At 39.1% G+C, this 71,918-nt stretch overlaps 5 protein-coding genes across 10 annotated transcripts in view; 2 read left to right on the forward strand and 3 right to left on the reverse strand.

Moving 5' to 3' along the window:
- Positions 1 to 12,265: 12,265 nt before the first annotated feature.
- si:dkey-32e23.4 (dynamin-1-like protein) lies at positions 12,266 to 26,116 on the reverse strand. 4 transcript variants are annotated; one of them, XM_058390003.1, is made up of 19 exons: positions 25,928 to 26,116; positions 25,057 to 25,153; positions 23,641 to 23,744; positions 23,342 to 23,483; positions 22,164 to 22,199; positions 21,721 to 21,767; positions 21,560 to 21,628; positions 20,639 to 20,725; positions 20,371 to 20,533; positions 19,816 to 19,936; positions 18,531 to 18,869; positions 17,861 to 17,981; positions 17,343 to 17,498; positions 15,575 to 15,664; positions 15,188 to 15,286; positions 14,954 to 15,067; positions 14,686 to 14,795; positions 13,982 to 14,141; positions 12,266 to 12,505 (listed from the first exon to the last, which is right to left on the reverse strand). In XM_058390003.1, the coding sequence occupies exons 3-19, from the start codon at positions 23,740 to 23,742 to the stop codon at positions 12,449 to 12,451; spliced, it is 2,013 nt and encodes a 670-aa protein (XP_058245986.1). In that variant the 5' UTR covers positions 23,743 to 23,744; positions 25,057 to 25,153; positions 25,928 to 26,116; the 3' UTR covers positions 12,266 to 12,448. The 4 variants fall into 4 exon arrangements, with proteins under 4 accessions (XP_058245986.1, XP_058245988.1, XP_058245989.1 ...); XM_058390005.1 differs by having other exon boundaries at positions 25,033 to 25,153; XM_058390006.1 differs by having other exon boundaries at positions 25,024 to 25,153.
- Positions 26,117 to 28,193: 2,077 nt separating this feature from the next.
- rab7b (RAB7b, member RAS oncogene family) lies at positions 28,194 to 42,080 on the forward strand. The gene is made up of 6 exons (XM_058390697.1): positions 28,194 to 28,381; positions 29,046 to 29,114; positions 32,120 to 32,246; positions 38,552 to 38,770; positions 39,970 to 40,098; positions 41,165 to 42,080. The coding sequence occupies exons 2-6, from the start codon at positions 29,062 to 29,064 to the stop codon at positions 41,255 to 41,257; spliced, it is 621 nt and encodes a 206-aa protein (XP_058246680.1). The 5' UTR covers positions 28,194 to 28,381; positions 29,046 to 29,061; the 3' UTR covers positions 41,258 to 42,080.
- Positions 42,081 to 43,208: 1,128 nt separating this feature from the next.
- Positions 43,209 to 47,724, reverse strand: ubl4a (ubiquitin like 4A). The gene is made up of 4 exons (XM_058390698.1): positions 47,570 to 47,724; positions 46,093 to 46,198; positions 45,085 to 45,317; positions 43,209 to 44,514 (listed from the first exon to the last, which is right to left on the reverse strand). Exons 1-4 carry the CDS (start codon positions 47,615 to 47,617, stop codon positions 44,407 to 44,409), a joined length of 495 nt encoding a protein of 164 aa, XP_058246681.1. The 5' UTR covers positions 47,618 to 47,724; the 3' UTR covers positions 43,209 to 44,406.
- Positions 47,517 to 51,753, reverse strand: b2ml (beta-2-microglobulin, like). Of its 2 annotated transcripts, none has more exons than XM_058390700.1 (4): positions 51,570 to 51,753; positions 50,377 to 50,649; positions 50,237 to 50,265; positions 47,517 to 47,526 (listed from the first exon to the last, which is right to left on the reverse strand). In XM_058390700.1, exons 1-3 carry the CDS (start codon positions 51,631 to 51,633, stop codon positions 50,252 to 50,254), a joined length of 351 nt encoding a protein of 116 aa, XP_058246683.1. In that variant the 5' UTR covers positions 51,634 to 51,753; the 3' UTR covers positions 47,517 to 47,526; positions 50,237 to 50,251. The 2 variants fall into 2 exon arrangements, with proteins under 2 accessions (XP_058246683.1, XP_058246682.1); XM_058390699.1 differs by lacking the exon at positions 47,517 to 47,526 and adding an exon at positions 49,372 to 50,102.
- A 7,682-nt stretch (positions 51,754 to 59,435) lies between these two features.
- prkg1l (protein kinase cGMP-dependent 1, like) overlaps positions 59,436 to 71,918 on the forward strand; it is a 26,318-nt gene continuing 13,835 nt past the window's right edge. Inside the window, exons 1-5 of one of the 2 annotated variants that reach the window (XM_058388740.1) lie at positions 59,436 to 59,581; positions 59,832 to 60,056; positions 63,643 to 63,760; positions 64,088 to 64,269; positions 67,236 to 67,349. In XM_058388740.1, coding sequence (XP_058244723.1) covers positions 59,876 to 60,056; positions 63,643 to 63,760; positions 64,088 to 64,269; positions 67,236 to 67,349 — 595 coding nt within the window. In that variant the 5' untranslated portion in view covers positions 59,436 to 59,581; positions 59,832 to 59,875. The remainder of the gene's footprint in view (positions 59,582 to 59,831; positions 60,057 to 63,642; positions 63,761 to 64,087; positions 64,270 to 67,235; positions 67,350 to 71,918) is intronic. The other variant, XM_058388741.1, reaches the window with a different exon arrangement.

Consider the following 71,918-nt stretch of genomic DNA (forward strand, 5'->3'; position numbering starts at 1 on the left):
GATGGCGTCTCGAGTGTGTCTGCGCTGGCAGTGATAACCGTGCTTGTGAAGCCAGCGTGTGGCATGTATGAGGATTTTATTGACACACCGGGTGAGGAAATTACAAGCAGAAATTGGACAACAGATCTGAAAATGAGCTGCATACTTTAAAAGTTCAGTGGCATATTAGGCCCGTGTAGCAAAGTAAAAGTTTAAAATATAATGTACTATTAATATATAATAATAATAATTATAATAATAAAGCTTCTGCAAATGTGTTATGTATATGTCATTAATTGTTTAAATTTAAAAAAAAGGTTTACTTTTACTGTTTAATTATACACTGATCAGACATAACATTATGACCAGGTGAAGTGAATAGGACTGATGATCTCCTCATCATGGCACCTGTTAGTGGGTGGGATATATTAGGCAGCAAGTCAACATTTTGTCCTCAAAGTTGATGTTAGAAGCAGGACAAATGGACAAGTGTAAGGATTTGAGCGAGTTTGATGAAGGGCCAAATTGTGATGGCTAGACCACTGGATCAGAGCATCTCCAAAACTGCAGCTCTTGTGGGGTGTTCCCGGTCGGCAGTGGTCAGTATCTATCAAAAGTGGTCTAAGGAAGGAACAGTGGTGAACCGGCGACAGGGTCATGGGCGGCCAAGGGTCATTGATGCACGTGGGGAGCGAAGGCTGGCCCGTGTGATCCGATCCAACAGACGAGCTACTGTTGCTCAGATTGCTGAAGCAGTTAATGCTGGTTCTGACAGAAAGGGGTCAGAATACAAAGGCTGCATAGCCGCAGATCAATCAGGGTGCCCAGATGGTCATAATGTTAAACCTGGTCTGTGTATTTGCATTTATTTTTGTCACAAAGCATCAGAATTCCATTTGTCGATTTTAGATTAAGTGAAAAAAATAAGAGGTGAAAGAAGTAACTGTGTCGTGTCTTAAAATAAAAAAAACATACAGACAAATCATGCAGAAATAAATAGAGCATCTGAAGAAAATTTCAATATAAATGATTCACGTGAAACAAAATGTCATTTAAAAATAAATAAATGATAAAAAAAAATTGCCCCGGATAATAAATTAATTGTGAAAAATAAATCAGAGACTTATTTTCAAAAGCTGACACAGGGAAAAGCTGCACATTAAGATTTATAGATTTAGTTAATGGATGGATTTAGTTTTTAGTTAGATTTAGTTATGGAACTCCTCTAAAAACACTTAAATATAACGTGAAAATAAATGTAAAAATTACAAATAAACATAAATGAATTGGGTAAATATTAAATATGAAAAGTTATTAGTGTAAAATTGCATGTGGAAAAATGTTTTGGATAAAATAAATCACGTTAAATGAGTTATGTGTAAAAGATTGGGTTCAAATTACACATGAAAAAAATGCATAAAAATCACATGAAAATAAATGGGTAAATATTCAATATGAAAATGTATTTGTGTAATAATTGCATGTGAAAAATTAATGGCATAAAAATTACATTAAAATAAATGGTATAAAAGTCGCATTTGAAAAATTATTATGAACAAATCATGTTAAATAAATGAGTTGAATTTACGGATTAAAAAAAATGAAATGTGTTAAAATCCCATGAAAATAAATGGGTAATAATTACATAAAAATTGCATGTGGAAATAAATTAATTAAATTAATTAAATAAATTAAAAATATAAATTAAGTAAAAATGACATGAATATAAATTTATCTTTAAAAGAATAAAATGTTGATTTAAAAAATTAAAACTACACTACATGTGAAAACACGCACAGTAACGTGTGTGAATTTCATGTGTGAAGTGTGTGAGGCTTTCCCATAAAGAAAGCAGTCAGAGTGCAGACACGCCTAAAGGGGTTAATGCATTAGTTAGGGTTTGACTAAAGAACTGTCTATAATTTTCTATCAATTTAATATTATAAACTTATGGGTTGAAAAATGGGCTCGACGCTGCTCTACTTTCCATTTGCCAGAACAGTATATTAAATCCGTGTGCTTCGGTGCATTTCGGAAAATGTATTAGCTGAACATTTTAATGATGAGCTATAAAAAAGTTCAGTGTTAGCCCAAAGTGCCAACGGCCTGTGCTTTGAAGTGCTGACAAAGTGTTTCTATAGCATTACTCCGCTCGGCGCCGTGTCCCTGCGAGAAAGACGTCTTTAATGAGGAGTGTTCCTCTCTGCCAGAGATTCGAAGCCTTTGGGGGGATTTTGGGCTTGTCAATCTTTCTGCAAGCTCACTACCAGCGACAAGCCAGGCTCGGGTCTCCTGGTCTGAGTGTTGCTAACCTCCGTGAAGAGAGCTTTAACCAGAAGTCATATTGCAGTGAGGACTTTGTGATTAATTAACACTGATTATGGAAGTTAGTTTCTGTGTTCTTGAGATATTTAACACGTCTATGATCTACAGGCGGATCTGAATACGTTTCTATATGTGAGAAGATTCTGAAACGAAGCTACTAAACTGTCCTGAAGTAAACCTCCATTATGGAAGTATATCTGTCCAAAATGCAGCTGTGTGACTTGTTTTCAACCTGCCTATGTTCTCACACACCACTGCTGCATTTCCTCCACTGGCTCAGATTTAAAACACTGATGCTTGCTTACAAAGCCAAGACCGGACCAGCTCCCTGTTACCTCAAAGCTCTTATTACTCGTCACACTGCACCTCGCTCCCTCTGATCTACTAGCACTGCTCGACTGGTCCCACCATCTCTCAGGGTAAGAGGTCTGTTTCTGTTCTGGCACCGAGTTCGTGGAATGAACTACCCGTAGATGTCTGAACAGCTGGGTCACTGACCGTCTTAAAAAACGACGTGTGAAGACCTACCTCTTCCTGAATCACTTACACTAGCTCTTATTTTCCCTGTTTTTTATATAAAATAAAGTCCTCCCAAGACAGCTTTTAGGCCGATGGTATTCTAAGTCTGTGACCTAGTGAACCAGTGTTAATGCATTCATTGATAGAGACTTCAAAGCACTTTTGTACGCCGCTCTGGTCTGCCAAATGCCAAAAATGGAAATGTAAGTTAACAGCTCCGTGCAATGGAGAAAAACAGAAGATAAACTGTTTTTTATTCATTTTGTTATAGAACTCTCAAGGACAATACAGCATGTTGTAAAACTTTATATAAATAAATTTCACATATTTATAGCAGAAAATATCAGATTATTAGAAGAAGATGAAGAAGCCATTATTTTTGTCATATATACATTATAGCACAGTGAAATTCTTCCTTCGCATATCCCAACTATGGAAATTGGGGTCAGAGCTCAGCGTCAGCCATGATACTTGCTCAAGGGCCCAACAGTGACAGCTTGGTAGTGTTGAGGTTTTTAACCCTGACCTTTAGATCAACAACCCAGAGCCTTGACCACCATAAATAAATAAATAAATAAATAAATAAATAAATAAATAGGTTAAAGATAGATAGATAGATAGATAGATAGATAGATAGATAGATAGATAGATAGATAGATAGATAGATAGATAGGTTAAAGATAGATAGATAGATAGATAGATAGATAGATAGATAGATAGATAGATAGATAGATAGATAGATAGATAGGTTAAAGATAGATAGATAGATAGATAGATAGATAGATAGATAGATAGATAGATAGATAGATAGATAGATAGATAGGTTAAAGATAGATAGATAGATAGATAGATAGATAGATAGATAGATAGATAGATAGATAGATAGATAGATAGATAGATAGATAGATAGATAGGTTAAAGATAGATAGATAGATAGATAGATAGATAGATAGATAGATAGATAGATAGATAGATAGGTTAAAGATAGATAGATAGATAGATAGATAGATAGATAGATAGATAGATAGATAGATAGATAGATAGATAGATAGATAGATTTTGGTTGCGTACATCAGTTTCCCTTGATTAAATTGAGAGCTGAACCCTATGGCTGCACTGACTTCACCAGCTTCCTTTAGCAGATTTAAAATGCTGGTGATTTCCTCTTATCACACCCTGTGCTTTATCATGTCTCTCTGATCCTCTAGTTCTGCTTGCTTGGTCCAACCATCTGTCAGGGTACAAGGTAGGCATGAGTCAGGGTTCTTCTCTGTAATGGCGGTCAGGTGGTGGAAAGAACTGCCACTAAACAATGACGTATAAGAACTTCCTCTTCCTGAAGTACTTAAACTAGCATGTGTTGCCTTGTGTTGTGTTGTCTTGTGCTTTTCATACTCCATACTCCATCCAACATGATTTAAGGATGTATTTTCAAAACATTGAATAAAATCAAACACAAAACTTACACCTGAGCTGAGAATCGAACCACCGATCCCAGAGTTAGCAAAACTAACTTTTTTAGTTCGTTTTTTTTGGGGGGGGGGGTTGCTGACAGCTGGACAACATCACAAATCCAGAATATTTCCTGAGAATACATCTCAGTCAAAATGTTTTTTTCCCCTCTATAATCGTCCTGTTTACACCAAACTCAGCTTGAGTGTTTGTTGTTGAAAATGGTTTTGTCCCATTTGTGGTTAGATGGCGGGAGAAAATAAAAAAAGGCTTTCTTCTCTCATGGCTCCTGGAATTTTTTTTTGCCTGTCTAATTAGAAGAATGCGAGCTCTTTCTCGTTTCTGATTCAGCTTCCTCCTGCGATCGTGGTCCTCCTCACTCAGGAGCTCCCGTTCTTCAAACAGAGGGCGCGACGACTCGATATTCATTTCATTATGCGTCTCATTAAATACCGAAACGCGAGCTTGAATCTAACACGTCTTATCAGGTGCGAGGCGCTAATTTCATTTCTCCCAAACACAACAGCGATGTCTAATATCCCAGCCCTACAGAAAGTGGGAAGATGTGCAGTCTGCTCACGTTAGACAGCATTTGTTTACTCCAAATCTACTTTTCCTGTTTCTATGTAGATTTATGACGAGCCCCTGGCTCTAGTGAATGAGGCCCAGTGTAATACAAACTCCCGCTAAAAAATAATGCAACATGAAGCAACTCAGCCAAATGTTCTATTGGTTTCCAGCCGAATATATATATACTGTAAAGTAGAGTATATTATTCAGCATCGGCCGCAGGCTACGGTGTGACTCCTGAAGATAAATCGGGGGGGGGCTACGGTGGCTACAAATCCCGAAGAGAAATCACGCAATAATATTCCCAGTGTAAAGAACCAGCACCGGCTTCCTTATCGTAATTCCTGAAGGCTCACTTCGGTGACAGCCACGTATTTGTTATGTGAGGAGTAATTACTTTTCTATGGCGGCTGCCTGCACTAGCTGATGGCGTGTAATTCAAAAGTGATAAATCATCACCGTCTCGCCAGACAGGCAGGAGGCATAAGGTTTCTGTGTCAGGGGAGAAGAGAAAACAGATTTCGTACAAATCTGCATGCAAGCTTGCTATCAGCTTTTGATATCATGGACAGATATATCAGCCGTCACGATTTTGGACCCTCACTGCACTGAGGGGCTCAAGTGCTTCTACTGGAGATATCAACACCATGGAATTACGCAACGAACAAGAAAATCAGACGTTCTATTTTAGATCAGTATTGAGAAGCTGTCTCTTACAAATTCCCCCAGTTTGGCTGAAACTGTGCTAAGTCTAGGCGGAAAACATATTTGTTTAGTCCAGATCTAGAGGGTTTATGGGACTCCTATTTGGACTAAACAGTTTTGCACTCAAGTCTCTATCAGTGAACTTTATGTTACAACTAGAATGAATTTCCTGGTTACACAGTTACATCTTCTGATCATATTTTAAATATATCTTGGCATGCTCTGTGTTGATATCATGATATGAACTTATCTTTTGATCACGATATCCTTTGTCGAAGACCAAGGAATTCTTTGTTTCGATTGAATAAACAATGTAGTAGATACCTGTAGAGATATAACTCTTTTGACACCTGTGATGTCCATTTTTAATGCCTTTTGCTACCTATGGACACTGCCTTTTGACGTTAGCCCACTTGTAGTGACCTCTGCAACCACCCCAGTTGACATCTTTGATGCCAATTGTTGAACTCCTTTTATTACCCATGGATATTTCATAGTCATGTTTCATATTTCATAGTCTTTGGTTTGTAGAAATACTCCCTGTCTGTGGCAATAAACTCTGAAAGCCATTGCTACCCGAACCCAGACTCTGTGTGGTTCTTTTAGCACTACCTTTTCCCGATATATCGACTTAGAGTGGCAGACAGCCCAAACCGGACTTCTTCTCAAAAAGTGAACCCGAAAGAAAATTCTGTCATATGGTGCACAGATATAGAATTTATAATCGCACTCTCTGGTGTCACCCAGATGAGGATGCGATTCCCTCTCAAGGTTTCTTCCCCATATCATGTCTGGGGCATCACCTCTAGCTTGCTCATTTGAGATACATTTAAAATGTATAACTTATATCCTGAATTTCTCTTGTGAAGCTGCTTTGCCACAGTGTCCATAGTTCAAAGCGGTATTGAAGCTACACCATGAGAAGAACTGGTTCATTTCTTTCCACACAGGTCTCTGAGATGTTTGTCTAATTCTCTGTTATCAATTCAGTTAATTTGTATAACACTTTTAACAATGGACATTGTCACAACGCAGCTTTACAGAAGTATAGAAACAGAAAAAATTATAGTCTAAAGTTACTATTTATCCCTCATATTTATCCCTAATGAGCAAGCCTGAGGTGACGTTGTCGAGGAAAAACTTCCTGAGATGATATGAGGAAGAACCCTTGAGAGGAACCAGGCTCAGAAGAGAACCTCATCCTCATTTGGGTGACTTGTATGGCCAAGACTGTTCCTCTGCAGCTTGCTCCTGGCAGATCTGTCTCCGAACACCATTCAACCTCTTCAACCTATCCAGCTCTTATCACACCCTGTGCTTCACCACGATCCTCTAGTTCTGCTCAGTTGGTCCAACCATCTGTTAGGGTACAAGGAAGGCATGTGTCAGGGTTCTTCTCTGTTCTGGTGGCCAGGTGGTGGAATAAACGTCCAATAAACAGCGACGTATAAAGACTTACCTTAAATGAACAGATGTTGTGTTTGATTTTTGCATGTTTCATACTTTATTACCTCCATGGTTTGTAGACTGACTGTACTCCTTGCCCATGACCTAGTGAACCAGTATCAAGATGTGTTTATTGGTAGAATCTTCAAAGCACTCCTCTAAGCCTCTCCGTCTGCCAAATGCCGTAAATGTGAATGTAAGCTTTGTACACTTTTCCCATTTTCTCAACCACCTTCAATAGATCTCCTCTAATTTGTGGAAACAGTTACATTATTACACCACAGGGGGCTTAAGACTTTTGGTTGTTGATCAGAGAATTGGGGTTCAAGCCCCAGCACTGCCAAGCTGCCACTGTTGGGCCCTTGACCCTCACTACTTCAGGGGTGCTGTATCATGGTTGAACCTGCGCTCTGACCCCAACCCCTAAACTTAGGGGATAAGCAAAGACACAATTTCCCTGCACTGTAATGTATATGTGACAAATCAGCAATTCTTCTTTAGCCTCGAGAATCAGGATCCGGATAAATTCCTTCCATCTTAGTGAAAACTGTGCACCGTCTATCTGACCAGTGATCTTTGGGATTCTGAAATCTGAATTCATCTTACTTCTACTCAACTTCAACTCCATATTGAAAGAGTTAACTCTTTTTTTTTTTACTTGTAAATGGAATTTTGCGCCTGTTTGGTTGTGTCCGTGTTCAGCATTGAGTGCCTTTGTCATGTCTGACTCCACAGTGGAGGTTAATATGAGGCTCATATGAAAGTAGACACTTTTTTCAAGGCTTTAAGAATTTGTAGTTTTTCAGAAGAATTTGTTTTTACCTAGCCTACAAGAAGGAAATATTCATAAAACTTTAAAACATGTTTCCAAGTAAATGTTGATGTCAAACCCATTTCTGCTCTCTGAGATGCCCCAAGTGCTTGTTTATAAGCGTATATAAAATTTTATCTTCAACCTCCCAACTAAAATTCTATGTAAGGTTATCCAACAGAGGGAAAAACACAGGTCTAAAGCCAACAGAGTCCTGACTCATTTTCCATCAGACTCGCAGACATAAAATAATTTATTTGTTTACACTGATTGAAAATGTCCCTCAAGTTCCACTGGCAGAACTGCTTGTTCATTGTTCATTCACCTACAGTAAGTTTCTTCTTTTTTTCCTAGTCTGGGTGATGGTGGTTTATTCTAGAAACGTTTAGAGTCCCAGATCCACTCTCTGGAAAGTTTTCAAAGTCTGAGAAAACCAGAGGAACTGGAAGGAGGCCACACAGGAGACTGAAGGAGAAAGTGTAAAAATCTATAAGTCGATCTTTTCGAGCCCCAAAGATCCAGCAGGTTTACATCATTTCTTCCTTTTCTGTTGTGTGAGAACGAATAGAGAACAGACCCGAGACCTTGCATACGGTTTTAATGACATACAAACAGACATCAGTATACAGGCATGTAGGACGCATCGTAATGGCAGGCAAGAGCTCACGGACATTTTGTCGTGATGATATGTTTCTTAAAATAATTTTTTTAAAAAATCACACACACGTGCACACACACACACACACACACACACACACACCTTCATCCATGCAAAAACATTTCGGCAAGTTGCATCATAGGAAAAAGAATTTCAGCTCCCAGCTGTTGCTAAAATAAATACATATCTACAAAGATGATGAACAACCAGGAAGAGCCACTGAGAGGACGCCGAGAGAGACAAAGAGAGAGGAGAGAGAGAGAGAAAGAGAGAGAGAGAGAGAGAGAAAGAGAGAGAGAGAGAGAGAGAGAAAGAGAGAGAGAGCGGCGCTCTGCAGCGGAGACGTGGAGAAGTGGCAGTTACGCCGCTTGCCGTGTTAAGCGATAAGCTCATCAGTGCTGAGTTTGCACCAGAGGTGATTAAAATTCACCAACTCGACACCTCTTTCCCATCCATCACACTCCAGCACTTCAACAAGGTCGTGCCGGGCTCTCGACATTCCGAGTGTGGATAAAATACAGAGTTTATCCTCTAAAGTTTGGGGAAGAGCGATGGTTCACTGAATGCAGACGCTCTCTGGATTTCTAGGGAATAGCTTTGACTCTTTGTCTTGCTTATATTTTCATTTCACAGATCGATAAGATTTCACGCTGACCTTCGCACGACGTGGCTTTCTGCGAGTGGCTTACAGCAGCATAGAGCTGTGCAGCATCCACGAGTGAATATAAACTCGGCTGGAGATGCATCGGCCGTACTTCTGAATGCAGACAGCGCACACGATTGCGAATGCTACTGTATAACAGCCTTTGTTTACTTACATAGACAAAACAACAAAACCTCAAGCAGGACGGAAACGTTTAGGGGGCTAAGACTCGATACACGACACCAGCAGTTGTCATGCTAATCATAGGCCCCGCCCATATATTCGTACATGGATATTTCCAATATTTTCTTTATAATTTTCTTTATAACTCCCACATGAACAGCGATACACAAAACCCCATACAAGATTAACACCAAGAGCTGGGTTTCGAGAGGGAGGGAAACCAAAACCTAAATAAAAACTGCTAATTCATACCTATGGATTGATGACGATGTAAATGCTAAACTTAAAAACCAAATACATTCATGATGCAGCAGCAGCAGCAGCACCGGAGCAGTGGATTCCACATAATATTAACACAAAACAGTGACGTAATACATAATACATCTCCACCTTTTTTTAGGGAGGAGAAAAAATATCCATATACACATAACCAGGGCCTTAGGCTGCTTTCAAAAGGTGTTTTTCCAAAATTTCTCAAACAGTAGACCATGTTTTATTTATATCTACTAATATTTACGTTTGTTTACTTTTGTTTCAGAAAACAAAGACGGCAGTCGGGCAAGAAAAACAAATTTATCTAGTTAGTGAGAGAACATTTAGATTTGTGAAATGCTGAATTGGAAATTTTCTGAACTTTCATCGCTAACGACAAATCGCACTTTATGTGACTGTGGCTGAATACAGTCAAGTCGCACAAGCAGCTCGAACTCACTTCCTCATCCCCAGAGTTACACCCATCATTATTCCTGATAATAATTCGAATTCCTTCGCGGTTTTGCGATCGCAGAAATTCCGAGGAGACTGCAATTTTCCAAATTTACAGCAGGTTTTCTGCAAATTTAGGCAAAGGTGCATTATGGGGCTTATCTGTGCCTTTGCATCCGATTTTTTTTTTTTTTTCGGTGACAAAAATATAAATTTGACTTCCAAGTGTCCATTCTTTTCCGATTTCTGAATATTTCCGATTTTATATTCAAGAATAGACAGAATATGTATTAGACTTTAGTACTAATGAATGAACTAATCAGTCTCTCCAGGATTTCATTTTCATCTCGTGATCACAGAAATGAACAGAAATTCCAAGGAGATTTGAGATTTTTCAAAATGACTTGGTCTTGGGTCATGTAAGCTCTGGACTGCGCTTTTCTGGAAAAAATAAAAGACCAATTGTCAAAGCAGCCTTAACGCTGATCAACTGATAAGATAAGATTTGTGACTCAACAGCTAAACAAAGGCACTACTACACAAAAGACAAAGGGAATGGCTTCAGTGCGAACTCCATCCTCACAAACCTGCATCCACACAATAAATAAATCAGTCGCTGACCGTTAATCAAGCATCAAATCTCTGAGTAAAGTGGACTGAAGTAGTCGGCTACAGTCAGCCTCTTACTAATCACGTCCCTTCATTCAGACGCATTTTGTTCGGCTGCCCTGTTTTTAACACGTGAAACTTGGTTGCTTTGTTCATTAGGCTCTTTTTTCGTTGTATTCTAAAGAGAATATACATTATATATCAGCACCAATTATTTTTTTCACACTTCCAGAAGTCTTACTTCTTGTTTCCATAAATACACAAGGAACCTGGAGACAACAAACACACGAAAGCAGCTGTACACAACCCGCTAAATTCCTTCACGTCCACATTAACGACACGAAATAATCCTATACACTGCACTTCCAAAATAATAATGCTTTGTATTTCTGTATGTTACAAATATATTACAATTTGTCATTCATCAGTCCCTCCAGGATTACACGAAACTCATGCAGAAAATCGAAAAATGGGAGGAGCTTGCTATCTTTAAAAATGATCGGCATCAAAACACACACGGAGCCGAAGTCTTCCTCGATTCATGTGTGTGTGAAATATGGGCACAACTCTCGCTGAAAGGTATTACATGCGTCTTCACCGCTAGGAGTTTGAAAATATTATTATTTCGATATTACGGAATTTTCCGGGTCTGTGGTGTATGGAGTCATAATCGTACCACAGCTCGGTTCAGTTCTCGGTTCTGATTGGTCAGACGGTGTTCTGATATGTTTTCATTTCCATTGCAACGCCTCATACGCTTTGTGAACACGTTTTGTTATGAAACAAAGGAAATCATCGATACGGAGATGTCTTCCGTACGGTGATGTTTATTAATAGAAGGAATCTCCAGTGTGAGACATCATAGGAAAGGTTTTAGCATGGCAGTAGATTGAGGTTTGGATTTGCTGGTGAGGGAAAGACCGTTTATAGCCGCTATAGCGTAAGTGATAACCTGTTTCGTGGACGTTCCATGACGATAAAGGTGACAAGAAATGGAGGAAAAGTACGACGGGTTGTTTGTTAGTAGATTAAAAATTGTAATGAGAGGAATAAAAACCTGTTTCAGGGGAATCCTGTTGTTTTATTCCTTACTTTCGACGCAAAAATGACGAGACTCTTAACAGTCAAATATTACTTACAGGTTTAAACTCAGATTAAAGGGAAAACTCCAGTGTTTCAATCTCATCTCTGCCTACAACATCCGTAGTGCATGTGTGATCACTGCAGATTGCAGCTTTACTTCAAACTTCTAGAACTCATTTCGTTTCAGCCACAAAAACGTCTCTGAATTCGTCGGTAATCACACAGTAAATTAGCATTAGATTAAAAAATATACTCCAGTTACTCATAAAAGTAAAGAAAAAAGAAGAAAAAAAAAGCAGGACTAATAGGTGTTTGGTCATTATATGGGTTGGTCCACTACGAACCTTGGAAAGTGAGTGCAGTTGTAGCTGCCTGGTGGTTACTGAGAGCAGGAAAACAATTGATGTTTGTAATTTTCTTCGGAGGACGTCGGAAAGAGTCCAAGTGCTTCTCTTTAAGTTCAGTGCATTTTGAGTGTGCCTCTTAATTCAGGGGGAAAATAAGCAGGCGTGTTGTTGTACTGACCTATAGTAAAGATGAACAAGTTCTCTGGCTCTGTCTTTCTTTCTTTCACACACACACACACACACACACACACACACACACACACAGTACCTGAAAGATTGAGTAGTTATACGTACGTTTGATGCATGTGCTCTAGGAATCGTTTAAATATCTACGTGACATGGTAGTGAAACATACGCGCGCGCACACACACACGAACATGTAAACACACACACTCGTCGACGTGTCGCTTTGGCTACCACAGGTGTGTCTCTCGGATCTCGGAGATGATGTTGTTAGCTTTCTGGAGCGCCTGAGAAGACAGAAGAAGGGACAAGGGAGGAAAACAGAGAGACGTTTGCTTTAACAAAGAGAAGCAGAAGAAAAAATAAATAAATCACACTATGACACTGAATGAATAACACTGATGATCTCCTCATCATGGCACCTGTTAGTGGGTGGGATATATTAGGCAGCAAGTGAACATTCTGTCCTCCAAGTTAATGTGTTAGAAGCAGGAACAAAGGGCAAGCGTAAGGATTTGAGCGAGTTTGACGCAGGGCCAAATTGTGATGGCTAGACCACTGGATCAGAGCATCTCCAAAACTGCAGCTCTTGTGGGGTGTTCAAACATGGTCCAAGGAAGGAACAGTGGTTATGGGTGGCCAAGGCTCATTGATGCACGTGGGGAGTGAAGGCTGGCCCGTGTGATCCGATCCAACAGACGAGCTACTGTTGCTCAAATTGCTGAAGAAGTTAATGCTGGTTCTGATAGGAAGGTGTCAGAATACACAGTGCATGATGGGTCAGGGCTGGGTTGGCGGCGAACACAATATTAGGCGGGTGGTCATAAAGTTATGTCTGATCAGTGTAGACTAATGTGGAATCACGCATATGACCAGGTATGAGATTGAGATTAGTCCAGTAAGATATTTTCCTGCACGCCACAGATACTGAGTGTTTTTATAGCCCTTTTAACAATGCACATTTTCACAAAACAGAAACGTATGAATTCAGTAATGAGCAAGTCAGAGGGGATGGCGAAGAGGAAAAGCTCCTTGAGACGACCAGAGGAAGAAACCTTACAAATTCAAAAGGAAACCCATCCTCATCTGGGTGACACCATTATTATAAATTAATTTCCCTTCTTTATCTCTAGCCATTATTCTCTCAGCTCTCTCATCAGTGTTTTCGCCCTCAAAGCTGCTGCTCACTGAATGTTTTGTGTTTTCTGCTGTTCTGTGTAAACTCCAGAGACCTTAGACAAATCTTAGGAGATTTCCGAAATACTCAGACCATCTGGTCCATCTGGCACCAACCTTGTCAAAGTCAGTGAGATCACTTGTTTTTCCCTGCATTCTGATGTTTGATATGAACATTAACTGAAGCTTGAATGACTTGAGTCTGCATGATTCTTTAGACCGCTCCGCTGCCACAGGATTGGCTGATTGAAAGGCTGCAGAAATGCACACGGCTTGGATCGAGCTGCTTGTGTTTGGTTCATGTTTCAGGCTGGTGAAATACTTCCAGGGTCAACATCTGGACCACAGGCTATTACCACGACCTCATCGGAATTCTAAAACTAATAGATTTAACTGTCTTGTAGCTGGCCAGTGCTCATATTTGTATTCACTGCCCATGTCTGGAAATGGACATCCTAACAGCTCATCTGCATAACTGCCAACTCACCTCCCTCAGGTTGCTCATTAACCTATCTGTACCTTATTTATCTTACGCTTATACGCACACACACACACACACACACGGGTACCACTGACTACACGCTTACCTCCAGCATGTGGGTGACCTCAGTGCGCTGCTGTGCCGTTTCCTGAGACTCAATGAGCAGCTCTTGCAACAGAGGCTGCTTGTACAGCTGACCCACAAGCTCACTCTGCAGACGCTCCTTCACAAAGTTCACCAGGAAGTGCATCACTGCTTTAGGGACACTGAGGTGAGAAAGAGAGAGAGAGAGAGAGAGAGAGAGAGATGGATGAGAAGGATGAGGGACTGGTTAAGATCCAAGACGCTGAATATAAAGGTTGACATTTTTTCAGGGCTCTAGCCTCGCGCTACTTGAAAGTTGTAGGTTTAAAGCTTAGAGCTGCCTGGCTTAAACCCGTGTAAAAAGGACAACATGCTGTAGCAGCCTTTATAACAGTCCTGCCTCTGGCACAAATTACAAGGACGCTGCCTGGTTGTCTACAGTTCTTCAGATGAAGAGGACCAGAGACGTGACCTTTAGCTTAGGAGATGCTCATACACTTCTGAGTACATTTACCCTCTATGTCGCTGTAACCGAACTTGAGCATCATATTGAGCACACAGTCATAAACTGCATTTTATATCTACGTTTTTATAAATCCATGCAGTTTCTCTTTCCAGGCAAGAAGACAAACAGTGGAAAGAATAACTGACAACATTCTAGTGGGCAATAAATTGATACCAGAAAATGCATGATGTTAATTTTGTACGCAGTTTTCGCCCACTGACCTGTCCTGGATGTTCTTGCGTACGATGAGGAAGTAGCACTTGATGAGGCGCTGGATGACCTCGCAGTCCCTCTGCTCACGTGTGCTCAGCTTTCGAGAGACCGGCACTGCCTGCAGGAAGGGAAACATATCAATCAGTCAAGTCCTAACGGCATAGAAATAAATAAATAATGCCACATTTACAGAGAAATACACCAAGCTGACATAGTTTTTTTTTTTTAAAGGTAAAGGAACCGGATCTAGGGTGATTTATTTATTTATTTATGTACCGTATCCAGGAGGTTGACAGTCTTGCTAGGGCTTCCAAATCCAGGCACCGAGCCCTTTTCTTCAGACGGCATCTTATCATTCTTCCAGCGCTTTCCTCCATCCAGTGACTCAGTCTGTGAATGGATGGATGCATGGCATGAGTTTTTATTTAATATATGACTGCTATGTTATGTTTCTGTACACATGAAAGAAAATAAAATGATGTGTGTGTGTGTGTGTGTGTCTACCAGTACCTGTTGGCTGTTGACAGAAGCAGACACTTGTGCAGCATCTGTGAAGTCTGGATGCTTAGTATTGATGTACGCAAGTTCTATTGCCACAAGATTATGGACCTAAGACAGAAACAGAAACCAACACACAGATCTGTCTTACTATCCTTGTGAGGACCTTCCACTTACATATCCTATATTACACTTAAACCTAAATCTAATAATATCAGTGCTTCTTTTAGTTTTAATGAATAAATCATTTTTAAAAAAAGGCAGTTTTCCGTGTTGGAACCAACTAGAATGTCTCCACGAGGTCAAAACTCTGATATCCCACTACCTGTGTGGACATTTGGTCCCCATCAAGCTGTAAAAAACATGTCCAAACACACAAACCCAAACACAGGTCCGTACCATTTCATTGGTTATTGGAAGACGTTTTCGGAGCAAACTGGTCACCACCTCCAGTATTGAGTCATGCAGTTTGGGAAAGCGCAACAGTTCCTGTGAAAGCACACACACACACACACGATCTGTAGAATCAACACTAGTCTTTTACAGGTTAGGGATAAATAAAGCCATTATTTAACATCTGAGCCCTACTTTTTTCCCCCTGATCTATTACGATCCATTACCGAACATGAGCCGTTATCATTACCTGCGCACCTGTATTCTCATTATGAAATATTTAAAACTGAATCGGAAAACAGGAAACAGAAGCGTGATAATGTGTAATGAGTGCAAACACAGAAAAGAAGGAGGACAAAAAGATAAGGAGGTGATGAGAGGAATTTTAATGAAAAGTCTATGGCTTTGAGAAAGTGCGAATTTGATTAGTTATGTGAGAGAGAGAGAGAGAGAGAGAGAGAGAGAGAGAGAGAGAGAGAGTGTGTGTCATGAAACTCGGAGGAGTCGGAAAAAAATGACGGCAAAAAAAGTGACAGATATAATTATACGCGCTGTGATATTGTGCTCACAGCATTTGTGTTGTTATTTTCCATCTTATTGGGTATGAGTAAAAATGTTTGGTTTAGAGATTTGACATTAATGTAGTACGTGAGAGTTTTCAGAGAAGGTGTATACAGAAGTGAAAAAACTGAAAGAAAAGGGGGGAAAAAAAATGATCCCGCCTTCTTGTGTCCTACCGACTCACAAAACTGAGGACTTTTAAACGGCATGTCTTCTACGGCTAAATGGTACACTATATTACCAAAAGTATTGGGACACCCCTCCAAATCATTGAATTCAGGTGCTGTTTTTCAGGGGTTGGGCTCGGCCCCTTAGTTCCAATGCTTCAGCTTCATACCAAGACATTTTGGACAATTTCATGCTCCCAACTTTGTGGGATGAGTTTGGGGATGACCGCTTCCTGTTCCAACATGACTGCACACCAGTGCACAAAGCAAGGTCCATAAAGACATGGATAAGTGAGTTTGGTGTGGAGGAACTTGACTGGCCTGCACAGAGTCCTGACCTCAACCCGATAGAACACCTTTGGGATGAATTAGAGCGGAGACTGCGAGACAGACCTTCTCGTCCAACATCATCACAAATGTGATTCTAGAGGAATGGTCAGAAATTCCCATAAACACATTCCTAAACCTTGTGGAAAGCCTTCCCAGAGGAGTTATAGCTACAAAGGGCGGGCCAAATCCATATTACATTCATGTGCATGTAAAGGCAGATGTCCCAGTTTTGGCCAGGCTCCGCTATAATTCATCCCAAAGGTGTTCTATCGGGTTGAGGTCAAGACTCTGTCCTGGTCAGGACTCTGCATGCTGAAGCATCAAGTGTTCCTTTCACTGGAACTAAGGGACCAAGCCCATTCCCTGAAAAACAACACCTGAATTCAATGACTTGGCAATATAGTGAAGATATTAGATACAACATAGCACCTGAATGAAAATCGAGTGAGATTAGCATTCCCGTTTTGTGGAAATAGAGCATGTTTTAAACATTCCTTGTCTGGTAAACAAGTGGCCGCAAATAGACATGATGAAGTGGCCCTGAGTCAAGTACCCTTCATGGTGGAATGAGCAAAGCCAATTACACACCTTCCACTCAATTTCAGAGTGAAATTGCACCTGAATCTTCAATACTGCAAAAAGGAAGATTAATAAGAACAAGTCCTTCAGAAGACTAGTGGTTAGACTGCAACACTGTGTGTGTGTGTGTGTGTTACCTGTGTACTGTGGGACGAGCAGTGCTGGATAATCCTCTGCAGCTCCTCATGAACGAGCTCCACGCAACGCAGACTCGGCTCCTCCAGTCTCTTGATCTGCTTCTTCACCAGCAGCTCGAAGCTCACCTCGGGAACAAACAGCGCTGGCCGCGGACCCTGCAGCACAAGTACGGTGTTACCCAGAATGCACCAGGGTGGTTCAGACAGTTTATGGCTGCATTTAATCATCTTTCTATAATTAAATCCTTTCAGTGAATTTAATCTGCATGCACTGACTGGTGTGAAAGTCTGCACTGCAGTTGTTGTGGCACACTATTTTAAGAAAACGTGGAGCTGAAAATCTCATTATAAACTGACAGGCAAGCGTTCTAAAAATTTAGTACAAGTGTAATCATGCTCTGATATGTGACATTCAGTCAAGCTGAGCTTTAGGCATGATTCGGTTTAATATCTGAATGACCTTTTTAAAGAACACACAATTCGGCTAAAATGAACCAGCGAAAGATAACCCACATTACCGTGGCATTTCGGATGGCCGTGAGAATGTCCAGCTCGGTGAGCCCTCCCAGCGGGTCGATGGACTGCAGGGTACGGCCGAACGTCTCGTGGAATATATAACAGATCCGAGCGCCGCCACATCTGGAAAAAGATGTACCAGAGACAGCCTGAGTGGTAGATTGTGGCAACAGACAGCACTTAAGAGCAGTTATACACTTCACACATCAATAGGCTGAGTGGAAGTGCACTACAGGCTGGAGTCATATTTCCTTTCCCTGAGTGGACGTAATGAGCTCGGTCCTCCAGCTAATTAGCCGCCTGTCATTTTCGCTCAGCTGCACAGAGGAAATGTGTGGCTTTCCGTATCTGTCAGACTCTCAGGCAAAGAAAAGCAGCTCAGTGGGATGCTCCACTCATGTTTTGGGGGGGAAATATATATAAGCAACAAGACTGCAGGTGGCAGATGTTTGAGTTTAATAAGGCTGTTGGAATGTAAGCGATAATTTGGCACGTAGACAGTAAACGCATCTATGAATGGACAAAAAACTGGAGTTTACAAGTATAATTCAAAACATTACACTCCCTTCCAGTTCAATGCACGTGATTCGTTCATCTTTGTCGGTTATTTCCTGCACCTACTGGTTTGTTTCCCCGATTTGCGGATGTATAAAATGTACTGAAGCCGCTCACAGCTCAGAGGTCTGGATGTGTCGAGCCGTGCCCTCGATGGTGTTGCAGTAGTCCGTGGCGAACTTGGTGACGATCTGCAGCAGGGTGGCGCTTTGGTCTTCCACGGGCTGGCCGTAGCTGCTCAGCCGCGCCTGGAACTGGGCGCTCAGCGCCGTCACACGTGCCTTCAGCTCGGGCAGGCAGTCGCGGATGTGGTGCATGAGCAGACGGCTCAGCGTGCGTGCCAGGTAGCGCGAGCCGCAGCGAGACGCTAAAGACGGATAGTGGCGCTGCAGGAACGCCTGCTCGTCACGCCACGCATCTGCTACGCTCTTCTGAGTGTTCAAGTCGTGCTGGCTCCTGGGAGAGAAAAAAACAACAAAACAATAACAGAATGTTCACTTGCTGCTTTAAAAGCCTCATTGAAAACTTTACATTAATGAACCTGAACATTAAAAATGCCTGTGTTTCAAGGTGTAGTCTATTCCAAGCAAAGATCAGTTTACTACATTTTTCCCAGAAAAAAAAAAAAAAAAAAACTTGTACATGGTCATACAAAAAAAAAAAATAACAGGAATAATGTTGAAATACTGCCCACTTGTGGAAAAGGAAAGCTACTAGCAGGCAGAGTGAAGGATTTGGGTCACTAATAGCTCACTTCTGCCTTCATAAAGCATAAAATGCCTAATTAGATTCTCATCCTAGCCACGCAAAAAGTCCACAAAACTGGGTTGGAAAAATAACACAACGGGAATTTTATAATCCCATTTCGGCTTTGTGTCTGCTCTAGGAAAGCATTTCTCCCGGGTTGTAACACGAGCAACGATTTGGTCCGAAGGAGACTGGAAAATTCCACTGCACTGGCAGATTAGCAGTTTCTCACCCGCCGGGCAGCAAGAGAAAAACTCAGCTTGGGCCAAATGCAATAATCAATGAGCTGATATTATACTATGAAGCTTGAATAAGAATGTGGAGCGAAAAGGTGGAAGATTTCACATGTTCTGAATACATTTCTGGTATACAACACCATCCAAGAATTTTGGCAATAAGAGTATATCCATATGCATATGCGTATACGTTTATGTGCATATAATTTTCTATAAGAGCAGCTTAGTTTCAGCTGCAAGGCAAATCACAGGATCGCTTTAGAGGCTTTTATAAAAAGCCTCTCCTCATACTCCTTATACCCTAAGGTGTTTCCAGGAACTGTGGCTGATGAAGCCTTGGGGGAAACAGGCAGTTAGGGTAATTTGTCATAGTGAAAATGCGTGCATATTTTATCTCTCCGCTGTTATTAGACTCTGACCTGTTGACCACCCCGATGATGCCGAGCTTGACGGGGATGATACGGCCAAGCAGAACCTCCAGTGCGTCCGTCCCAGCGTCCATCAGATCGAGCTTACTCACGACCAGCAGAGTCCTTCGACCTGGAAACACACACACACACACACACACAAGCAGTCAGATAAAAATATCTGTAAAAACAGTGTGGAATAGAGCTAATTAAATATTATTAAAAATGATAAAGCAGCTTTCTGAAATATGGAAATTCTGATATATTTTTTTTTAAAAATCATTCAGTTTTATATTGCAAGTAAGTGACTGGTTTGATGTTTTGTACATAATCAACAGAAAAGTCTAAGAGGGTTGTTATTTCTGTAAATGTTATTTTTATTTAAAATATATAATTATAAATGTTATTTATAATTCTTTAGTCATTGCAGAAATCATCAGAGAGGTTTGTGATGCAAATATCTATGACAGAACTGCCTTTAAGAATGACTTTTGTCACTAGTGGGTCCAGTCTACTAATTTAGAACTGGTTCTAGAGACAGAACACCGAATAGCAGAGCTCTCTCACCATCAGGGTCGACCTCTCGGGCCAGTTTTAACGCGTCCGAAGTGGCCAGGTCCGAGTTAGCCGGAGAGACACACAGAATCAGAGAGTTCGGGTTGGAGATGAAGGACAGGATCATCTCCTGAACCTGAGTCTCAATATCTTCTGGCTGGTCACCTACTGGCACCTGGAGGAAGGAACATAAAGAAATGTGCGAAATGCTGAAATCGAGCCACACAGCAAGATTTCAGCAACAAATGTGCAGAAAGAAGAACAGTTTGTCTGTGGTTACCTTGGTGATTCCAGGCAAGTCGACCAAGGTGAGGTTCAGAACGTTCGGGGAGAATATCTTCAGATGGATGGGGTCTGAGCTGATACCCTACACGTGCACATACAATATCCAGAACATTTTTAGAAAAATTTTAAGAAAGATGAAATGGCCTTAAAGAAAAAAAAAAGAGTGATTTATGGATTTTTTTTAATCAATTTTATTAATTCAATACTATAAAATAAAAGACATTTGAATGAACATAAATAGTATTAATAAAAAGAAAACGTACTGACAAGCACTCCAATAAAAGGTTATTTAAGGATCCACGCTCGAAGCTTTGGTTATATTCTAGAAAAGGGGGCGGGGCTACCAGGAGACGACACCGGATAAGAAAAATTTCAAGATGACCGATGACATCTCGGTGGAAGACATGTCTTACAAATGGCTTTTAAATTAGCTCACTGTGTGCGATTTATTTTTCAACATTTTAATATCTCACCATATTCTGCTAAATCTACTGTAGCGACATCACATTACATGGGATCTTATACTGGTATAGTAGTGTATGGGTATAGTGTATCATTTGGGACGCTACTTCTATCTGAGCGCAAACTTTGCCTATGTTTGGAGAAGCGATCTGGAGAGATTTCATTTTTATTCGTTGCTATTAAACAAATAATAGTATAAGAGTATTTTCAATCTAGACATTAACTGTGTTGTGTTGTTGCTCCGCCTTCAATGAAAATGAGTGAGGATGGGGGCAGCGTGATACCTGTCCCATTGGGCCTCTAATAGAGATTGTTTGGGATGCAGCTATACTGTTTTGTGCTCACATACTTGGTGTTTAAGTAACGGAATTTAGCTAAAAATTCAGATTTTTAGAGCAGGCGAGTCTTTGTTCAACCTGACTTCAAGTTTACAGATTTACTTGTACCTCAGTACCTTGTTGTTAGTTGTTCGGTCAGTCTCCTCCTCGATTTCAGTCCGAATGTCGTTGAAATCTGTAAAAACCTGTCAACAACATAAACATTCACTTCAGCTCAGCTCCTGCGTCATCGTACACACACGTTCACCTGATGGACGAGACTGAAAGGGTTAAACACCTGGTGTTTGCAGTGAAGGAAGGTTCCCCATTCCTCAGCTTTGATTCCTGTAATGAGAAATAAAAGAAAGCATTTTAATTCAGTTAGGCGGTTTAATTTAGCATTGTGAGAGCGCACTGTGGAGGAAACGTGACTCCTTCACAAGGCTCTGTGATGAGATGACAAGTAAACCGAGACCTCAATTCAAATTTCATTCATTTCTCTTCGCACAACAATGAGTCTTTTATAATTAGCGTGAAGACGATGTAGCGGAGATGTTACCTGTGTAATGCGGTTCGGAAAATGAAATAATGAAATGGATGAAATGTTGAAAGGTGGATATAAGTGGTTTAAAATAAAAATTAAAAGAAAGAAAAGTGGTTTCTGGGATCGACGACGTGCCGGGTGAAGTAAACAGACGGGAAGGGTTCATGCGGATTAAAGAATTATTTACACACAGAGACCTGGGAAGTTCTGAGAGTTTGCTTTGGTCCCGTTTTCTGTGGAAGAGTGAGAAGACAGAAAGGACAATCCAGAAAAAATGTTAACAGAAGCATAGAAATGTCTACAATTGGACAAAGTGCACTTTCACAGATTGCAGAGACAGAAGAGTCGGCCATACTGAAATGGAAAGGATTGATCTGATTAGTGCAGGAGCATGCTGTTAAGTAGTTAATCATCAGATGTGAATTTTGTTGAATTCTGTATAAGTTTAGTTGTAGTTATGTTATAGCAGCGATAAACAGTCTTTCCCTCATCGGTCTTTATCTTTTGTCTCACCTGACCTTAATAACACTCGAGAAACCGAAATGCCCTCAAACTTTCCCATGGAAAACCTACAGCGCTATCTTGATTTTTCACAGCACTTGTGAGGATGTTACTATGACATAAATAAAAGAGCTGCTGTCAAAAGTGAAATTAGTCACAGACTCTTAACAACAGACGTCTTTTCATCGTCTTGCTCTCTTTTTCGAGAGTCCTCACTTTAGGAATCACATGTTCCTTAGTGTCAACAGTTGTCTCTGATCAGTGCTCTCATTCACGCCCTCAACTGGGACAACACATTGGACTAGAACTTGGACTTTTCTGGTTTATTTCTTATATTTACGATACAGCAGATTTTTTTCCTTGTACATATAATAATATCTCTGTTTTTTTCTTTATTGTAACTATTTTTTTTATTCTATTTTACTCTATGTCTTTTGTAACAAGCAGTCAAAAAGCATTTCGACTAAAATGTCTCTATATATATCACACTATGTAAACAAAACAAAGCTGTATGAACCACTTACATTTTTTTATTTGCTTCTAAGTGTCCTATGTTTATATCCACAGCATTTTACCCTTGCAGTCATTATACTGCACACATGCACTGTATCTAGTGGTGTGTTAGTGTACTTAGTTTTCATTTCACTATGTACTCCACCAGCTCTATATGGCTGAAATGACACTAGAAGCTTCTTGACTCTTGGCTCGACTTGTACGGTTATGTATATGACAAATAAAATCTGAACTGGATCTTTGCTAGGACAGTGGTTTTCAGACTAGGTGCTTGAAACAGGGGCTTGGGTCTGCAGGAGTTATTAGTATTTTATAGCTTGGACGTTGCTGTGACACACTGAATGCAGCAGCGTGTGGTTACCGTTCTCCTGTTTGCGCCGCTCCTCTAGCGGCAGGACGTTCACCAGCTGCAACACTAGAGGGCGCCGTGTGACTATTCCTGACCCACGGGGTAAAAAATCTCGTCCAACCAGACTTTCCAGCACAGAACTCTTCCCGCTGCTCTGTGTGGTCAATCACAAACACAACATGGAAACTCTGTATAGCATCTAAACAGATTTCTATGGCACTATTTTCATGATTTGTATCACATATAGTTACACAAGAACTATATAGCTGATTGTGTCGTTCTGGGCCACTGGGCCGCCATGTTGGACCGACCTGTGAGCCAACTACGACGATCTGAGGGAGCTGAATGATCTCAGCTCCGACGGTGAGGAAGACCTCCTGCAGCCGGTTAATGATGGGGATTAAAGTTTCCATCTCTGAGAGAGAGAGGGAGAGGGAGAGAGAGAGGGGGGGAGAGAGAGAGAGAGAGAGAGAGAGAGAGAGAGAGGGAGAGAGAGGGAGAGAGAGAGAGGGAGGGAGAGAGAGAGAGAATGCAATAACTCATAATGTCATCAGTTTAATAGGTGATCTATACTGGGGTTGTACTGTATTGGGCTTCTGCCAGTGGTGTATTTTTTTTAATGATTCTCTATGTGGATGAAAAAAGAAAAACACTTCTATCAGTGACCTGAAAAATAGTCCCGGATATAATTGTTTACCTGGTCATAGCAGGTGTGGGTGTGAAAGTGAAACATTCATTTATAGTTGTCCTACAGGTTCATCATCATACTAAAAATAAATTAGACTTATCATAAAAGGCAGCCTTTAAATTAATAAATGAATTAAACGAAAATGAAAATGGTCAAAATTATGTTTTTATATCTAGGATTATAAAGATACAGTCCAGATATTTGAATGCAAATGTTGTGAGCATAACGAAAAGAGTCATTGAAAAGGATTCTAACTCAGCAAACCTTTTTTTTTATTATTATTATTATTATTCCGGCTTCTGCAACAATAATTTTGATCACGATTCATGACTTTTGATAATGTTAATGATTATTACGCAGCCCTCATATATGTGTCTGTAAGTAAATAACAAAGTACACGATAAGAAGAATATTATTACAGTCTTTACTGTAAGTTTGTTTAAAGAAAAGTTGAGAAAGAAGGGCTGTATAAAACAAAGCAAGAGAGAGAACGGTATTTGGAGATGTATTTGGAGCACTGTTAACCAAAGTTTTTGGATGGATGAATGAATCGATGAATCAATCAATCAAACACCAAATGACTCAATTACTGAATCAATGAATCAATCAAATACTGCATGATTCAATGAATGAATCAATAAATGAATGAATGAATAATTCTGTGAACTAATAAATGAATAAAAAAATGATTTGGTGAATAAACCGGAAAAGAAAACATGGACAAGAGGAATCACGAGCAAATGAATTTAACGAATGAAACATCACTTCGAGCGACTTTGGGTTACTTTACATTACTGAATCGTGTTTCGTACAACAGAACTATAAATAGACGTCTATTAGTTCGCTTTCATGAAAGGATTTATTTGTACCAGGTGTTTATGGAAATTAAGATGATTCATTTGGTATCTGTGACTGTTATTATTACTGATGTCATTTGTTTTGGAGGAGTTTTGAGAGATGTGCGGCTTTTAAGTCACATGCTACAACTAAACAAATACTTATTCACAGGAAGCACCCGTGTATCCGTGTGTATCCGTACTCTAGCAGCCTCCTCCGTCCTCGTTCCTTGATCCCTAAAAGATGATGGATGCCAACCAGTTCCCGGGTCTTGGGCTGAACGTTGTCGGATTCAGGAACTGAGGAGAGAGAGAGAGAGAGAGAGATAAATTAGAGTTATGGGACGCACCCTATGAATCAGTGAAGATGGATGAATGAATCAATCATCAACCTTTAATCGATTCATCCATCAACCAATCTCAAGCGAAATGGGATGGTAGTATTCCTCTGACTGAGAAATAAAACTGGGATGGTTAAAACATACCTACCTGAATAAATTAGAGCCTTGGTGAGGAGTGTAAAAGGTTTTAAAACCTGTTAAATGTATTATTATTATTGTTTATGTGCAATTTTTACATGGTTACTCCATATGAAGTAAATAAAATCGCTTTCTAAATCATTTCTACAGCACAGCCATACTCATGCTTGTCATTTCTATCTAAAACGTAAAATTCCGCATGTTTACAGATGTGCTGCCAGATGTGCTGAGTGATACAGCAGGTAGCCCAAGACGTTACTGCACTATATATCTAAGAAATTAAAACCCGTAACCTTTAGCTAAGAGTAAAATAACTGCCCTGTGATGTACGTTATCCAAGACGGCTTTAATGCAAAACAAACACAGTTAATTACCTAGCTAGTTAGCTCACTGAGAGCATGGGGGAAATAACTGGTAGGCCGAATTCTAAATAGCGCTACACTGGAAATGAAGTGCACTAGATACAGCTTTAAAACACCCTGACTGAGTGCGCCTAGGTAGTGAGTGATCAGCCGTTCGGTATCCAGTGAAACAAAACGTTGGCTAGCGAGCTAATTGATTAGCAAGCAGGAAAATAGCTAGTTAGCTAACTTACCCCAATGCAAAATGATGTTTTTCCTCAACGTCGCTGTAATCTTCACAGCCTTACGTGCGCCATTCTAACGAAATAATACAGTTTATCTTAAAAAATAATAATAACTAATTTACTTCATAGATTCACTTCCTCAGCGTCCTTCCCGGAGCAGCTGTCAAAAGAATATTAGGGGCGTGTGCCGGGCATCGTAAAAGCCTCTGATTGGTTAATACGCCTTTGACGTTTTGTTTTGCTGTTAGTTGATTGGAGAGTTTTGTTGTCAATCACAGCGTGGACACGGCTACTACACCCTTTTCCACCCAGCATCAGCACCTTATCGTTTAATAATATTTCTTAAATCATGTATTTATATAGAAAATTATTATTATATGTTCCAATTTTCTTAAGGTAGTAACCATCAAGACACTGAAATACAGATTTTAAAATATAAGACTAGAAAGATCAAATATTAAGAAACATTAAATAAATAGATATCAAAATATTATATTATTATTATTATTAGTAGTAGTAGTAGTAGTAGTAGTAGTAGTAGTATTACTGTTGTTGTTTGTTTTTTGTATGTTTGTTGACTTCTTCATTAATGTAAAAAAACAAACAAACCCTAAATTACAGAGAATTAAAGAGAAGCAAAAATGAAAGAGAACCAGTTTTGGCAATTATTTTGAACTATATTACATTATAACCTTAATAGAGACAGATGTCACTTTTATTTTAAAATGAAGCTTTCGGTGGAATAGGAAATGACATGAAATCTGATTGTATCTTTTATCATTATGCTCTTTTTAGCTCATTTCTTTAGAACACTTTTCAAATCAATCAGTAAGCACAAAACATCCACAAACTGATCAAATATCTCTATTATCTATTTTGCCAAATATCATAAATGTGTAAAGTGGAAAAAATAAGTAACAAGGGTGTGGTTATAAAATCATAGAACAAGAATCTGAGCAGAGAATGGCTGGATCCTGGGTGTGCCCTCACCCATTAAAGCTGGGACTCAAGACTGTGCTTGTCTTCTTCACTTCTTTCTCGGGGGGATTAATGGGTGCTGAGATTTCCACACAACTCTTGGTTCTCTAGTATGTGAATATAAAGGCTATAAACCATCCTCTTTGTTCTGTAGGGAAACAAAACACTGTATTCAAATTTAATTCAAATACTCAGATGTTAATTAGGCCTTATGGAAAGATAGAATAGACCTGATGGAAAAAATAATACAACAAATAATACTGCTTTTTTAATCATAATAGTTTCTATTATTTACATGTTGATACTACTACTACTACTACTACTACTACTACTACTACTAATAATAATAATAATAATAATAATGAGAAGAAGAAGAAGAAGAAGAAGAAGAAGAAGAAGAAGAAATTACTCTTAAAGTTAATTACTCATATAAATTTTACATAACTAGGTATAAGCAAAATATGATAAAATTAAAATAATGGTAAAACCATATAGTTTTTTTATAGATAGATAGATAGACAGACAGACAGACAGACTGATTGATTGATTGATTGATTTGAGGAGTTAATGAAAAATGTCAAGTGTAATTTTTAATAGTTGTTGTAGGATATTAAGAAACTACTACACCATGTCTCTGTATTTATTTGGAGTTCTATTTTTTTTATCACAGAAAATATTTATATTTGGCAATAATAATAATAATAATAATAATAATAATAATAATAATAATATGTACTCGTTAACTAGGTATTAGCAACATTATAATATTATAAAATTAAATTAAAGTTAAATTAAGGTTAAAAACATAGATAGATAGATAGATAGATAGATAGATAGATAGATAGATAGATAGATAGATAGATAGATAGATAGATAGATTTTTTATCACAGGAAATATTGATAATCATATTTACATATAATAATAATAATAATAATAATAATAATAATAATAATAATAATAATAATAATAATAATAATAATGTACTCGCATTCTAACAAGTATGGAAAGAGAAAACCTGCCTTTAAACACGTACTAGAATTCCGCGCACTTGCATACTAACAAGTGCGCAAAGGGTACATCCGGGGATTTTAATATTCACTCGTATCGTGCGACATAAAACAAAAACAGTTAACGAGAGCCGTTGAACATAGAGCAAATAGTCGTTTTTTTGGAAATGTATATTATAAGAGAAATGTTGTCATACTGGAGATTAGAAATATCTTATACAAAAACAAAAAAAATAATAATAAAATGGAGGGGTGTCACTTCCGGTTTGCGAAACAGGTCAGCGGTGCGTCAGTCCCTTGTGACTCCGCAGCCATGTTCGGCTAGAGCAAGGCGTCCAGGCTCCGCAGCAGATGTGTTTCTCCCTAACGGACAACGCTGGACATAGATTTGTTGCTCGGACACAATCAGGGAGTGAATTTCTGTCGGTCAGTCCTAAACGCCGTGTTTGCGTTTCGAAAGTGAAGAAGCGGAAGGAGGTAGGGATGATTCCTCCATGTTTGTCTTGTCTAAAAGAAAAAAATCACAAAAATAGACGATTCCAGGAGGTGCATTTGATTTAAGCTTAATATTAAACATAATAATAATAATAATTCTAAGCGGTTTGATTAACAATTTTTTTTTTTTTTTAGAAAACGTCTCTTTCATGGCGAACCAACGCGCGTCTCGAGCTGTACCGATAAATAAACTCCGACTTATTGTTTGTCTGTGACATATAAATATTTTTCCTTTAACTTTCACCTACAAAACATAAATAAATAAAATAAATCATAGCAGTCTTTTCGCAGTCGTCACGATGGATATTTTTCATCTAGTGACGTCACTCGATCTGGGAAAACGCTATCTATTGAGATTGTTTTTTTTTGTTGTCATCCTTAGCAACAGTGTTTGTGCCTAACGACGGTGTTTTGGCGTTTTCCCACTAAAACGTCTCAAAATATCAACCTTGTCATGGTTAAAACCTTCCCAGATGGAATAAAATAGTCATGGGTGAGCTTTGCTATGCAAGTCAGCTGTCCTTATTAATGAAAACCGTAACATTCCTAGAATTCCCTGGAATATTGCTATGTGAGTGTAAGCAGGAATCCTGTGATCCGAAGTTAATGATGAGTTGAGAATGATCCGTCTGTGTCTGATCCTCAGATCTGGTCCGGACATCATGGCCTCTCGCAAGAAGGTGCTGCTTAAGGTGATCATCCTTGGTGATTCTGGGTAAGTGTGTGTCTTTCTCTCTCATACACACACACACAACACACACACAACACATGCCATACCACTTCAACTTTCATGAGGAAACAGGCTCTTTGACTTCACTTAAAAAAAAGACTGGATTAAATCTCACAAAGAGGAAGAGCTTAGCTTAAGACAACATGGAGGTTTCGGGCTATTTATATAGTTTGTTAAAGGAATACTCTGGTGTTTTGTCAACCTAACCTCTAGCTATGTACCATCTAAGCGGATCGCTTTAAGTTGAACTGTAGTGAAACAAACAAGCATCATTAAATGAACAAACAGAACCCCCGACGTCCTTGATGTATAGGAATAGAAACCCGAAGGGCAGTTGATGAATTTTCTCGTTGAATGTTCAGCTCTTAAGTTTGAACATTGAATAGTGTTCAGGAGTTTGAGGTAAATTTCCAACGCTCCACACTACACCTTGCTGAAAATCTGTGAACTACGCGGATAAACCACATCCAAAGGAACATGGCTTTGACTTTTTGGTTTATATATTTATAAATATATTCCGCAATTTCGTGCTAAATGTTATCAGCGCTGCGACGAGTGCCCCAAGACTTCCATTCCAAACGAGTGAACAGGTTTTCTGTTCTTTGCTCAGGACAGGAAAATGTGTCGAAATTCTTGCCTGTGGTAATCACTCTCTCAATCGTCTCTCTCTCTCGCTCTCTCAATTGTCTCTCTCTCTCTCTCTCTCTCTCATTCTCTCTCTCTCATTCTCTCGCTATCATTCTCTCTCTCTCGCTCTCATCCCCCCCCCCTCTCTCTCTCGCTCTCATTCCCTCTCTCTCTATCTCTCTCGCTTTCAATCCCCCCCACCTCTCTCTCACACACACTGTAAATTAAGTAAAGAAAAAGAACCCTTAGACTTTTCCTTTAATCGTAACTGTAGCATTTGTAGCACAAGTTTCATTCTGCAGGTTAATGAATGAAATGCATGGTTAAGGAATTTCCCCCTGGGATTGAAAAAGTTCTTTGAATCTTGAATCTTAAATTTATTTATTCATTAATTCTCACCACACTTAGGTGTTTCTCATATCTCAGGTGTCGTTTTCAGAGCAGTTTCTCTTTTCTCACCTCTCCCGAGTTCACCTGAAGCAGGAGGAGGTTTTACTTTAGCTTTTCATTTGTGCCGTCAGTAAAGCTAAACGTTTCCACCTATGGGAGAGGAGATTTTACTTTGCCCTACAGGATTTTCCCTTGTTTTCCATGTTTCGTTTCTGTGGCACCGTTCTCAGCCTAGCGTTTAGGTGTGGCCGTTATTTACACAGTCTAGCTAAAGCCACAAAAAAAATCTTTTCGTTGTCTTCTGTGATTCCCTGTTTTTTTTTATTTTTAAATCCATTATATATATATCTATAAAAAATCTATTATTTTTATAGATTATATTTTCACTTTTTTTTTAATTTGAATTCTATTTTTTTTATATATTATATTTTTATTTTTATATTTAATTTTTATGACCCGGACAGTGCATAAAGTGTTTCCCTGCATGTTGTGTATGTGGCAAATTATGTCTGGATTTTTTTATTCCCCAATTAATCGTCGTCTTCAGACTGATCAAGTCCAGGTCCAAGCTGACTGGTCAGAAGGAGTTGATTAATTTAAGTTTTTTGACGGTTCAGCAGACTGTAACTCAAATCCCAGGTTAATATTAACACACACTTCGTTTCTGTATTACCACAGCTCAGTCCTGGGGTCTTGTATGGACTTTAACCCCCCAAAAACTGTTTGTGTTATGGAAGAAGTCTCAAGTGTCAGAGTTTTGAACTCGTCAGGAGGTTTTTCCCACCTGAGGAAAGTCTTCATAACGGAGGAGCTGTTGCTTCCTGTTCTTCCTCAGTGATGTACAGCAGCCTTAAGAGAACACACGTTGTCTATGCTGTAATTATTTATTTATTTATTTCTTCTTTTCTCATTATCATGACTCCATGCTCTTGTGATCTCCACAGAACAAAAAAAACGTTCAGACTGCAGCATCATGGATGAACCATGATTCAGAAGGAGGCTGTCAGAGAACAGTAGAGTGACCCTGAACGTGTGGTCAGTTTCCATTCCTGCTGTTCACAAGCGTGAGATTTTTCTCATGATTAAAGCTGATTTCTCACTGCGTTATTTTTATTTATTTATTTTGAGATCATTGGCTTCTGTAGAAACATAACTTCAAGAAGGAGGAAAAACACGAGGCTGGATAAGTAGCTGTCTTGTTTTGTGGATGTTCCACAACATTGACTGCAACTTTAAATGGATAAAAATCACGTTTCCAATCGTTGGCTATTTGCTGCACTATAAGATGAGAGAAACACTTGAGGACGTTTCACTCTGGACACGTTTGCTGTGATCCGAATCGGAGTCTGATTTCAGATCTGCTCGATTCTGTCAAACCCCGGAGCGTTTGTGTTCTTCTCACATCATCACAAACAACCTAGGACGACTCGTTACATTGGTTGCTTTTGTGTTATTTTGCTGCTATGACTCCTTAAAGTTTCCGTGTCCCACACTGGTCATCTGACACTCAAGTTACATGTGTGTTATGGAAAATAATGATGTCATCATCAGATAAATCACACACACTTGATACTTCCTGAATAAGTGCAGACCCAAACTCGCACCATCTCATAAATAAAGATTGTCTCGGGATCAGTACCATGCTGTACTTCCATAACTACAAAGCCCACGAAATCACGCTAGCCAAACTTTTAGGGACTTTTCTTAGGGATATTTTCTGGACAAAGGTTAAATTTAATGAATGGCTGATGAGTTTTGACCTGACACACGCCTAACTGAATACCATGAGAGGTGTTTTTTATTTATTTATTGGTTCATCTTGATCTTTTTAAGCAATTCCTCTGCTCCACTATTTGCTGAGACGTCGCTGTTAGCTTATTCACTTTCACAGCTGATCCGCTAAACTGTAACGTTTACAGAACGTAGCGCTACCTCTGAATGTTGTGATTTATTCATTTCTTTTTATTTTCCAGGGTTGGAAAGACCTCTTTAATGAACCAGTATGTTAACAACAAGTTCAGCAACCAGTACAAGGCCACGATCGGCGCCGACTTTCTGACCAAAGAGGTGATGGTGGACGACAGGCTGGTCACCATGCAGGTTGGCTTTTTTTCCACTCTTCACTTTTTCATCACCGCATTGCTGCTTGGAACATTTCCCAAATCACGAGCACTAGTGTGAAATATTGGACATTTCATGCACTTAACACTGATAGACTAAACTCTGTATAATGTCTAAACTCCAAAGCCGTTGGCTGCGTCCCAAATCACATATTTATGCACTATTCTATGCCGCTGTGGAATATGAGCAAAATACCTAGAGGAAAAGGGGTGGGGCTTCCAGGCACTGATGCTGGATGAGGGGGTAAAAAAAAAATCAAGATGGCCGACAACACTTCGGAGGAAGAAACGTCATGCAAATGTCTTTTAAATTAGCTCACATCGTGTAATTTTATTTTTCTACATTTTACATTACAATAGGTGTAATATATATATATATATATATATATATATATATATATATATATATATATATATATATATATATATATATATATATATATATATATATATATATATGACATTTATTTTATTATTTTAAACTGACAGTCCAGTCACAGTCCAGCTCCTCAGGTTTGGATGAGCAACTACTCTTTACTAGCATCATTCACATCAGACATTCAGTGTTCATCGTGAATCTGACCAGAGGAAGATGTGTGAAGTGGATTGAGTTCATGTCTCATGTCCTGTAGCTCGGTTTTGGTCTGATGAGCTGAAATAATTTACATAAACACTGACGATTAGCCAGACAGGAGCTGTGACTGAATCTGCGCTGGTTCTTGTTTAAAAAACCGGACTAGTCATGCACCGGAAAGCATGAGATGGACTCGTGCGTTTGTTAGAAATCTCCATGCAGTCCCAGTCTGATCATCTTATGGATCTGAGATGTTTTCTGTTCAGACATGTTGTTTGTTCAGCAGCTTTAGCAGGTGGTCAGTAAAAGGTCCCGGATAATGCAGAGCGATGTCTTGTTTTTTTGGACGCGAGTCGTCCTTGTCGATCGATAATAAATCCGTTTTGCAGGCTCCAGATCACTGTCTCCAAACATGACAGAATGGTGAGCTGGCAGCTTGCTGCAGTCAGGAGAGTTCCCTAGTCACTGTTTGTTTTGGAAACAAGCCACATGCCTCGTCTCATTCTTTCATGGGGAAGACAACAGCAGACAATGCTGACTTATCTGGAGTCGGTTATTTGGCATCTCAGAAAAAGTCATTTTTGGCTGCATGCTGTGTGTGTGTGAGACAGAGAGAGAGAGAGTGTGTGTGTGAGAGTGAGTGTGTGAGCGTGTGTGTAAGTATGATTTTATATATATATATATGCCGGACAGTCGTGAAAAAAACATTTCACTGCATGTCGTACTGTGTAATGTATATGTGACCTAAAATTTGAATTTGATATATATAAATATATAGAGAGAGTGAGTGTGTGTGAGAGAGTGTGTGAGTATGATAGAGAGAGAGAGAGATAGATTTCATTGACAGGCAGAGACAGACAGATAGTGTCTGTGACTGTGTGAGAGTGTGTGAGTATGAGAGAGAGAGATAGATAGATAGATAGATAGATAGATAGATAGATAGATAGATAGATAGATAGATTTCATTGACAGGCAGAGACAGACAGATAGTGTCTGTGACTGTGTGAGAGTGTGTGAGTATGAGAGAGAGAGAGAGAGAGATAGATATAGATAGATAGTGTATGTGTGTGAGAGAGTGTGAGAGTATGAGGAAAATATATGAAGAATATGAAAATATAAGAAAATATGAAGAAAAAAGGTGAGTGTGTGAGTGAGAGATAGATAGATTTGATTGACAGGCAGACACACAGATAGTGTCTGTGACTGTGTGAGAGTGAGTGTGTGAGTATGAGAGAGATAGATAGATAGATAGATAGATAGATAGATAGATAGATAGATAGATAGATAGATAGACTATATTGCCAAAAGTATTCGCTCACCCATCCAAATAATCAGAATCAGGTGTTCCAATCACTTCCATGGCCACAGGTGTATAAAATCAAGCACCTAGGCATGCAGACTGTTTTTACAAACATTTGTGAAAGAATGGGTCGCTCTCAGGAGCTCAGTGAATTCCAGCGTGGAACTGTGATAGGATGCCACCTGTACAACAAATCCAGTCATGAAATTTCCTCACTCCTAAATATTCCACTGTCAGCTGTATTATAAGAACGTGGAAGTGTTTGGGAACGACAGCAACTCAGCCATGAAGTGGTAGGCCACGTAAACTGACGGAGCGGGGTCAGCGGATGCTGAGGCACATAGTGCGAAGAGGTCCCCAACTTTCTGCAGAGTCAATCGCTACAGACCTCCAAACTTCATGTGGCCTTCAGTTTAGCTCAAGAACAGTGCGCAGAGAGCTTCATGGAATGGGTTTCCATGGCCGAGCAGCTGCATCCAAGCCATACATCACCAAGTGCAATGCAAAGCGTCGGATGCAGTGGTGTAAAGCACGCCGCCACTGGACTCTAGAGCAGTGGAGACGCGTTCTCTGGAGTGACGAATCGCGCTTCTCCATCTGGCAATCTGATGGACGAGTCTGGGTTTGGCGGTTGCCAGGAGAACGGTACTTGTCTGACTGCATTGTGCCAAGTGTAAAGTTTGGTGGAGGGGGGATTATGGTGTGGGGTTGTTTTTCAGGAGCTGGGCTTGGCCCCTTAGTTCCAGTGAAAGGAACTCTGAATGCTTCAGCATACCAAGATACACTATATTGCCAAAAGTATTCGCTCACCCATCCAAATAATCAGAATCAGGTGTTCCAATCACTTCCATGGCCACAGGTGTATAAAATCAAGCACCTAGGCATGCAGACTGTTTTTACAAACATTTGTGAAAGAATGGGTCGCTCTCAGGAGCTCAGTGAATTCCAGCGTGGAACTGTGATAGGATGCCACCTGTGCAACAAATCCAGTCGTGAAATTTCCTCGCTCCTAAATATTCCACAGTCAACTGTCAGCTGTATTATAAGAACGTCGAAGTGTTTGGGAACGACAGCAACTCAGCCATGAAGTGGTAGGCCACGTAAACTGACGGAGCGGGGTCAGCAGATGCTGAGGCGCATAGTGCGAAGAGGTCGCCAACTTTCTGCAGAGTCAATCGCTACAGACCTCCAAACTTCATGTGGCCTTCAGATTAGCTCAAGAACAGTGCGCAGAGAGCTTCATGGAATGGGTTTCCATGGCCGAGCCGCTGCATCCAAGCCATACATCACCAAGTGCAATGCAAAGCGTCGGATGCAGTGGTGTAAAGCACGCCGCCACTGGACTCTAGAGCAGTGGAGACGCGTTCTCTGGAGTGACGAATCGCGCTTCTCCATCTGGCAATCTGATGGACGAGTCTGGGTTTGGCGGTTGCCAGGAGAACGGTACTTGTCTGACTGAATTGTGCCAAATGTAAAGTTTGGTGGAGGGGGGATTATGGTGTGGGGTTGTTTTTCAGGAGCTGGGCTTGGCCCCTTAGTTCCAGTGAAAGGAACTCTGAATGCTTCAGCATACCAAGACATTTTGGACAATTCCATGCTCCCAACTTTGTGGGAACAGTTTGGAGCTGGCCCCTTCCACTTCCAACATGACTGTGCACCAGTGCACAAAGCAAGGTCCATAAAGACATGGATGACAGAGTCTGGTGTGGATGAACTTGACTGGCCTGCACAGAGTCCTGACCTCAACCCGATAGAACACCTTTGGGATGAATTAGAGCGGAGGCTGAGAGCCAGGCCTTCTCGTCCAACATCAGTGTGTGACCTCACAAATGCGCTTCTGGAAGAATGGTCAAAAATTCCCATAAACACTCTCCTAAACCTTGTGGACAGCCTTCCCAGAAGAGTTGAAGCTGTTATAGCTGCAAAGGGTGGACCGACGTCATATTGAACCCTATGGATTAGGAATGGGATGTCACTTAAGTTCATATGCGAGTCAAGGCAGGTGAGCGAATACTTTTGGCAATATAGTGTATTTTGGACAATTCCATGCTCCCAACTTTGTGGGAACAGTTTGGAGCTGGCCCCTTCCTCTTTCAACATGACTGTGCACCAGTGCACAAAGCAAGGTCCATAAAGACATGGATGACAGAGTCTGGTGTGGATGAACTTGACTGGTTCAACATCAGTGTGTGACCTCACAAATGCGCATGCCCTCCATAAACACACTCCTAAACCTTGTGGACAGCCTTCCCAGAAGAGTTGAAGCTGTTATAGCTGCAAAGGGTGGACCGACGTCATATTGAACCCTATGGATTAGGAATGGGATGTCACTTAAGTTCATATGCGAGTCAAGGCAGGTGAGCGAATACTTTTGGCAATATAGGATGGATGGATAGATAGATAGATAGATAGATAGATAGATAGATAGATAGATAGATAGATTTCATTGACAGGCAGAGACAGACAGATAGTGTCTGTGACTGTGTGAGAGTGAGTGTGTGAGTATGAGAGATAGATATAGATAGATAGTGTATGTGTGTGAGAGAGTGTGAGAGTATGAGGAAAATATATGAAGAATATGAAAATATAAGAAAATATGAAGAAAAAAGGTGAGTGTGTGAGTGAGAGATAGATAGATTTGATTGACAGGCAGACACACAGATAGTGTCTGTGACTGTGTGAGAGTGAGTGTGTGAGTATGAGATAGATAGATAGATAGATAGATAGATAGATAGATAGATAGATAGATAGATAGATAGATAGATAGATAGACTATATTGCCAAAAGTATTCGCTCACCCATTGATTTGATTGATTGATTGACAGGCGGACAGAGATAGATACTGTCTGTGACTGTGTGAGAGTATGAGAGAGATAGATAGATAGTGTGTGAGAGTATGAGGAAAATATATGAAGAATATGAAAATATGAAGGAAAAAAGTGACTGTGTGTGAGTGAGAGATAGATAGATAGATTGTGTGTGAGAGAGAGTGAATATGAGGAGATATATATATAAAATTAGTGTGTGTGTGCATTGCTTAATCGTCCAGTAGAATGCTGGTTGTTGCCCCTTGCTGATAAATTTAATTACACTGGTGACCAGTAATACCAGTACAGCATCTGTCGAGTCGCAGCGATAAAATCCCTGCATGTGTAAAACCTAGCGTTAGTCTTCAGCAGGACACATTGAGCCCCACCGAGCCCACTGTGTGTGACTCACGTCATTCATTTCTCTGCCAGGTGATTTCCGGCTGATTTCCCAGAAGGCACCAGCTTTGCAAGAACAAGTTTACAGCATGCCTTGCCACGGAATGCTGATCCTCATGTGCCAGCGAGCGCGTGACTCACTAACCTGTGTGTAATCAGACCAGAAGGGAAGTACGCAGTGAAGTTGTATAATTCCTGTGTGTTTTTAAACACACCATTAAATCGAGAGCCTCTGTGTTCAGTACTGACAATGACTTCTGCGGGTTTGGTACACGATACACACGATATCTGTAACCAAATACTTCACCCAGTATGTCTTGTAAACAACATGAATGCTAGTTAGGCTCCTAGTTTATGAAGCTTTTATTCTATATTTTGAGAAATAGAACTATAAACTGATTTAGGCCACGCCTACTTCAGGTTTAAACCTGGATACAGACCGATATTCGGAGCACTAAACATAAAAGCTGTGTCTCAAATGACAACAAGCTGTGCACTTACACTATGCACTGTCTAGTGTAGGAATTTTAGGAGGTTCACATCGTTTCTAATGGAACATGAACATCTAACCACCCCAGTGTCCCAGTCAATGGCACATGAGAAAATCAATACGATTGAATATTTGTAGAATCATAATGTAGATTAATGTGAAAGATGTTTGAAAGACGTCTCGTCCACCGGAATGTCGGCGGCCATCTTGATATTATTTTCTCATCCAGCGTCGATGATGGGTAGCCCCGCCCCTTTTCTAGGCTGCTTTTTTTTTTCCAGGTAAATACGTGCATCATCCCAGATCTTGAAGTGGAATTTTCTTCTTGCAGTTTTCTCACACTGTTCATATTCCACAATGGCATATGATTGTGCAGCGGCTTTGGAGTTTAGACACTAATGTTTTTCAATGCATTAATTCATGACTCATGTATTCAGGTGCAGTGGGCTTAGGGCCCTGCAAACTTGTGTGGGTTGTTTTTGTTTTTGGAAATCACCCCACGAGTATTGAGTCCTTGTCATATTTAGCTGGTTTGACTGGTTACTTGAGTGCGAATGAATGGATTTTATATAAACTTCAGGAGCTGTAAATACTGTAAACATTAAATAACGCTCGGATATCGGATTTTGTTGATAAATCATTGATCAGGGATCTGCTAAATATTATTATTTTTTTATATCCAACTTGCTTACGGTGTTGTCTTGTGCGCTGATAGATTTGGGACACAGCCGGACAGGAGCGTTTTCAGTCACTGGGCGTGGCGTTCTACAGAGGCGCCGACTGCTGCGTGCTGGTCTACGACGTCACGTCTCCAAACACCTTTAAGACTCTGGACAGCTGGAGGGATGAGTTCCTGATCCAAGCCAGCCCTCGCGACCCCGAGAACTTCCCCTTCGTCGTGCTCGGAAACAAGATCGACTTGGAGAACAGACAGGTCTGGACCGCGTGACGTTTTTTAGTCAAACTTTGTTTGGGTTCTGGGAATGAAGAGTTATAGCGCTGTATAGCACCGTTTCTTTAGACCTTGTTTCTATTTACAGATGAAATGCAGAGACTTAAACTCTGGGATTTTTTTCCCCTTATTCCATGCCCAACTATGAAGATATTTGATAGAAGTCTCTTTCATACTTCCATTTTCCTACACAATTTTTATCCAATCCGATTTTTTAAATCCATCCAGTTTCACGTTATCAAGCCAAACCTAATCCACCCTAATCCAATCTAAACAGGGTCTATGCTAATCCAGTCCATCCTAATCCACTCCAATCCAGCGTAATCCCATTCACCTACAATCTATCCATCCTGTTAACTTCCAGTTCCAAGGTATAATTACCTACTAGTCCAGCTCCAGTCCAGTTATATACTCACCCTACATAGGGTCTATAATATAATGGCATTATTTACACAATGTGTTTATTGTAATCTGTGTCGTGAATGGGAAGTTATTTCCTGTCGTTCAAGAAGCATGGATTAACGAAGAAAATTCAGTTATAGAAGTATATAACTGATGATTATAATAATTATTTTTATTTTTATTATTATTTAGTTCATTAGTAATTATATCATTTTATATACTATTAATTTATTTAATAAATTTTTTTATATAATATTAATTTATTTAATTCATTTGTGAATACTACTAATTCTACTATTACTAAAAAATACTAAGAATTATTTTCTTTTCACAAAAACATATTTTGATCAGTGCTCCATCCTGCAATTTTAGGCTTTTTTTCCCCTTCTGGGAATCATAAAAAGTCTCTTTTGTAGATAGTTCTTTCATTATTCATGCTGTCTTCGCTAGGAGAGCCATTAGAAAGAAAAGAAAAGAAAAAAATCAGTAGACGGGTGTGACCCTGTGACCCAGGCTGTCAGCAGGATGTGCTGCAGTATCATATAAATAAGTGTGATCCAGTCGCCGCTGGGCGCTGTGTCACGAGTAAAGCAACATCATATCACCACATGTGCTGTAGACATCCTGGTGTTTTTTGGAAAATAACACTGCTTATCCATAGTAAGGAATTTTGTGTGCAGTATTTCATCACAGGCTTTACTCTGAGAAATAAATACCAGGTGAATAGTGTTCAGTACCACCTCCATGATTGGTCATCCCAAGCTTTTTGTCTCGAGCAGGTCACTACAAAGCGAGCTCAGGCGTGGTGTCAAAGCAAGAACAACATCCCTTATTTTGAGACCAGTGCCAAAGAAGCGATCAACGTGGACCAGGCTTTCCAAACCATCGCTCGCAATGCGCTTAAACAGGTAGAGAGACACACGAGGAAGCTCTTCACACCACACTACATGTATTTCATATCATCTAAACATTAGAAGCTCTGCTGACATGGTACATGAGAGGGGTGTGTTACATGGCAGCCTAGAAACTGTGGCATAACTCAGATATTTTGGTACTGTTTGTGAGTGTGTGAGTGTGAGACAGTGTGTATTCTTATTTCATTTATTATTCCTTCTTATTGTGTAGCTATTGGAATAAAGCTCCAGTCTATACCATCTACATCCAGTCTGATTCCAGTTCATCCAATATCAAGCTAATTCGAATTCATCTATCCCAGTCCAATCCAATCCAAATTCAAATCCCTGTCTATCCCAAAACTAATTCCTAATATACCCACCCCGAACCATCTACCAGAAATTAATTCGCATCAAATTCTTCTCCATTTTAGTCCAGTTCCAATTTAGTTCAAAATCATCTATACAGGACTCATCCACTTCTACTCTGTGGGTCAAATCCATTCTGCAGTCCAGTTCCAAACCAAAATTCCATCATAATCCAATTTTAAGACCAGTCCAATTTCAAGCTATCAAATTTAAACCCAATCCACCATAATCCAGTCCAGTCCAGTCCAATCTAGATTCTGTCAGTTAATTTAGTCCATTCTAATCCACTCCAATTCCAAGCCAGTATAATCCCATTCCCATCATAATAATATCCAACACCAGTGTATCCTTATCAGTCCATTTCCAACCTGGCCATCCCAATCCACTTCCCATTTGTCCAGTCGAGTGTAATTTAATCCCAAGCCATCCACCCCACCTCCAGTGTATCATCCGTCCTGATCTTACCCACTTCCAATCACGATCCAGTTCCGTTCCAATCGGACTAATATAATTCCTGTACAGCAAACACTTTCCAACTTATCCATCCATCCCAGTCCATGTCCCCCATCTGCTTTCATCTAAACCCAATCAAACCAAATGAAATCTGTATCAGTGATACAGCATCGTCAGTATCAGCTAACCAGTTTTACTAATTAGCTAACAAAATTTTAACATGTATTATTCTGCTATGCCTTCTTATCCCGTCCTCCAGGAGGGGCCCGAGATTGATCATATCGAGTTTCCAGACCAGATCAAGCTCAGAGACGACAGACCTCCCGCCTCGAACGATGGCTGCAGCTGCTGAAGGAGGAAAAATAAAGCTGATGGCAAGGAGGCAAAGAGATGAGGGTGATCTAACAGAGACTGAACAGAAAACAAACAAATTGAAAACACACAAAAAAAAAAACAAGCCATCACCACCACCTTCTCTTCCTCCTCCTCCTCCAACACCCCCAGGGCTTGAATCCATGTGACGGCGTTCCTATCTTCCCAAGTCTACTTGTCAGTTTCGAGGCAACAGGACAGAGCATCATCCTTTCTCCAACATAGCGACCCTTTTAAAAAAAACACCACTCTGTCCAAGACTGTCACTACACCCTCTTTTCCTTTTTCCTCTTTCTTGAATCATTGTGCCTTTGGTTCTTCATCATTCCCATGTGTCTTGTGTATCTCTAAACTGATCGTGCATTCCCTGCTGTATAAAAGTCCACCAGTGATAAAGACCTCCTGCCTGTCTGTATTTGCATGTCTCGCCTAAACGAACGACTGATCAATCACGAAAGGCAATCGACGGACTGAATACGGTCTTGACCGCGACTTCCGCTTGACCACGAGGTTGCTTAATTCAGAGCGCTGCGTGGCGCAAGCGGCGTCCGCTAACAAAATCCTGGCCATCCGCAACCACGCTGATTTACACCGTTTAGACTATCTTGCACTTACTTACACGGCGTCTTTGTCATGATCAGGTTACATTTAGCTTAGGAAAACATGGAGAGCGAACAGCAGAACTGCATCGTTTTTTCGTTCATTGCTTTTCCTTCTATGTCATCTTTCATCTTTGTACATTTACATATTGTACTTGTATTAATATATATATATATATATATATATATATATACACACACACATACATACCTTATATCAGAGAATTTGTTTTATATTCCAGGATGAATATGGTTTAAACAATAAAAATAAGTAGTCTTTGGCCAAATGTGCCACTGTAACTTGGTAGTGTATATTATAAACCGAATAGATAAATAAAGATTACATTTACAACCAAAAGTGTGCGGTTTTTAGAATACATTAAATCAGCTTTTATTTATATTATAACTGCAATGCTCAATTCTGATTGATTCCGTTCCAGTTGCTATCCAAGTCGCAGGTTTCTGTTCATGCGCTTTTCTAATACGTTACAGTTTCTATAGTAACCAGTACTTCATCAAAAGAGAAACACATATGAAAGATGTTTACTGTTTTTATTTCAATTTCTTTTTGGAAGGAGTCTCCAGTGTCATCGCACACCGTAGGTCAAACCTTCTGGACCGAAGTAATGTAATGTAAATATGACCATTTAAAAGTATGAGCTGCCTGATTGATTAATATCTGCTGTGGTTTAAGAAATAAAGCACTTTAGGGCTTTTCATACTTTAAATAGTTCCCCTGGGTCCTAGTAAACCCCAGGTTAGACAAAATCCTGGGTTATATCGTTTCATTTTTGTCCAGCATGTTCATACTTTACCCGGGAACAACAAGTAATTAATCCCGGTTCTTTATAATTGGTCATTTTGCACTGCACGGTTAAAGTTCTTTGCCATTCAAACCTTTGAATAACATCAGTAAGAAGCACAAAATGAAAAGAAGGGAGCAATAAATCATTTTAAACATTGGAGAAACTTGCGTTTACTTGTACAGCAGACCAGGATTGACCAGTGTCTCCTTTGTGAATTTTGTGCTTTCCGTCACCATTTCCGTGGCTGTACAAAGCATGTGATACACGAGTCACACACTGTTCGCTTTCTGATCGCGTGTCTGTTGCTTAGCATCAAAAGTGGTAGCGTTCTGACGGCGCCACGTCTCGCACGCTACATGTCTGGCACCGCAACGTGGAGTTAACACTAAAAGCCGTAGCGTGTTCGTCTACCCGGGGTTAAATACGAGGTAAAGCTAAGTAAAAAGCCCAATAATAATAATAATAATAATAATAATAATAATAATAATAATAGAACTTCTACAAACTAGATAAAGCCAGTCACATGAATGCTGTCATTTTTTAATAACAATAACAATAATAATAATAATAATAAACAGTATTTACAAAGTCAGTGTGCTCACCTATACATGGCCCGGCACTAACTTTGTGGTCAGTAGTGATGAATGCTGAACTCCTTGACTATCATAAATAGATTCTTCCAAACGTAACGTGAAGCAGCATACTGTACATGGACAGAAAACCTGAAGTATGATCATGAAGTTTACGTCACGTGGTCGTCATTCGTGCTAAATACATACAAAACACGTCGAACGAAACGTGGGTTTCAATACTGTTTTTAAAAAGCCGGTCACGAGTTTCAAGCCGATTTTGGGAGGAATACGTGCGACGGTGAGAACGATGCGGTCGGACAGATTTCTGTGGCGACCTGCCCGAGTCTGAGTGTAGTTAGCTGCACTGTGAGGTATAGAGTAATTGCAGCAATGCAGATTGTATAGTATTGTTTTTACTGACTAACAAATAACCAGCTGCAATGCATCTTGGGTTTCCGTTTTGAAAATTCTGTATTGATTCGATCCGTCAAAGCTCCGATGGGTCATCGAACAAACCTCAAACGGTCTGATGAAGTAAAGGAAACGTTCTTTGAGAATAAAAGATTAAAAAAGTGACGGGGATTCCCCGGAATGAGGAAATATCGACAGGAAGTTGGCAAGGGCGAATTAAAAACAGTATTCGAATGCAGTCTGAAATGAAACATGGCCTCTTTCCATGCACGAGGCTTAATCTGTATTTGCGTTGTGATTATATTGTCTTCCCGCATAAACCAACTCCTACTGTTCAGTAGGTTTATCTCTTCAGTCCCCTAAAGGAGAATTAAAATGTCTTGAATTCAACCCACTCAGAAAAGGTTTAACACACGAAAAAACAGCTGGACATCTGAAAGCAAGAAGAAAGAAAAGGAAATATGTCGCGAATAAAAGTGCAGCTCATGTCCACTTAATCACGGATCAAAAGACTGGAAAGGAATCTTCCGTTACATTTTTTTTTTTTTTTTTTGTTTAGCTGAGTCACGCTCATGTGTGGTCAACCTGAAGTGGTCTTATAGTCCCATTGCTCCTAAATGTCCTTATCGAATACATTTATCCAAGCATCAGGCTGCTGTGTTGCTGCTGTTTAAGTGTGCAAACACACACACACACACACACACACACACACACACACACACACACACACACAAGCTAGTCTCAGTCCATGCATGACGTGTCCATTCCCTCTGCCTCAGGATGCAGCAGACGTCCAGCCAGGCGCTCGATATCATCTAGGCTGAGCTGTCTGAGAGAACGTTCATAATCCTGGAAAAAAATTAAATAGAATAAAAAATAAGACATTATACCAACAAAAAACTTCCTTTAATCAATAATGGACGTTCACAGCGTTTACCATTGCTGGACAAGCTGAATCGTCCGAGTCTGATTGGTCAGAAGGTATTAATAAGGTGTCTTTTTTTTATATCGTTTCTATAGCAACAGTTTACCACAAAAGGCAGCCATGTAGCTATAAACAGATTATGTTGATACGGTAAAGTCTCCTGTAAGGAGGTGTTTAACGTTTATGGAAGGAGTCTCCAGCGTCAAAGCTTTGTAGCAGTCTAAGGTACAGTTTTCTGACCGACGGGAATATCGGGACAGATAGTGGAGTTTGCTCACTCTCAGTAACACGATAACACGAAGCCAGAGAAAAACAGGCTGAGGCTGGCGCAAGACAGCTGCTAGAGCTAATGTGATAAACAGGAACTTTCCACAACGGTAAATGTAACTAAACGGATAAAAAGTAAGACGTGATGTGAAAAGGCAGTGTTTATCAGAATGTGTTTGTTCCTGTTAAAGACTGCAGGAACAGGTGAGGTGCTGAACTGGATCTACCTTAATGAGCTGTTCCTGGACTTTGGCTGCATCTGCAGGACTGAAATGTTTGGCTAGGACGGTGGACAGTAACTGCCATACTCCACTACCAGTGCTCCCACTGTTGCTGCTGCTGCTGTTGTTACTGGAATTATTGCTGACCGTCGCCCCGCTGTTCCTCTCTCCTGTCGGCCGCACCACCAGGTTCAGCTTGGCCTCTGGGCCGATGGCGTAATCGCTCAATCTGTATTCATCTGCAAACACAACAGTGACCTTTACTAATGATGGATATTTGTTATGTTTTTTTTGTTTTTTTTTTAATGATTTTTATTGTAGAAAGATAACTGTCTCCTTAAAGCGACTCCAATATTTATAACAATATATACCAATAAATAACATTCTAGCTTCTAATTCATACACATCACCATATTTAGATCCAATCACTATTCAGATCCATCTCTATTTTTATATATGTCCAGTTTTATATATCTATAAATATATATCCAGTATATTTTCCCCTACATGTTCTGTTTCTATTTTATTGTATCTTAATTGTGCCTTATTTTTATTCTTTTACCTTAGCGTTAATTTACTATTTTTATATTAAGGACAGTCGTAAAAACATTTCACTACATGTACTCTGTATGATGGCGTATGTTTGTATGTCAAATTTTAAATAAAATTTGAATTTTATCCTTAGAGCATCCATATACAGCTTCCCCTTAGAACCACCTCACAGAGCCACCCCTTACTCCACATAAAGCCACCCCTTAGAGCACCCCCTTCGATCTGCCCTATTAAAGCCACCCATTAGAGCCAGGCCTTAGAGCCACCCCCTTAGAATGTCCCCTTAGAGTGTCCCCACAGAGCCACCCCTTAGAGTGCCCCCTTCGATCTGCACTATTAGAGCCGCCCCCTTAGACTGTCACCATAGAGCCAGGCCTTAGAGCCACCCCTTACTCCTCTTACAGCATCCCCTTAGAGCCACCCCACAGAGCCACCACTATTCAGATTAGTCTTTATCCGTACCTGCCAAGGCTTTTCCTTTGTAGAGCAGTCGCTGCTGATGTGGCGGTATGTTCAAGCGCTCAAACACCAGTTCCTTCACCGTCGACACCTTCTCGTTTTCTGTAACCTGAGAATCAACAAGAAAAAAATTCTCTAAAAAGAGTACTGAATTGAAAATTGCAATGTATGTCTTGAAATTATTGTTTGATTTCTGCACCCATGTTCACATACATTTCCACCCCAGGATCTAAAGTAGCGTAAGGTGTCTGTAAATTGACTGACGGCGCAAATAAGCCTGTCAGTTTCCAAACCAGTTATCTCAGACACTTAATACACCTGTACTGAGGTCGTGGCTTAAAGCAAAATATTTCACTATGTTCTAAAAACTTCCACGAGCAAGAGAGAGGAGAAAAAAATAAAAAAAAAATCAACTACTGCACTTTGAACCACAGACTATATGAATCTCTTTATCTTCATCTCATTATTTTAAATTGTTGTTTCTTTAATAGTATTCTTTAAAAGTATACTGCTTTTAAAAAAATAGTTAGGGCATTAGTGCATCAGATTTTTCAGAATATATTTAGTTAATGTGTTGTAAGACAGTTCTGAATTCATGTCTGGGTTATAATGTTTAAAGTAATTTGAATTCGTATTTTAGGTCATAATTTGATTTACTTTATGAATACATTTCAGCAATGTACAGACCTCTATATTCACATACACACACACATACATATATATATATATATATATATGTATATGTATATGTATGTGTATGTGTATATATATGTGTATATATATATATACACATATACACATATATACATATATATGTGTGTGTGTATATATATATATATATATATATATATATATATATATATATATATATATATATATATATATACACATACATACATACATACACACATACATACATATACACACACACTTATTTATATATACATATAAAGTATATAAAGGTCTATAAGTACAACACAAAAAATATATTTATATGTATATATATTTACATGTATGTATATGCATATGTATATGAACACTTAAATTATAAATTCAGGAACCATATTTTTTTACTTGGTGTTTTTATAGTCAAGAAGAGCTTGCTGAATTTATACTTCTTGGCCTTAACCTATTCACCCATATGACAGTGGAACAAGGCCGCATCCCAAATCAGCGCATGCGTACTATCTAGGCGCACTACGTAGATTCCATTTGAATAGTCTACTATACCCTACATAGTGCACTACATGTCCAAAAAAAGCGATTTGAGATTCTAATACAAATCCGCCTCGCACGCTAGCTGAGTTTTATTAGGAACTACACTTTTAACTGTATTTGTTTCAAACGCTCTCCATCAGGTTACAGCTAGCCTGTTAGCTAACTCACGTTCACAAGTCCAGCTACTTATCCTAGCCATCCTAGCTAACCACGGGGAATTGCACTATAGCCAGAATAAGCACAGCTCGACGTTCCAACCCACCTGAACGTTACACTCTTTCCCCTGGAGCGGTTTAACTGTGAGGATCATCTTGACATCTGTTTCGGGAAAAATAAATAGCAAAATCTATATGATAAAATTCTTCAACGTTAGCTTCCTAAGAACTGCTTCCAGCGGAAGTGACGTCAAATATACTCAGTTTTATTTCACAAACGCCCCGCCTGCCGGTCTATGATTGGCTAGAACGTAGAACTTACCTCACGGATTGGATTGAAGATGGACTACTGACCAATCAAAGCGCAGGAGGCGGGATTTATCGACTACGACTGGGAATGAAAGAAAAAAAAGAACAACGTCAACTGATTAGGTCGTTTCTGGGGGTGGAATATTCTGGAATGATCTGTATGCTTATTTCCGCTAAAACTCATAAATCAGACCTGATAAAACTTTGAATTATGTCTGGTTAGTTTTTTTGTGTTGGTGGTGGCGGCGATACGATTTACACCGCGCATGCGCAGCGAGTCGTGTTCAGCGCGTGCCAACATGGCCGCTGCACTACATGTCACTGCACTACATTACACTATTTATGCAGTATTTACTTCAGATTATATAAACACAGGCGCACTGCATGGTTATAGCAATATCTTTTACGCCCATGAGAAATTAAGTACATCATAAACTCATGATGTCAGGTGGTTATGATGCTGCAAACAAAACACACACTTTACTTCCCATGCACATTCCATGTGTTTGTTTCCTCTTATACCACAGCTAACGAATAAAAACAATAAAACATAAAACAATAACGACCCAGACGTTATATGTTCATCCATATACACCGATCAGGTGTATGACCACCGGCCTAATGTTGTGTTGGTCCCTGTTTTGCTGCCAAAACAGCCCTGACCCATCATGCACTGTGTATTCAGACACCTTTCTATCAGAACCAGCATTAACTTCTTCAGCAATTTGAGCAACAGTAGCTCGTCTGTTGTATCGGATCACACGGGCCAGCCTTCAACTCCCCACGTGCATCAATGAGCCATGGCCATCCATGACCCTGTCACCGGTTCACCACTGTTTCTTCCTTGGACCACTTTTGATAGATACTGACCACTGCAGACCGGGAACACCCCACAAGAGCTGCAGTTTTGGAGATGATCTGATCCAGTGGTCTAGCCATCACAATTTGGCCCTTCATCAAACTCGCTCAAATCCTTACACTTGTCCATTTTTCCTGCTTCTAACATCAACTTTGAGAACAAAATGTTGACTTGCTGCCTAATATATCCCACCCACTAACAGGGGCCATGACGAGATCATCAGTCTTATTTACTGCACCTCTTACTGCTCATGTTATACCTGATCTGTTCATAGTCCCATTTAATGTTGTTCAAATTTCCAAATAAATTCCTCTTATCACTTGTGTTAATGCAGACCTAAACAGTCAATCCTTCAAAAGCCATTTTATTTTAAAATAGACTACAAATTATGTAATTACTGAAGAATCCTGTCAATCGTGGCACATTCGTGGTACAAGTCACTTTGTACATATTTATGCAGCAAAACTCACAGTACAAGTCAGTGTTTAAATAAGAATGAGTGTATTGAAATAAACTTTGCAGCCTGAACTATTGTCAGAAAATTAATCATCTTCTGACCAATTAATTGAATAGCACTGCGATATAAATTAAATCAAATATCTCTTTTTCTGTTTGTTAACTAAACAATTTTAGATATCTAGCTAATTTAATTTAATCTGTAATTATGTAATAAGCTCTGTGGTTAATTTACAAAATATTTCTCTCTCTCACACACACACACAAATGAACACCACAGTCGGGTTTAGGAGGTGGACAGGGTTTTATTAATTTTATCTTATTACATTTGCCATGACAATTTTTTTACATTACACCTCACTAAATTTAAAGTTCGATGCCAATTATTATTGATAATTTTTAAGAAGTATAAAATAAGGAAAACAAAGTAAACACAGTATCTAGCAATCTTCACATGAAGCAGAAACAAATGTAGTTAGGTAAAAGGCAAAAACCTGTAATATTTATAAAAAGACATCCCCTCCACTCATTAACGAAGAAATTATCCAAACCGAATGAAATATAGTACAATTGATGTTCAGATCTTCAGCTGTAAAGATATTGCTTGATTACTAAAAAAGAGTGGAATATGATGCAGGGCTGGGCGATAGAACTATATACATATATATAGTTTGTTGTTTTGTTTTGATTTTTTAATTGATTTGTAATGTTTCCATCCATGGTCTTGTTATGTATTTAAATATTTAGTGAATCATGCCATGTCAGTAATAGTAGCAGTACTTTTGATCCTTGGTTAGCAAAACTTTAAAAAGTGAACCTAAACACCTTGTTCCATTTTGTCGATCTGAAAGGTGTTTCCTCGCATCACAAAGACATAATTTTTTTTTTGGATCATATCGCCCAGCCTGCTACCGACAGACACACAAGAAAAGGTTTAACTGATGAATGTTTAACTAATATGATCATTTCTCAATGAGTTTCATTTTACTGAAAGGTGCAAATACACAGCAGGGAATCTGTGGGAAAAAAAGAGCAAAGTAAGAAAACTGTGATAACAATAATCTACATTTGTGTAAATTGAATAATGTATTCAAAGTGCTCGTGATGCTATGAACAACACTTTTTCTTCGTAACGGGAGTTTTTACTTACGAAGTGCAGGAGGATTTACATGTCTGGATCTGCGAGGACAAAAAGAAGCAAGCTATCAAACAAAGCTCATAATCAAAAGTGTATGAATAGTAACAAAAATATTTCTGAAGGTTTATTTGAATAGCACAGGTCAGTCTTACCCCAGGTGATGGTCTTACGGTTCTGCATGTGTCTGACTTCACACCTGTATTCTTCACCACTGGAGGGCTTGAAGGAGACGCTCTTGGTGAGGTGGAATTTCCAGCCCTTCTCAAAGGCCAGGTCAGTCTGCTTGGCATTTGGGATCTCCACCCCATTCTTCGTCAGTTTGATTTCAATGTCTGGGGGGTGGAAGTCACTCACGTGGCAGATCAGCGTGTTTTCCTTGTCATAAACACCAGGGTCACGGCTGTAAACCTGGATTTTTGGTGGAGCTAGAAATGAAGACGCACACGCACGGTTAAGCAGGATTTAGCAGATAGACCTGGCTGAACAACAACATATCAGCATCGCAAATCATTAACAGCGTCTGTATCGTCAGGTGGCAGTGTTGTTATATCTCTACTCTTACTTTTCCTGTTAAAAAGACTTCTTTATGATGTGTTTAACGTTATACAGTCTCTGAATCCGAAGCTTTTCTTAATATCGCTTCACTGTTAAAATAAAGGATCTGCCTCCATTTTGTTATTGTTATGGCATTTTTTGAGGCAAAAATTTATTTGTTTATTTCTTCTTTTTTTTTTTTTAAAAAAAAATGTATTTTTAAGAAATATTTTTTTTCCATATGTTATTTTGGTTAGATATTTATTTATTTTTGGTTAATTAGATTTTAATTACCTGAAAATTTAATTACTGAAAAAAAAAACTGAGAAAACAAAACTGATTCGGTTGTTCATTACACTTTTATTCGTAATAAGATAATTATTTTTGTTTTGTAAATAAAATTGTCTACAGAATAGACCAAACACCTCCTTCAGTACTAAAGTGAAAGTAAACACATGAAGGGGGATTTCCGCGAGCAGTAGAAAAGCTTGTAAAAAAAAAATGACCGTGAAACGTTAAACAAAACAGAAATAAACAACAAATAAATAAAAACTTGCTATGTTTTAAACAGAAAATACGAAATTTCCATCGCTTATCTCCAAATCGCCGTATTTTCTGTTTACGTGTCTCGCGCACTGGAGATGCGTCATTAAAAACAAAAACGAACATTGAATATATATGTATATTTATATTTTACAATACATTATAAGGTTTATTAATAGAAAAGCAACGATAATACACGTATAACAACAACACGAAACGTCAGGGTGAGGCCTAATGTAAAAAAAACTGACCAAATAATCGTACTTACACTCCTTAGCGAAGACGCTCGCGCTGAGAACGACGAGCACGGCGACAGACAGAAGCATGTTCATGATTTCTGAAGGAACTGTAGAGTAAAATATGTGCCAAATAAAATCGTCGTCTGAAAAGAAGCTGGTCAGACCTGGACACGTCCTCTCCCTCTGAGCAGTCTGAGGTAAATGAAGTGAAAGTACCACCTCACGGATAGATATGGACTTCTAAACCTCGCCCCCGATGTTGATTTTACAACCAATCAGAATTCTTTGCGCTGCAGTCACCAGGCAGATCAGGCGCTTGAAGGTTTTGCTCTTAGGTCGCAGCTCTGCTGCGCGCGAGCCGTGTGAGTTTTCCGAAATCACGTGACCCGCAGTGCACGCTGCCGCTATATAGTTACCTTAGCAAACCTTTTCCCCCCTTCAGTTTAATTAACACGGAATTTGAAGATTTTAGAGAAAAATCGTGTTTACATGACTTTTTAAAACATTTATTATTATAATCATTCATCTCCCTAATATATAGTCTGTCAGATAAGGCATGTTTACTTCATGTCAACTAGCAACAATCGAATCCATTAACTAGCATCATGTAAACAAGTGGCTGAAAACATGAAATCACCCTATATGTTTTATTTATGACCCTTAAATTTGTATGACCTTTGTAAATTCCCTGTGGGGATGAATAAAGTATCTATCTATCTATCTATCTATCTATCTATCTATCTATCTATCTATCTATCTATCTATCTATCTATCTATCTAACATAGAACACACCACCTAGTTAAAATTGCATGTTTTTTTTGTCCAGGAAATTAGCTATATAACGACAAATACAATATCACATACAATAGAAGCAATTGTAGTATAGCAGCATAAGACTACAGGTCAAATTCCAGGCCAGATACGGGTTAAGTTTGGGTTCACATGGCAATGACAGGTATGTCGTGGCTAAAAAAAAAACAGTTTATGTAATATACAGCATGTGTGGCCTTTCAGTTTTCAGTACTGATCTCACCAACACTGCGTTGTGGCTGTCGATTAAATTAAATGAGTCAACTGAACTGATTCTATTCATTCACTATTATATTTCACTATTCATTCACTATTATATTCACTATTGTGCCTTAGTGGTGTGTGGGCAAGACTAATGAGACAGGCATGGTTCAGCACAAGCCCATCAATCTTTTGCTATATGGATTTGATAACCAAATTGAGAAGGATGAATATTTGTTTCCCGTATCAGACAGTATATTTCATAGTATTATAAGAAAGGTGAATGAAAATAGTTTTCGATTAGTTCAGATTTTGACTCCTCTTCCTTAATTGCATGTGAGAACACTAATGTATTTTAATGAGCTTTTGCTATAAGGTTGAATGTAGGAATGAGGACTGAAGTTATGTATTATTCATGTGTTGTGCTTATTTATACATAATGTATTACTTATTTGTCATATTTTTAATATCTAGCAAAGCAGCTGAAACAGCAGCCTTTTCTGTGTTTTACACAATAACTTCATGTGACAGTAAAACTTTGTTTTCTGTGACAAAGTGAAACTAATCGGTGGCTAAGAAAGAAAAAAAGCAGGATATAGAAATCAGGGTTAAACATGATTTAGCACAGAAGCAGGCAAAACTTCATAAATGACAACTGCAGATTATAATGTATAATAAATATGTTTACTATAAGCAAAATTTGAACATTATTCGGGGCGCGTATAATGTTTATGGCGTTACAGAAACTTAGGGGAAAACCAGGAAGGAGGAGATAGGCCAGACTGATTCTCATTGACTCCACCCCAAAAAAAAAAAAAAAAAAAAGCAAGTAAAAACAAAAAAAACCAAGTGAAACAAGCTTTGTTGGTTTTTTCTCTATCAAAAAAAACAAACAAACAAACAAATAAATAAATAGGATTATTTTATTCTAAAATAAGTGTACACTATGATGCCACATGGCACATGAATGAGAGCTCATGCAAATCTTTTTCTAGGCATATGATTTCACACAGATATGAAAACAATGTGTAAGTGTAAATAAGTATGAATTCTAAATTGTTTACTAAACAAAGTACATAAATAAGAATGGGTGGATAAATAAGTATGGACACAAATTGAAAATTTAAGCAAATTCAGAAATGAATTCAGTATGAATGTATGTCTGCAAGCTTAAAAACAAAGCATGTAATAATACATATGTGGCCTCAGTGACAGTTTATGTAAAAATGAGCTTAAATTAAGCTCATTATCTTAAAAATAGATAGAACAAAGAATACAAGGAACACAAGAAATCCCCCCCCCAACAAGCAGGCAAAGGTCAATACTTGAACACTATCATGCTAAACAATAATTAATTAATTAATTAATTAATTGATCAATTAATTTTATAGTTTATACGTCAGGTTAATATTTATCATCTTTAATATATTTTATTATTAATTTATGCTAAATAAATTGTAATATATGAAAAAGATATTAATCCTTAAACAATTGATTTGACATGTTTTAAAAATATTTGACTTATTAAATTGACTTATTTGACTTATTATTAAATAGAAATAAATCATTTGTTTAAAGGTTATTTAATTAAAAAACACGATTGTTTTGTCAGTTGTTTTTCTATTTAGTTCTATTTAGTAAGTTTATTTTTATGCTTTTAGCCCATCTTAATTTTTTTGAGCAGTTTATTTGACATGTGGTTATTGTTCCTCTAACAGAGGGATGTAATGATGGATCGCCGTGTTGTGCTGTGGCCTAGAGGCTGGGTGAAGTGAAAGGGGAAAGCATAAGGGATTCGAGCATTAAAAAGATGTCAAAGGCAGTTAAAAAGTTTCTGGCATTTTGAAAAAGACTGACTTGCAGTTTACTGACAGACTAATCCATATGAGATGATGTGTAGTTTTATATATATTTATATAAATGTGAGGCATGTCAGCACATGCCGAGCAGAAGGCTGAAGACAAAGAAACAACAGTGACATCTACTGGCGGTTTAGGGAAATTAAAACAAATCCTGAAGGCACAAACTATACACCGATCAGGTATAACATTATGACCACCTAATTAATATTGTGTTGGTCCACCTTTTGCTGCCAAAACAGTCATGACCCATCATGCACTGTGTATTCTGACACCTTTCTATCAGAACCAGCATTAACTTCTTCAGCAATTTGAGCAACAGTAGCTCGTCTGTTGGATCGGATCACACGGTCCAGCCTTCACTCCCCACATGTATCATAGAGTCTTAGCCGCCCATGACCCTGTCGCCGGTTCACCACTGTTCCTTCCTTGGACCACTTTTGATAGATACTGACCACTGCAGACCGGGAACACCCCACAAGAGCTGCAGTTTTGGAGATGCTCTGATCCAGTCATTTAGCCATCACAATTTGGCCCTTCATCAAACTCGCTCAAATCCTTACACTTGTCCATTTTTCCTGCTTCTAACATCAACTTTGAGGACAAAATGTTGACTTGCTGCCTAATATATCCCACCCACTAACAGGTGCCATGATGAGGAGATCATCAGTCTTATTCACTTCACCTGTCACTGCTCATAATGTTATGCCTGATCAGTGTATATAATGAATGATATGATTAGTGGGTGATGTATTGGTCTGAAGCAGTGTGTCAGTGTGTTAATATATTTTGGTATTGTGTAGCATGCAAATTTTCCGTTATGCAAGTATTACTCTATGCAAGTATGCAAGTACTCTAATACTCAAATATACAAGTGTTCAATAGTGTTCTACTATTCAAGTATGAAAGTATGGATATGAGTGGGGGGGGGGAGATGAACATAATCAAAAGAGAACTCTCAAGTAAGAATAGAAAAAAACATGTATATATAATTTTAAAAAATACGTAGACACCAATACAAACAATTTGTAAAAGAACGTTAATATGCATTCATTTGTCAATAAAAAAGCATGGAGACTTGTATGGCTACTTAAAAAGTAGTATGCATCCACAAAATTGTAGAACATGTATGCATACTTAAATAGATAATTAATTAAATAAACCGTGCATACTAAAATATGAAAACATGAGTATGCATACTCAAAAAGAATATAAGCGGCACATACTAAAATATATAAACATAAGTATGCATACTCAAAATGATAGTATGTACGTTAAATATGCATACTCAAAAAATGAGTATTCAGAATAAGTATGCTAAAATGCATACTTAAAGTACATTGATGTACTTTAATATTGAAGTATACAGTATAGGTGTGCAAAAATGGATATGTTCTAGCATGCATGTGTTTCACTATTCAAGTACGCAAGTATTCATATATTTTAGTATAGTCATATGCAAAGAATTTAGTATAAAAGTGTGCTAGCATGTAAGAATGCTATCTATCTATCTATCTATCTATCTATCTATCTATCTATCTATCTATCTATCTATCTATCTATGCAAGTATTCTAGCATGCAAGTGTCTAAGGATGTAAGAATAAATGTATGTTCTAGTATGCAAATATGAAAATCAAGAAATAACATATAAAAATTGAGAATCATTCACTGATATGCTGCTGAGGATGGTCCTAAATGCACAGCCTAAAGTCTGTCATCAGATTGGATATTTCCACACAGAGCGAGAGCTGTGGATGGTCTCACTTGGAAAGCCTTCGCTCGGATTCTACAGACTTGGAAAAGGGAAAGACTATAAATCGACCCCAGTGTTCATAGTGAAGACCCTTTGAACATAATCAGTATGATTTGACTGTATAGTGTCCAGCTGTGGATGTGCATTGACTCAGAATCACATTATCCAGTGTCACATGGACAGACATGGTTCTCCTCTCTGAGTCTGGTTCCTCTCAAGGTGTCTTCCTCATGCCTGAAGCTCAAAGAGGTTTTCCCTTGTCCTGCTGACTCGCTCATTAAGGATCGTACTCTAAATCCATACTGGAATTATTGTAAAGCTTCATTTTTAAAAAGTGGCATATGAATCAAATTGAATTGAGAGTTGTAAACAGATGTTATTGTCAAATTAAATGAAATAAATGTCAAGATTTGGTGTTCTCGGGGCTGCTCTGTGATTCTGTGATATTTTGTGTTCGCATGGTCTACATGGTGACATTACATATCTGTAAAAGTATGCAAATTGGATTTGACACCTGGAAAATTCATTGTAATGCTCGTCACAGAACACTACATGCAAGGCAGATTGCTAGAAATTGAGAGGCGTTCCTCCTGGGTTTGGGGTTTGGATGTTGAAAATAACAGATATATTCTCTCTCTCTCTCTCTCTCTCTCTCTCTCTCTCTCTCTCTCTCTCTCTCTCCATCTCCCACCCTCCCTCTATCTATCTATCTATCTATCTATCTATCTATCTATCTATCTATCTATCTATCTATCTATCTATCTATCTATCTATCTATCTATCTATCTATCTATCTCTCTCTCTCTTTTACACACACACACACACACACACACACGTGATTTATTTATTTATTTTTCTGTGATGTTCTGTGACATTTAGAATTTCTTTTCTATTTACTTTTTATTTATTTATTTATTTATTTATTTATTTATTTATTTATTTATTTATTTAAGAGCATAAATACGTAAAATGCATACTTAAAATAATAGTATGCATGCTTAAAATATTAGTATGTGAAATAAGTATGCAAACTCAAAATAATAGTATGCATAATAAGTATGTATACTTAAGAAACTATTATGCATTCTTAGAATAATCATATGCGTGTGCTGTACATAAATTAATGTAATCCGAAACAAGCATGCTATACAAAATGAAGTATACTTTAATTTAAACTAGTATACATCTTTCACAGGCTTGTGAGGAATGTGAAAAAATATATTTATTCAGCTTTTTATTTTTACTTTTACTGTTTGTTTGTTTTTCTTAGATGCAATTATTACTTCACTTTGCACAAGTATAAGGAGTCTGGTTTCAGACTTTATGCTTTCATAAAGATTCATGTTTTCATCCACACAGGCTTTTAGACACAATTAAAGATAGATATTTAAAGGAAAACTGCAGAAAGATGCTGAATAAAAGGGAGAACGTCATAGTTGAATACTTGCACACTAGCATACTAGCACTGGGATTTTAGTATGCATCAAATAAGTATGCATATTTAAAAAAGGTAGTATGCATACTCAAAATATTAGTATGCAAAATAGGTATGCATAGTAAAAACGGTAGTATGTATACTCAAAATATTAGTATGCAAAATAGGGGCAGTGGTTGCTCAAGTGGTTAAGGCTGTGGGTTGTTGATTGGAGGATTGGGGTTGAAGCCCCAGCACCACCAAGCTCCACTGTTGGGCCCCTGATCAAGGTCCTTAATCCATTCTACTCCAGGGGCACTGTATCATAGCTACCCCTGCGCTCTGACCCCAACTTCCTCAGCTGGGATATGCGAAGAAAAGAATTCCACTGTGTGTGGCAATAATAAAGGCTTCAGTAAATATGAATTATAAGTATGCATGTATCATGAGTATCAAAATGTGTATACAACAATTGTATTGTATTTGAACCCAAATGCTATTACACGTTCATTGGTCAATAAAAGAGCAAGGAAACTTGAAATAAGTGTGCATACTGAAGGATTTAGCATCCAATAAACTGCATATATTCAAACATTAAGATACCTATTCAAAGTGACAGTATGTAGAATAAGTATGCATACTCTGAAATATGTGTTCAGAATAAGGATGCCTAGTCAAAAGTATGTAGAATATGTATGCATTCTCAAAGTGTGTAAATTGTGCATACCGAAATTGGTCAATAAAAGTATGCATACTACATACTACATATGCATACTCAAAATACGTATCCAAAAAACTGCATATATTCAAACATAAGTAGGCATACTCCAAATAATAGTATGTAGATTTAGTGTGCATACTCAGAATAACAGTATGTAGATTTAGTATGCATACTCAGAATAATAGTATATAGATAGTATGTAGATTTAGTATGCACACTCAAAATAATAGTATGTTGATCTAATATGCATACTCAAAATAATAGTATGTAGATTTACTATGCATACTCAGAATGATAGTATGTAGATTTAGTATGCATACTCAGAATAATAGTATGTAGATCTAGTATGCATACTCAGAATAATAGTATGTAGATCTAGTGTGCATACTCAGAATAATAGTATGTAGATTTAGTATGCAGCATCCAGGAATAAATATACCTACTCAAAAATCATGCATACTCACAATTGTAGTATGTAGAATATGTTTGCATCAAACAAAGTATGCAAAAAGGATGCATCAGCCGAAAAACACTGATATTAATGAATAGAGAAGAGGTCTTCTTAACAGGTCTAAATTAATGAATAATTAATCAATTAAGCATACTTGAGATGAGTAAGAGAGCTAGGAGACATAAGAAACAGGAAAATTGGACATTAGAAAAATAGACGTTTAACTAAGACTAAATATAGAATAAAGTATATTTTATTGTTACATATTTTGAAGGATGAAATCTGAATTCAATCTTTTCAACCCAGCTGACTGAATTATTCCTGAATTTCTAAATATATCATATAATGATGAATGAAGCTTCAGTATATATATATAGGGCTATTGCACTCATGCTTCATTACATCCTGTATCTCTGTGCCTGTGAGCTTTAATATAAAGTCTTTATCTCTCTACTGCTGCTCCCTTCCATATTCGTTCATTCTCTTACTTTTCCACTCCTAACCTCCCCCTTTCTCTCTCTCTCTCTCTCTCTCTCTCTCTCTCTCTCTCTCACCTCCTCCTTCCCTGCTCCTCTCTCTCTCTCTCTCTCTCTCTCTCTCTCTCACTCTCTCTCTCCCATATTCTGTCTGTCCCTCTTTCCCTCTCCCGCTCTCTCTTTCTTTCGTTCCTCTTGGGCAGCAGTGTGTGTTTCTCACACTCGCTTTGCAGCCAGAGCAGACAATGCTTGTGTAAAAGATCTTTCGGCTCCAAACACTGTTCGATTTTCTCTCATCAGTGTTACGGAAGAGGAAAACAAACACAGCGCTTGCAACACGTGAACTGGAGGCAGGTAAGGGTTTGGTTTCTTTGTGGCTTCTAACGGTATACAGACTGACTGATCTTTAAGGAAGTGCTGTAAGTCTATCTTGTTGATATTCTGCATGATTGACCAGGGACATTTTATCCTCATTTCACTTTTCTTTGTAATTAAGCTACATCCGTCATTCTGCATCTTCAATTTTCATCACTTTCAGCCACAAGGACTAATTACTGCCATGACCTGCTCTCTATTTATCTGTCCCACTTACACTCATTGATAGACAGAGAGAGAGAGATTCTGACATTCTCTTTAGCCTGAGACACCATGGGTACTCTCAGAGATCTTCAGTTTGCGCTCCAGCTGAAGATCGAAGAGCTGCGTCAGAGAGACGCTCTTATTGACGAACTAGAGCTGGAGCTCGACGCCAAAGACGATCTCATCCGGCGTCTGCAGGGCGAGCTCGATCGCCTCAGGGTCACTCTCAGCTGTCCCGGATCTGCCACAGGTACCTGGCTTCATTTTCTGAAGTGTTTATAAACACTTGATGATCCAACACAATTGGTGTGAAGAAATGAAGCTGTGTCCAAAATCTCATACCGTGACAGTACTTTCTGCATTTGATTCAGTACCTATTGTATTCGATTCAGTTATTACTGCATTCGATTCAGTTATTACTGCATTCGATTCATTTACTTCTGCATTCGATTCAGTTACTATTGCATTCGACTCAGTTATTCGATTCAGTACCTACTGCATTCAATTCATTTACTTCTGCATTCAATTCAGTTACTATTGCATTCGACTCAGTTATTCGATTCAGTACCTACTGCATTCATTTCAGCTATTACTGCATTCGATTCACTTACTACTTCATTTGAATCGGGTTATTATTGCATTTGATTCACTTGTTACTGCATTCAATTTCATTATTACTGCATCTGATTCAGTACTTACTGCATTCAATTCAGTTATTACTGCATTCGATTCAGTACCTACTACATTCGATTCAGTACCTACTGCATTCAATTTAGTTATTACAGTATTTGATTCAGGACCTACTGCATTCAACTCAGTTATTACTGCATTCAATTCAGTAAATACAGCATTCGATTCAGTACCTACCTAATCGATTCAGTTATTACTACATTCAATTCAGTACTTACTGCATTCGATTTAGTTATTATTGCATTCAATTAAGTTATTTCTGCATTCAATTCAGTACCTACTGCATTTGATTCAGTTATTAATGCATTCGATTAAGTTATTACTGCATTCAGTTGGTTATTACTGCATTCAATTCATTTATTACTGCATTCGATTCAGTACCTACCGCATTCATTTCAGTTATTCCTGCATTTGATTCAGTACTTACTGCATTCGATTCACTTATTACTGCATTCGATTCAGTACCTACCGCATTCATTTCAGCTATTCCTGCATTTGATTCAGTACTTACTGCATTCGATTCACTTATTACTGCATTCGATTCAGTACCTACCGCATTCATTTCAGTTATTCCTGCATTCGATTCTGTACCTACTGCACTGACAGAACCTACTGCATTCGATTCAGTACTTACTGCTGAGTAGATGTGCATAGTATAAATACTGTACAATCCAGACATACTATATCTGCCATATAGGCTACAGGCTATGGTCATGTGACTAATGACGTCATAATGACCTTAAAAACTATTTTTCTTGTTTAAACTTTTAACAAGTTGACAATTTACCCAGCTGTTACTAAACAAGTACGGTTCAAGCACAAAGAACGCTGTTTAATCCGTATAGCAAGAGACTCACTGCCTTCTATTATTTCTGATGCTAACAGCTCGTCCGTGCCAGGCCTGTTGCATTATGGGATAGCATGATGTCTGTTAGTTCCACATTGCAGAATCTCAGCAGAAGCATCTGGGTGTTTCTCACCTACTGTTTTATGAATACTGAGCATTCAGATGTACTCCTGCTTTAGCGTACTGCCTTTCACCCACTGTATAGTAGGGCAGCCGGGATATTCGGACGCAGCTTGAGACTGAAATGATTGCCTCGTGAGAATAGGAAACAGATTTGAAATGCAGCCACGGTGCTCATTCGATGAGGAGGGGACAGGAGGGGATTTGGTAGCTAAAGATTTTGGGCACGTAGGACCTTCTGATTTTTTATTTTTTTTTACCACATTGAAGGGAAAGGTCATGGAGAGAAGTGCTGTTGTTGTTCCTTTAATTGCATTTCGCTTGACTTTTTTATTTTATTTCTCTTACAGTTCCATTAGAAATGGTTCAACAACTTAACCCACTTCTCCTAAATCCACAGAAATAACAGTATAATAAAATCTTTCAATAATAATAACATCATCAATACAGGTGTCATGATGGGTTTGTACAATAGTCACCAGTATCTAGAGCCTACTCTGTCAGTCTAAACAAACAATTCACTTAATTGCTGCATTCAATTCATTTATTTCTGCATTTGATTCAGTTATTACTGCATTTGATTCAGTACCTACTGCATTGATTTTAGTTATTATTGCATTCGATTCAGGACCTACTGCATTCGATTCAGTACCTACTGCATTCGATTCAGTACTTATTGCTTTAATTCAGTAACTACTGTATTCGACTCGTTGCAAACTGTACTCGATTCAGTACCTACTGCATTTGACTCAGTACCTAAAGCATTTGATTCAGTACCTACCATATTCTATTAAGTATCTCTTGGCTTCAATTCAGTACCTACTGCCTTCGATTCAGTGCCTACTGTATTTGATTCAGTGTCTACTGCATTTGATTCAGTACCTACTGCCTTCGATTCAGTGCCTACTGTATTTGATTCAGTGTCTACTGCATTTGATTCAGTACCTACTGCATATAATTCAATACTTACTGCATTTGATTCAGTACCTTTGACTCAGTACCTAAAGCATTTCGATTCGGTACTTATTGCATTCACTTCAGTGCATACTGCATTCAATTCAGTGCTTACTGCATTTGATTCAGTACTTACTGCATTCGATTCAGTGACTACTGCATTTAATTTAATACTTACTGCATCTGATTCAGTATCTCCTGTATTTGACTCAGTACCTAAAGCATTTCGATTCACTTCCTATTGCATTCGATTCAGTGCATACTACATTCAACTGAGTGCCTGCTGCATTTGATTCAGTACTTACTGTATTTGCTTCAGTCCTTACTGCGTTTGAGTCAATACGTACTCCATTCGATTCAGTACCTACTGCATTCGATTCACTGCCTACTGCATTCGATTCAGTACCTACTGCATTTGATTCAGTACATACTGCATTCAATTCAGTCCCTACTGCATTTGATTCAGTGCCTACTGCATTTGATTCAAGTACCTACTGCATTTGATTCAGTATTTACTGAATTCAATTCAGTGCCTCCTGCATTCATTTAAGTTATCACTGCATTCAATCCAGTACCTACTGCATCGACAGTACCTTTAGTTATTACTGCATTCGATTCAGTTCTTACTGTATTCGATTCAGTACCTACAGCATTCAATTCAGCGATTACTGCGTTTGATTTAGTACTTACTGCATTCGATTGATTTATGACTGCATTCGATTCACTTATTACTGCATTTGATTCAGTACCTACTGCACTGACAGTACCTACTGCATTCGCTTCAGTACATATTGCTGATACAATATGTACTGATCAGTAGATAAATACAAGCCAATAATAATAATAACATCAAAACAGGTCTCATGATGGGTTTTTACAATAGTTACCAGTATCCAGAGCCTATTCTTTAAGGCTAATCGAATAACCAGTTTAATAAAGTGTATTTTTACTATTCTGTTCATTTTACATTGCAGATCCTTAAAAGGATATCTGTATCAGACTTTGCACTTATTTCTAATTAGGATTCTGTGCTAGTTCTTGAAAGGTTGTGAGTTCATACCTCAGGGTTGTCAGAGCACTGCTGCTCAGCAAACCCTCCAGACCCACACCTGCTCAGGTCTACGCCTGGATACAGACCTAACTCACCTCTAAGTCCCTTTAGAGTGGAAAAAATACATCTGCCAAAAAAGTAACTAGAGTGTGCTGCTTTTGTTTCATACCTCAGGGCAACACCGTGCTTCATCTGTGAGGGTGAAGAGAAGATCTGTGCTTACAGAGCCTACAAACCTGGACCTGAATCTGATCTTACAGAATCCTCCCATGAGCCACAGCAAAAGCCAGGAGTGAGTCTCTCATCTCTTTCTCACACACTTGCATTTCATATTTCTTTGGAACGGTACTATAGTATATGTAGGTACCTATAATCCTTTGTTTTAGCACGTATACAATAAAGCTGTGACCTTGGCTAAACTCCTGTAGATGCCGTCATGTGTGTGTGTGTGTGTGTGTGTATGTGTGTGTGTATGTGTGTTTGGGGCTCTCTACCACAGAGAGAAATATGGCAATGTCAAAGGGGTTGGCAATGTTTTGGAAAATTTGATCCTGGCCCAGCGGCGGTTGTAGCGAAATGACACAAAGATATTGATGCACGCAGTGTGTTTCTTTCTCAGCGGTTCTCTGTCTCCAAGGTCTCAGAGAGTGATCGAGACGGCGCTAAGGGAGAACGAGTGGCTGAAGTACGTCGGGAGGGAGTTATCAGACCTGGTGGATTGTGTGTACCTTACAACCGTCGCCCAAGGAGCCCGACTCATCCGAGAGGGGGATGAGGCGTCTCAGTCCTTTATACTGGAAGGTAAACAAATGCTCTCAAAGCTTCCATCAAATAGCATGCATTTATTAGCTTAATGATCACAAAGATTCATTAAAAAGACCAGTTTTAAGAGTAGGCTTTAAACATGTACACAGATGTCATTGCTACTTCATTCCACAACTTTAGTGGGAGCCAAAAAAGAACATGTGATCTTCTTCACCCTTTAAGCATGACCAAGGAATATCAAAAATCAGCTGGTTGCTAGATGGAAGAGATTGCTGGATTGCTGGAAAACGATAAGCTCAGGTGCTGGTCCGTGTAGCGCTTTAAAAACATACAACAGGGGCTTATAACTGATTCTAAACTGAACAGAACTATATGGAGAATGATACAAAATGGTTGCACTAAATATTTTATTATGACAAGGGGTTGAGGGAGTGCGGAATTGTCCAGCACGATTGGTCAGGATGAGGAAATTAATTAATCCATTCCTTCATTTTTGGCCACGCCTTCCAACACAACCTGTTGCATAACACTGACAGTGGAGATTTTCCAAAACGTCACCATATCAATAGTTTTATATATATATATATATACATTTTTATTAGAGCCTATGTAACGTCCATCCCACACACGCGTGTGACTATAAGTGTTGTTGCTATGGAAACAATAACGTATCAAGAGCAGGACTAGTGCGTTAATGTAAATCTGGGATTTAGGTTACAGCCTGCCGCTGTTATATAGAAAAATTAATCACTTCATGCTGACCTCAAGAGAACTCAAGAGCGCTATGATATATATACCAAATAACACACAGAGATAAACATTTCAATAATTTCATGCACATTATATAGATAGCAGCGTGTTATAAGAGAACCCAGAGCGGACTTATGCGAGACGGCTGCTTGCTTATTACCTTTGCAGCCCGAGGAAAAGATTCCGGCTTCACTGAAATGATTTATCATGATTATGATGATGATGATGATGATGATGATTATCATAGCAGCACTGTTAATATCCTCTATAGTATGTGGTTACTTTCTTAATATAATATTTTATTCATGAGCAGGTTCTTTCATTTCCAGACCACCTTCTTTGTTTAATGTTTAATGACTTCTCATTTATATAATATTAAATAAATAAAAAGTAAGATGTATGTATAAAGAATCCCCTGTAGGTGCTCTATTGAGGATTTTGAATGTGTATGTATTTACTGTAGATGGTTTCTTCTATATTTTATTATTAAATCCGCTCTGCTACTCGTATATACAGGTAACAGCTCAAGGTCTGCTCTAAATGATTTATCACCATCGCAGCTTACTGAGGAAAACCGATGTGACCATGATCTTTCACAGATCACCAATATATTACTTCCCCGGTCCTCGCTTTCTCTCTTCATTTTTTTTTGGGATGGCTCTGATTCGGAAATGACGCCCGGTTGCAGTTTAATATGACCCGCTTTCCACTTTTGACCTTGTGTTTAATGTCTGAGGGAAACAGAATCGCAAATTTAAGCGCCAAGCGCAAGGTACAAGGTCTAAGCCAAATCGGGATCGAATAAAAACTGGAGACTAGCAAGATTTTAGGGGGTCCATGCTCGTTCTATTTTTCAGTAAGAGAAGGAAAAATAAAACACTGAATGTTTTCTTATGGTTTTAATATCAAGGCAGGAGAAATTAATCAGAGTTTGTTTCAATTAACATTGAATAAAAATGCATAAAAAGCTAGCTAAGAGTCACAGGCATATCAGCTGACCTTGATCTAATGATTTATAGCCCTACCACAGGCTTTCAGAAAAATGGTCCCTTTTTCTATGTAATTACCAATTCATATGGAAACAAATGATTATTAGTTTGTGTGAACCGTCCATCATATGCATGACTGACCGCTGTTACTATAGAGACAATAACATAGCGTGTAAATGTAAAATCTGTGATTTGAATATTTTATTTTGTATTTAATGTATAATCAGTCTCATTAGATTCTGCCTCGTGTGCTGTTGCTATAGAAACGACGGAACGAGCCTATGTGCCAATTAAATAGACTAAAATCAAAAAATGTTTTGTTTTCATTACCTAGCTATTAAAACGATATATATTTTCTTATTTTAAATAATAAAAAATAATAATAAAATTTCTGTTGCTGGCATGTTACACACATTCTTTATTTCTCTGACCTTCACGTAGTGTCAAAAAATATGTGCCCTGATTTTTGATTTATTTATTTTTATATCATGTAGCACATTTTATAAGACATTTTATAAGATTTTTTTTCTGCATGTACATCATCAATTACACCACAATCATCTACCATGAATGATACACCATGTTACACAAAACACACCCCGTAACACAAAACAGTATACAGGTGTTTACGTAATTCTATCGTGTTACTCTAGACAAAAATAGACGGATCTGTCTTACTGGAAGCAGCCACGGTTCTGCAAACAGAGACGGAGATGGAGGGGAGATAAAAAAAAAAAAAAAAAGGCGAAGCGAGAGGGAGATAATGTCTGTGTGTTATATTGTGAAGTGAAACATGAAGTGAAATGCGCGTGAAGATAAAGAGCCGGAGTGTATCAGGGAGAGAACATCAGAAAGGCGTTTACTATATACAGCAGCCTTGGCGCCGCTGATATGCTGGCATGATGCGACTGATGCCGTGAGCTGGCATCACTTCTGGAGATGACGGCGCGTCCGACTGACATTTGTGACATCTCAGATAATCTGTCACTCAGCACCGGTCGCCCATGGCAACGGCACCAACCTGAGACGGAGGGCACGTCTCGAAGGGGTGTCTGTGTGGGCATGTTGGCATATTTCAGTTGAGGACCAAATGTCCCATGCTTAGAAATATGTAGGACATGTTGCCGGTTCTCACCAGCTTTTATTTAACACGAAACGGTTTTGGTTAGATTTAGCATGGAATTAATAAAGAATTTACTGCATTAATACTTATGTCAATGCAAGGTCCTCACAAAGATAGTAAAGCCAGCGCGTGTTTTTCAGAGGGAAAACTCGAGGTATCCAGGGCTGGCCAGAAGCTGCACATTATCGAGGCTGGAACACTCTTTGGAGAGCTGGCTCTGCTTTACAACTACACCTGCACTTCTACTGTTACAGGTACACACACACACACACACACACACACACACATCTATATCTGGAAAAATCTAATTCAGTATTAAACGAATGAATGCAGTAACGGGGCAGCTGGTTCAGACAGCTCTCTCTCTCTCTCACACACACACACACACACACATATTTGAGATGCGGTGCATGCGCTACCATGAGCAGCCAGTGCAAACGCACACAATAAGCAGCAGATTATTCCCATCAGCACTGATCTGCTTTGCCATGGCGAGATCAATGGAATTTCAAATCAAAGTTCCTCAAACACGTTCACAAGCTCCCCAAACGCGGGCCGCACAGACTATCAAACACACACGCGCGCTCCATCTGCTTACCGCAGCGTTCTCGAGTACGCATTCATTCTCCGGATTGTGGAAGATGGCGATTCGGTCGGGTCATATCTACGGCAGGCGATAATCGACTCAAAAACAGAGACGGTGTAATACATACTAGAAGAGGAAACAAGGGAAAATGAGGAGGGTGGAAAATGATCCATGTGTTTTTCAAAAATACCATGAGTAAAAAAAGCCTTCTGTATTGTAGTGGATCATTCAGGATTTGTTGTGATGTTGATGTCATCAGTTTGGAGTCAAAGCCTGTTAACATTTACAAATTTGGCTGTAGAGATAGACGATATGGTCAGAGGTTTGTGGACACCTGACCGTCATATCTAAAGATGGAGGCACACAACTGTATAGAAAGTCTTTGTATGCTTCACTGGAACTAAGAGGCTCAAACAGTGTTCCAGCATGACAAAGCCCCTGGGCACAAAGCACAGAGCTCCATGAAGACATGGTGTGTTAAGGATGAAGTGGAAGAACTCGAATGTTCCTGCGCAGAGCTCGGACTCGAACCCCATTGAACACCATTGGGATGGACTGGAACACCGTGTTCACTAATGTTCTTGTAGTTGAATGATCCCTATAGCCACACTCCAACATCTAATGGAATGTCTTCTAAGGGGGATTCAGTGTGGAATGAGATGTTCAATCAGGGGCGCACAAACCTTTGGAGCTTATACAGGAGTGCAAAAAAGTACTGCACCAATAACAGTCAAAAAATGTATTTATAATTTGCGTGAAAAGACTTTAAAAAGTGAATCTTTCTACTAGTCGCTCAGGCTTATTAGGAGTTATAGTAACTTGTTTAACGGTTCTGGGGTAAAAATCCTCCACCATTCCTGCCTTGACTTTATTATTTTTTCTGTTACTTGCTGTGTGACCCCAATCCTGGTCCAGACTTCTACTTCAATTACAAGCAGAGACACCGTGTCTCCTTTACAGACAGGCTTCTTCAGTGATAGCCATGGAGGCTTTATCTCTGCTTAGAGAGAGAGAGAGAGAGAGAGAGAGAGAGAGAGAGACAGACAGACAGACAGACAGATGGAGAGAGAAAGAGACAGACAGACAGATAGAGAGAGAGACAGAGAGAGAGAGAGAGACAGAGAGAGACAGACAGACAGACAGACCAGAGAGAGAAAGAGACAGACAGACAGAGAGAGAAAGAGACAGACACAGAGAGAGAGACACAGAGAGAGAGAGCGAGAGAGACAGACAGACAGAGAGAGAGAGAGAGAGAGAGAGAGAGAGAGAGAGAGAGACAGACGGAGAGAGAGAGAGAGAGAGAGAGAGAGAGAGAGAGAGACAGACAGACAGACAGACAGACAGACAGACAGACAGACGGAGAGAGAAAGAGACAGACAGACAGATAGAGAGAGAAAGAGACAGACAGAGAGAGAGAGAGAGAGAGAGAGACAGACAGACCAGAGAGAGAAAGAGACAGACAGACAGACAGAGAGAGAAAGAGACAGACAGAGAGAGAGAGAGAGAGAGACAGACAGACAGACAGACAGACAGACAGACCAGAGAGAGAAAGAGACAGACAGACAGATGGAGAGAGAAAAAGACAGACAGACAGACAGACTTATTTCAAAATAAGAGTGTACCTAAATAACTCTGGACAGTGATCCTCAGTTTCAGGAGTAATTCGGTTTTCTCCTGCTCTATTACACCTAATGGATCAGGCCATTATCAATCCCTACATGAGGTGATATCAGATGTGTTACATGAACTGTTCATCAGAATCAGTAGACATTAAGGGTTTTTTTTGGCTGGACAACAAAGACCACGTCTATTTAGAGCATCTGTGAAATTTATCACTGTGAAAGTAAGTCATTTTCTCGTACCTGTGTCATTAACTGCAACACTCTTGTCCTTGTCTTACTTCATCTGGACTTAAAGGAAGGAGAAATTCTGCCAAAAAGATGTATGGAAGCTCACTCAACCCCTCAGGTGGACACAGTCAGGAGCTTTGAGTAATTGGTCTCTCTCTCTCTCTCTCTCTCTCTCTCTCTCTCTCTCCTCTCTTCATATTTCTCTCTCCCTCTCCCCCTCCTCTACTTCTTCTTCTTTTTCTTCTTTTCTCAAATTCAAATTCAAATGAACTTTATTGGCATGACAGATTGTACATGTATTGCCAAAGCATTTAAAAGGGGTAAAGATTACAAACAATCGACAAACAAATGAATAAAATAACAAATAAATAAATAGCAAAATGAAAGCATAAAAATAAAAATTTCTCTCTCTCTATCTCCCCCCTTCTTCTTCTTCTTCTTTCTTTCTCTTCCTCTCTCACCCTCCTCTTCTTTCTATCTCTCTCCCTCTCTTCTTATTCGTCTTCTTCTTCTCTCTCTCTCTCTCCCTCCTCTTCTTCTTATTTTGTTCTCCTTCACCTCTTCTTCTCTCTCTCTCTCTCTCTGTCTCTCTCTCTCTCTCTCTCACTCTCTCTCCTCCTCCTCCTCTTTTTATTTTTCTCTCCCTTTTCCTCTCCCTCTCCCCTTCTTCTCTCTCTCTCTGTCTCTCTCTCTCACTCTCTCTCCTCCTCCTCCTCTTTTTATTTTTCTCTCCCTTTTCCTCTCCCTCTCCCCTTCTTCTCTCTCTCTCTCTCTCTCACTCTCTCTCTATCTCTCCCTCTCTCTCTCTCTCTCTCTCTCACTCTCTCTCTCACTCTCTCTCTATCTCTCCCTCTCTCTCTCTCTCCCTCAGTTTCTTCTTATATCTTTCTCCCTCTACTCTTCTTCGTCTTTTTTCCTCTCTCTTTATCTCTCTGTCTCTGTCTCTCTCTCTCTTTCTCTCTCTCTGCTGCTATCTTTCCCGGTTCAGCTCAATTCCATTTTTTTCCCCTAACGGATAGCACAGAATGCTAATGAAGCTACAGCTGAGAACAGAATGATAACAAACACTGCCATTAACTTTCTCTCACCCAAATTCTTTTCCGTACACACATTTGGAGATATGGTGTATAACTACAGATAGGTGACAAACAAACAAAAGAAAGAAAAAATAAAGTCGGGGCTAAACATTTTTTCCTGATTGGTGTGGTCTCAGCAAGGATGACTCCACCCCCCACCCCACCCTTTACAGGTCAGGAGGATGAAAACTCTAAATCGTATTGCTCTGGCCTTCACAGTCGCTCGAACCCAAATCAATCTCCACCACCATCAGCAAGTGAGGGAAGTATGCTTCATCACCCTGTTTCCTTTCCAGAGGCAAATCTGTGCCAAGCTGCTCTGGTGTTTTGTGTTGGCCTAATACCTCACTAACACACTTTATGTGGGGTTTTCCTTTAATCTGTCTCAGATCTTTAAACTGTGAATAAAGTGATTCTTTTCGTCACACAGAATATTTGGCACAACTTTCAATATATTTTTTCCTTTTTTTTAACTCATTCATATTTGTTCGATCAATCACTTGTCTGTCTCTCTATCTCTCCACATCTTTGACCTGTTTTCTGACAGTGAGACTGATTGAGATGAAAATGGAGGAGAAAGACAGAGAACGGGTTTAATGTTTTCCACGGGCTGAGGCTGAATCGAGCAGCGCCGCTGTGCCGACGCTTTATTCCACTCGATCGGTTCATTATGTCACATCTCCTCTCTCATTCGCTCTCTCTATATGCTGTTAGTCAGCAACTGTCTACTTTGATTGTCTGGCGCCTTTATCTTGGACTTCTCCGTCTCCCTGTTCACCTTCTTTCCCCCTGTTGCCCAGAGAAAAAAAAAATTCTCAATCTATTACCTGAACATCTCTTTCCCCTGGTTTTCAGCTGGTCTGTACAGAGACGGATGAACAACCCCGAATCTGTGATTTCTTTATAATGAGCCATCTTTGTTATTCTCCCTCGGTACCGCTGCTCCATTCTAATTGGTGAAAAGGATTGATTTGATTTAGTCAGAGCAGTAGATCCAGCTGCAAAACGAATTATAGGTTTCTCTATAGGGTTTATAGTTCATTTCCAGGATATTAATATTAAATGTAACAATAAATGAATAAAAAGTATAGTGTCTCATTGTTTGATAAATAAATACATGTTAGTAATGTTAAATTGCTGTTGTATAAAAGGAACAAACACTGATCAGGCATAACATTATGAGCAGTGACAGGTGAAGTGAATAACACTGATGATCTCCTCATCATGGCACCTGTTAGTGGGTGGGATATATTAGGCAGCAAGTGAACATTTTCTCCTCAAAGTTGATGTGTTAGAAGCAGGAAAAATGGA

The sequence above is a fragment of the Hemibagrus wyckioides genome, linkage group LG05, assembly GCF_019097595.1.
Source record: "Hemibagrus wyckioides isolate EC202008001 linkage group LG05, SWU_Hwy_1.0, whole genome shotgun sequence".
NCBI lineage: Eukaryota > Metazoa > Chordata > Actinopteri > Siluriformes > Bagridae > Hemibagrus > Hemibagrus wyckioides.

Coding starts and splice junctions, on each gene's coding strand:
- rab7b (XM_058390697.1), top strand. CDS start 29,062: ATGGCCTCTCGCAAGAAGGTGCTGCTTAAGGTGATCATCCTTGGTGAT. Junction 32,247..38,551: donor ACAGGCTGGTCACCATGCAG/GTTGGCTTTTTT, acceptor GTGCGCTGATAG/ATTTGGGACACAGCCGGACA. Junction 40,099..41,164: donor CTCGCAATGCGCTTAAACAG/GTAGAGAGACAC, acceptor CCCGTCCTCCAG/GAGGGGCCCGAGATTGATCA.
- ubl4a (XM_058390698.1), bottom strand. CDS start 47,617: ATGATCCTCACAGTTAAACCGCTCCAGGGGAAAGAGTGTAACGTTCAG. Junction 46,199..47,569: donor GGAAAGAGTGTAACGTTCAG/GTGGGTTGGAAC, acceptor GTTGATTCTCAG/GTTACAGAAAACGAGAAGGT. Junction 45,318..46,092: donor CAAAGGAAAAGCCTTGGCAG/GTACGGATAAAG, acceptor TTGTGTTTGCAG/ATGAATACAGATTGAGCGAT.
- b2ml (XM_058390700.1), bottom strand. CDS start 51,633: ATGAACATGCTTCTGTCTGTCGCCGTGCTCGTCGTTCTCAGCGCGAGC. Junction 50,650..51,569: donor GAGCGTCTTCGCTAAGGAGT/GTAAGTACGATT, acceptor CTTCATTTCTAG/CTCCACCAAAAATCCAGGTT.
- si:dkey-32e23.4 (XM_058390003.1), bottom strand. CDS start 23,742: ATGGAAACTTTAATCCCCATCATTAACCGGCTGCAGGAGGTCTTCCTC. Junction 19,937..20,370: donor CCGAGAGGTCGACCCTGATG/GTGAGAGAGCTC, acceptor GTGTGTTTCCAG/GTCGAAGGACTCTGCTGGTC. Junction 17,982..18,530: donor CACATCCAGACCTCTGAGCT/GTGAGCGGCTTC, acceptor ATCTTTTTCCAG/ATGTGGCGGCGCTCGGATCT.